At 38.8% G+C, this 72,089-nt stretch overlaps 2 protein-coding genes across 2 annotated transcripts; both read right to left on the bottom strand.

Moving 5' to 3' along the window:
* Positions 1–9,067: 9,067 nt before the first annotated feature.
* On the bottom strand, positions 9,068–9,769 carry LOC140810304 (uncharacterized). The gene is made up of 2 exons (XM_073168178.1): positions 9,558–9,769; positions 9,068–9,317 (listed from the first exon to the last, which is right to left on the bottom strand). The coding sequence occupies exons 1-2, from the start codon at positions 9,767–9,769 to the stop codon at positions 9,068–9,070; spliced, it is 462 nt and encodes a 153-aa protein (XP_073024279.1).
* A 23,349-nt stretch (positions 9,770–33,118) lies between these two features.
* Positions 33,119–43,622, bottom strand: LOC140810303 (uncharacterized). The gene is made up of 3 exons (XM_073168176.1): positions 43,189–43,622; positions 41,241–42,729; positions 33,119–33,193 (listed from the first exon to the last, which is right to left on the bottom strand). The coding sequence occupies exons 2-3, from the start codon at positions 42,408–42,410 to the stop codon at positions 33,119–33,121; spliced, it is 1,245 nt and encodes a 414-aa protein (XP_073024277.1). The 5' UTR covers positions 42,411–42,729; positions 43,189–43,622.
* Between the last annotated feature and the right edge of the window lie 28,467 nt (positions 43,623–72,089).

The following is a 72,089-nucleotide window of genomic DNA, read 5'->3' as shown; positions in this document are numbered from 1 at the left end:
TGGTTTTTGAGAGGTTATAGTATGGGCTATACTTTTCAAAATGTTATTTTTAGATTTAGAAAAATGTTAGTTGGTTGTTTATTTTAAAATGATGTCAAAAATATTTTATGAAATTTTATGGTTCGGCCGAATGCTATGTGAGGTTTTAAAAAAAAAAAATTCTAGTACTTTTAAAGCAATAAAAAAGATCAGGACGTTTCAGTTGGTATCAGAGCGGTGGTTCTTGTAAAGGGTTGTGCCACCATCAGCGCCGGGAAGATCAGTCGTCAAGCCTCAATTTGTAAGTTTTGCATGCTTTATATGATTTTATGATGTTACCTGCATAAGTACATGACTTATATGTTTACGTCACATGTTTGATTTATATGCTTGGAATTTTTATACGTGATATGATATGAAATGAAAAATTATTTTATTTCAACGCATGTTGGTTTTGTGGTGCAATTGGACTATGTTGATTTTTTTTGGATTTTAGCATTGACGTTCTATTTTTGGGCTATAAGTTAATCGTGGATATTACGAATGCTTTGGGACACGTAGATTTTTTAAGAAAATATTTATGATTCATGGTTACTAGTCGAATTAATTTTTGGGAATTAGACGTAAGGAATAATTATTCGAGGATTACAACGACTTTGAGAATAGTAAATAGATAAATTGGGATTTTAACTTGATGAAAAGTGAGATTGGTTATAGGAATTGATTTTTGGGTAAATAAGTTTAAAAATTTTGAAATTATGTTATTGGAAACCCGTAGGAGAAAATTAAGAATACCGAGAATTTATGGGTTGATCGTAGGATTTTTGAAATTAAGGATCAATTAAGATAATTTTTGAGGAAAATAAGGATTTATTTTGCAATTATTAAGGGATTTGGGGACTAGTTTAACAATAAGCGCTAATTAAATGGTTTAAATGATAAGAATTTTGAGGATTTAGATTTTTAAGAATATGTAGAACATTGGGATATCTTGGTTTAGTATTATAAGAAATGTTAATCAAGGATTTTTAAGGATGAATCGATATTAGGCTTGAAGATCTAAGTGTTAGCGAATGTGTTTGGGATTTTAAGATTGAAATATGATAAGTTGATGAATATTTTGGGTATAAAATAAGGAAAGTAATATGCGAAAAGCATGGCCATCCATCTTTTAATATTGGGAATTGTCAGAAAAATAGAAATTGGAGGTTATAATGGCAATAGTACTAAGTCATTTGGGTATTTTAAGTTGTGAGTTGAAAATAAGGATTTAGAAAGAAAATTTAATTGTGATCAAGGAGACGTAAGGACATTCTAGAATTTAAGTTTTATCAGATTAGCGCATCGGAAGCGTGGATTTTTGGGATACTAGAATTAAGTCTAAACTTTGCGTTATTAAGGATAAGCGAATTTCGAGAACGAAATTCAATTTAAGGGGGGAAGATTGTAACGCCCCGAAAATTTTAAAGTCCACGCAAACCACGTGCATGCAATTATTAAATTCTCCTGTATTTTTAATTAAATGTTTTAATTGCATTAATTAATTATGTTGTGAATATTTGCATGTTTAAAATATATTTTCTACATGGTTGCATTAAAACTATATTTTTTTAAAGGTTATTCGAGTTGCGATCGAGGAACGGACTGAGGGCAAAAAAAAAAAATAGAAAATGTTTTCATTAAATAATTATTTTTAATTAAGGGTGTTGTTTTTTCTTTTTTTTTTTTTGAAAACAAGAAGTTTTGAGGTGATTTTATACGCCGGGACGTAAATTTTATCGGTGTTGGATTTTCAACAAAAATACGAACGTTTTGGCAACCCGGCTAATAAATTCACAAATTTTATTTAAGCAAAGTTATTTTTAAATATTTTAAACTAATTGGTGGAGAATTTTTCAATCAATATAAGTTCCTACAGGTCATTTTTCCTTTTAGACAGGACTCACAAGTAGGTAGAGAATTTATGTCTGACAAGTCAAACATGCCTTCTCCCACTAGCTTGTGCATCATTCTTTGAGAAATATGACCTAGTCTAGCGTGCCACATTTGTGCGGGATTTGGATTTTCTATTTCTCTTTTGTTTGTTGTTGTTTTCGTATGCGCTTGGACATTGTTTAAAGGAATCTCTTTCAATTTTAAGTTATAGAGATCATTTGTTAATTCTCCAGTTCCAATCAAACATTCATTCTTGTATAAATTGCAAACACCTTTAGCAAAAACACAAGAATAACCATCCCTATCAAGCATAGAAATAGAAATAATGTTTTTAACCAATTCAGGAACAAATAAAACATCTCTCAAAAATAACTTAAAATTATTGTCCAAAATTAAAGTAACGTCTCCAATGGCAGTAGCAGCAACCCTTGCTCCATTTCCTAGTCTTAGAAAGGTCTCACCATCTCTAAGCCTCTTGCTTCTTCCCATCACCTGCAAATCATTGCATAGATGAGAACCACATCCGGTATCCAATACCCAAGAAGAGGAATTAATAGAAACATTAACTTCAATATAAAACATACCATGGCCAGAACGCTTCTGGGCAAGATACTCAGCGCAATTACGCCTCCAGTGTCCAGGCTTGTTGCAGTGGAAACAGATTTGTTCTGACTTGTCAGGCTTTGTGGGCCCCGGATTAGGTTTCTTGTATGGCTTTTTGTTAGGCTTGTTCTTCTTTGGAGGGGCAGAACGCTTCTTGCCTTTGTATGGGGTTCCCTTTTTCGTGCCGGACGAAGAACCCACTAGAAAAACAGGCTTATCCTTTTTGATTGTGGCCTCATAACTAGTAAGCATATTGACCAACTCTTCAAGGGTGGCCTCAAGCTTATTCATATTAAAGTTAACCACAAATCCATCGAACGAAGAGGGCAGAGACAGCAAGAGAATATCAGTCGAGAGCTCACTAGGGATAACCAAGTCGAGTCCCACCAACTTCTCGATGAGCCCAATCATCCTAACACCATGCTCATGGACCGAAGCCCCATCTCGCAAGCGTGTAGTCATGAGTTCTTTAACAACAGCATATCTCTCTGAACGAGTTTGTACAGCATACAATTCTTTCAGATGTAAGTGAATGTCAGCAGCATTCACAGCCTCCTCGAACCGCTTCTGCAGTTCATTCGACATAGAAGCCAACATGTAGCTCTTAGCTTGAATGTCATGGTCCCACCATTTTTCAAGCTCAGCCAATTTAGTCGGAGTGACATTTGAAGGTGCTTCCTTCGGTGGCTTCTTATCAAGCACATACAGAATCTTTTCCGAGTTCAGAATAATCTTTAAATTTCGAAACCAGTCATTATAGTTAGGGCCAGTCAATTTGTTTTGATCGAGAATGATTGAAAGCGGGTTACGAGTAGACATCGTATATATACTGAAAATGAAAACAGATAAATGTTACTGATAATTTTAAAATAATTCTAAGATATAAAATATGGATTTCATTTTATAAATTACCCTCCCACTATTTTGACATTTCCACCACCCTCTGATGAAAAAGGGAAATCGTATTTCCTTAGTAGGCACGTAGAGTCCAATTAGCCAATTATAATCCCGAATAATATCAGCAAATTATAATTTCTAAAAGGTAGAGTCCAATTGCATCCCTATGCAACCTCCGCGTGTTTTGCCTCACGTTTAATAAGGACCCAATAATATGACGCCGTTTATTTTCACGTGTCAAACCAACCCATCAATATTGAATTGTAGTGGACGGTCGCCATGAGTTCCCCCAATAATATGAGCCGAAGTCATGGGAGTTCCACTCAATTCACATCATATGTCCGGTGGAAGTCACAGCTTTCCGGCGTACAGGCCTCCCCAATAATATGAGCCAGACACTGTCCGCGGGTAGCGATCAACATGCAACCACGGTTGATGGAAGGCAAGGAAAAATTAAACTCTTTTAATTTTTACTTATTCGGTTTGATATAAATTTTGAATCATATTCAAAATGAGGGATTTTAATTAAAAAAATTTGTCTCATCATTTTATTTGAAAATCGCGTGCCACGAGTTTGTATGTTTGCCGGATTCATGCAACTATATTATATAATAATATACATACATGCATACTACTATATATCACATATATCATAATATGACATTCAACAATAAATAAGGATGATCGATTGCCAACACTAATAGATCCATGTGAGCCATACATGGATCCAGGTCCAAACCTAGGTGAATGCAGGGATGCAAATGCAACTTATTACAAAAGCTTCCAATATTTTACATGTCTTCATCTTGATCATCGGGCCCACCATCTTCCAGTCTTGATCTCCCACTATTTCTAATTATTACATTTGAATAGCCATGGCACATAAGGGATACATCTCATGGGGGTGGGAACGGGCCATAAACCAGGCCCACTTTAATAATATCAAATATTATAAAATTGAATAAAAAACAGTAAAATATCCTAACATACACCTAACACATTGGTCAAGGCTCTCGATCATCCTTCATGCATTTAATATCAAATATTAACATCAATTTAATTAAACAATTTAATTAATTGATAAATCATATATCTAATAATTTTATCACTAACCACCACAATTATTAAAGAATTTAATAAATTAAATAAACTCTTTTATTTAATTTCCAATTAAATCAATAATAATTGATTTCTTATAAAACTCATTTTTACCATAAATAATTAAAATCATATTCTAATTATTTATTTTACAAGAAAATTATTAATTTTCCAAAAATTAATTTTCCAAAATAAAAAATTGAATCAATTTCAAAAATATCAATTTTCCCCATAATTTTGAAAAATCAGAAAATTGCACCCCGGGCCCAAACAATTCAAGCCCATCAATTTTGCACGCTTCCCGAGACGATCCCGGGTCGTCGCCCCCGCTGCCCGCCCGTTGCCCGAACGTTTCGGGCAGTGGCAGCAACCTGTGCGCGCAGGCGCGCACAGGTGCGCGCAACGCCGCGCGCAGCGTGCGGACGCTCCGCACGCTGCGCCGCGTTGTGCGCCGCGCGGGGCGGCGCACAGCGTGCGGACGTTCCGCACGCTGCGCCGCTCTGCGCGCGCACGCTGCGCGCGCGCGCTGCGCGTTCCTGCGCGCAGGGCGCTGCGCGCTGCGCGCGCAGCCCTGCGCGGGGTCTGCCCGGAACAGTTCCGGGCAGATCGCGAAATTTTTTTTTTTTTTTTTTTTTTTTTGTTTTTCCGAAAAATTTAATTTTTATGGTGCATCAATATTTCTGAAAATTTTCTTGTGTGGTTAGAAACAAATTATTCAATATAATTTAAATCATACGATTCAGAAAACCTGGCTCTGATACCACTGTTGGATCCGGTTTTCTACACGCCCAAACGCAGCGGAAGTTTTAAAATTTTTTATTTATTTTGACAATCAAAATTTGTTTGGACGTTCGTATGATTTAACAAAACATTCATAGGGTGTTAGAAATTTATACCTTTGTGAATAGATCACTTGGCTCCAACTGATCCGATATAAACAGATCTAGCTCTTGATGAATCCCTACGAACTTTCTTCAATAATCTCCTTGTTTGATCCTCCTATCAAGTCCACGACTAGATTGCTTGATCCTCTTCTAATTTGCACTAGAAAAGTAGAAGAGATTTTACGTAGGAGAGAAATAATGGAGAGACGGCTCAAACCCTAACCCTAAATCAAGGTGGCCGAATTTTTCTTTTCAAAATTGGTGGAGGCTCACGTGAGGTTGTTTGGTGGCTAGGGTTTAGATGGTTAAATGTGTTATTTATAATAAATTAAACCCTAATTACATAATTAACATTAATGGGCTTGATTTAATTAATTGGGCTAGTCCAACTAGTTTAATTAATTTAATTAAAGCCCATTAAAACTTTAATTATTTATTATGTTGGACTTGTACTCCTACAAGCCCATTAAACATAATACACACCACATTTAATTTATTAATTATCAACTCAACTTTTGAGCTTAATAAATTAAATACATTATAAATTCAACATTTGAATTTATTATTTAAATTATGAATTCAACTACTTGAATTTACATCACCTCCAAAATTTAATATTTAATAAACCCAACATTTGAGTTTAATAAATTAAATTCTCAAATTTTATAAATTCAACTCTTTGAATTTATTCTCTCAAAATTTAATTATCATAAATTCAACTCCTTGAATTTACTATATAATATAAATTCAACTTTTGAATTTATTCTCTCAACGGGAACAAACAATCCAGTACTTGTGTGACCCTCAATGGTTCAGGGATACAGCTAGCCGTGGGTTCACAACTCTTTGTGATTCAGGACAGAATCCTTTATTCGGGCTTACCCTAGTTAGCCCCATTCTTTCTATCAACACCTTGATCAAGAATGTCAGAACTCATTTCTGATAGCACCCATCGGATCATGGTAAGAGCGTCTAGTAGCATCGCCCCATGATCCCCTAGGTATCACTGATAGTGCCTGCAAGAACCAGTCGATTATGATTAACGTACAGTACGGTCCCTTCATCTCATATATCCCGATCGAATCTGCAACCATTGGTTCATCGAGGGTTGCATATTAATTCGATAACTATGTGATAACTATAATAGTGGCATCGCGTGTACTATTTGGAGAACTCCTTCTCCAACGTACATCTCGTACTCTGGCCAGAGATTCCATGCACTATTATTTCATTAGATCACATAGGATATCCACACCCGTAGGTGAGCGGTGAATCCCCGACTACAATGCACTGGCTCCTATATGTGTCGCGACTGTACCCAACCTCGCCACCTGATGACTCTCCTGGAGCCGGTAAACGAGTCAAAGCACAGCCCTAGCATATAGAGCCTCAGAGTTGTCTCGGGTCATAAGGACTAATGGTGTACAATCATAACCACGGACTTATCCTCTCGATGAATGAGAACCACTTGGAAAGTCCGAGGGAGGGTTGTTCGGTATAATCATCATATGACTACCCATCTGCATGTTTGGACATCTCCATGCCCTTACCAAGAAACGCAGTACACAACATCACAGATGCTAGTCTCAAGCTCAAGCGACCTTTATCCATGTTTTAGGCGGCTGAATCGACTAGGAACGAATTTAGATCATACAGTATTTACAAACGAGTTTCAACATCGAATTACGATTCATTTGTATTAAAGTATGATCAAGGTCTTTATCTATGTTTGATAACATGGGTATACAGATAAAGAATTAACAAACCATGAAATAATGAATTATATTAAAATAAAGATTGTTTATTACACTTGAGTCAATAAAATCCCTAGTCAACAGTTGACTTGTAGGGCATCTACTCTAACACTGATCGAGATGTTAAGGGGGCGGGTATTGAATGTTTTAAGGCTGTTAATATGTTTATAAGGTGTGGAAAAAGGTTGGGAGAAATTTGGATAAGTTTCAGTTTGATTTGGGTTAAAATCAGGAGTCTGATCCAAGTTTTAAAACAAATTGGTTAAGTTATGAAATGAGCTCGAGTTTATGTCTAAGAATGCTTTTAAATATGTTTTGGGACATTTTTAAGAGTTTGATAAGTTTCGGATCAAAATAATGAGTTTTGGAATTATCCGGAATTTTATCGCCGCACGAAACGTTAATTAAAGGATAAATTGAAACACCTAGATTTATGCTTAATAAAATTATGGGAAATTATATTTACGCTCAAATAATAATTAGAAGTCTAAGTTTTTAATTTGGGTATTTTATGCTAAGGTTTGGTTTAATTCAAAATTAAAACGCATTAATATGTTATAGTTAAAGATTAATTTAAAAGTCATCGATTTAAGCCAAATAAAAATATGGGAAAAATTCATGTAGGCTTAAATTATTATTTGGGACATGTTATAGTCAATGGAATTAAGAAAATGTAAAAAAAACGTGAAAGTTTACGTCTAGGGGCAAAATTGAAATTTTTGGGTTTCCAGGGGTAAAATGGTCATTTTGCACCTGGGATGAGATGTTGGTCCTAGCAGCGCCCTGAGCACAAATTTACTATATTCTAAATGTTTATGCATCATGATCATGATTATAAGATTTTATGAAGATATACGTCGCATGCTTGGATTTAAGAAAAATTGCATTTATTCATGATTTTTATAAGTGATGAAAATGGTAATGTTTTGAATGATGGGAATTAGTTGTGGCTATCGAAGTATATGTAAATGTTTAAGACGTATATGTAAATGCTGATTATGATGATGAGGCCTAGGCACAGTGGATGGGTGATCCTGTCACTAATTTCCGACAGCCGTCGGGTACCGCGGTTCTATGTATGATGGATCCATCGTAAATGATGATGTACGATAGTCACCTCTAATGAACCGAATTCACAAATGATAAACGATGAACGATAAAGGATGAATGATAGATGATGAACGATAAAGGATGAATGATGAATGATAAATGATAAAACGATGAATGATGATTAGCGATGAGCTGTTTTGACACGTCATGATTTTACACGACACGTTTATGTTACATTTTTGAAATTCCTGAAAGGTATGTTGAGTATGGTATTTTTCACTGCTGTGTGCTATGTATATGTATTTGCTATTAACAGTGCAGGTGTGTTGAGTCTTTAGACTCACTAGGCGTGTGTGATGCAGGTTAGCTTAATGATGAGGAGACCGGAGGTGCTGAACGCTGAGTAGGCAGATCTGGTGCGGTGACACGACCCGAGGACCACATGTTTTCCGCATTACGAATTATGAGATTGAGAGGAGATGAATATTTTCATACGTTGATGATTTTAAGATTTTTACTCGTTTATGCTTACGTATGATTTTGGATGAGTTTGGTTAATTTAAACTGCACTATTTTTATGGTAAGATAATTACGATTAATTTAAATGTTATTTCGAAAATGCGACTTTTATTTTTTTTTTAAAAAAATAATATCCATGAGAACTTTTAAAATGAGTGAAACATTTCACATATCATGCAACCTAACGACTTCTCTAAAGAACAATTCCGCAATGTGAGAAGCATCAGCAGTTTTGTGACAAGCAATAAAATGTGTCATCTTAGAAAATCTATCAACAGCAACAAATATCGAATCCCTCTCCTTCTCAGTCCTAGACAACCCCAAAACAAAGTCCATAGATATGTCAATTCAAGGTTCACTAGGGACAGGAAGTGGTCTATACAATCCATGTGGTTGTGTCCTAGACTTAGCTTGCTTACAAGTTATGCACTTATCACAAACTCGTTCAACATCACACTTCGTATGTGGCCAATAAAAATGTTCATGCAAAGCATTCAAAGTTTTTGCCACACCAAAGTGCCCCATCAAACCACCCCCGTGTGCTTCCCTAACAAGTAATTCACGAATGGATGATTTAGGAATGCACAACCTATATTCTCTAAACAAGAAACCGTTATGCAAATAAAATTTCTCATGTGAACCATGCATACAAGTTTCAAACACACTCTTAAAATCCTCATCTAGCACATACAATTCCTTCACAAGATCAAACCCCAAAATTTTTGAATCCAAGGTAGAGATTAGTACGTACCTCCGTGATAGTGCGTCGGCCACTACATTCTCCTTACCTTGTTTGTACTTGATGATGTAGGGAAATGTCTCTATGAATGCCACCTACTTGGCATCCCGCTTGTTCAGCTTTTGTTGACCCTTAAGCTGCTTTAGAGACTCATGATCCGTATGAATCACAAACTCTTTAGGTCTCAAGTAGTGATGCCACGTCTCTAGGGTCATCACGAGTGCGTAGAACTCCTTGTCATACGTGGGATAGTTCAGTGCTGCTTCATTTAGATTCTCACTGAAGTACGCCACCGGCCGCCCTCCTTGCATCAACACTCCACCAATACCTACACCTGAAGCATCACATTCAATTTCAAATATATTAGCAAAGTCAGGTAAAACAAGTAAAGGAGCATTAATTAAATTTTGCTTGATTATATTAAAGGACTTCTCTTGCTCCTCGCCACAATGGAATGGAACGTTTTTCTTGATTACTGCCATCATCGGTGCTGCCAAGGTGCTAAAATCCCATACAAACCTCCTATAGAAGCTTGCAAGTCCATGAAAACTTCAAACTTGACCAACAGTAGTAGGCGTTGGCCAATCTCGAATAGCACTTACCTTGTCTTCATCCACATGTATTCCCTGCGAGCTTACCACAAAACCAAGAAAGACAAGTTTGCTTGTACAAAAATCACATTTCTTTAAGTTGGCATATAAATTTTCAGCCCTTAGTGTGATTAGCACAAGTCTCAAGTGATTAACATGCTCATCCAAGTTTTTTCTATACACTAGGATATCATCAAAGTAAACAACAACAAACTTTCCTATGTGTGCACGCAAAACATGGTTCATTAACCTCATAAAGGTGCTAGGAGCGATAGTTAAGCCATAAGACATGACCATCCACTCATATAACCCGTACTTGGTTTTAAAAGCCGTTTTCCACTCATCACCTTCCCTCATCCTAATTTGGTGATAGCCACTTTTCAAATCAATCTTGCTTAAAATACATGCACCATGCAATTAATCTAACATATCATCTAGTCTAGGTATGGGGTGCCTATACTTAATGGTTATGTTATTGATTGCCCTACAGTCTACGCACATACGCCATGAGCCATCCTTCTTAGGAACTAACAAAACAGGCACAGCACAAGGGGACATGGACTCACGCACAAAACCCCTATCTAACAACTCACTTACCTGCCGTTGAAGCTCATTAGTCTCCTCCGGATTGCTTCTATAAGCTGGACGATTTTGCAATGCACTCCCGGGCACCAAATCAATTTGGTGTTCGATCCCCCTCACTGGTGGTAGTTCTTGAGGTAGCTCCTCTGAAATATATCATCAAATTCCTGCAAAAGTGAAACAACAATGCTCAGAAGGGACCCGACTATATCACTTATGTTAAGGAGAATCTCCTTGTAAAGAATCAACACAAGTGGTTCATGCGTGGGCATTAAGTGTTTCAACTCACTTTTTTGGGCCATATATGATTTTTTTTTGGCCTCTTTCCTCTCATTTGCTTTTCCCTCAATTTCTTTCCTCTCATTTTTCTTTTGCATGGCTATCTCACTCTGAAGGAAAGTTTTATTCAAACTCTTTTGAAAATTCAAATGAATTAATCTTTTTGACTAACTATTTTTACATAAATGATAAGTAGAAAGGCGGTAGGAACTAGAATGAATAGTCCAGTAGCAATAAATGCACTCTTGCTCTAGAATCTTGTTTGATTTTGTAGTCCAAATGATCCCATACCACGACGTATCTGGAATAGTAGTAGTTAGTGAAATAAAAAGACTTGTACAAACCATTGAAGTAACTCCATCCCCAACGGTCCAAAGAGAAAAATCTTTTATCACTCTTTTTTTCAGCCATTTCATTTTTATTTTCAAAGGCCACCTCACTTTTTTGTTCACTCTTTTTTCCGGCCTCATCTCTCTTTTTATTTTGTAATTGGTCCTCCAACACTTGCTTTGAGGACAAAGGAAGTAATACAATAGACTCCTTCTTCAATACAAATGAGTACTTATTCTTGAACCCGTCATGTGTCACCCGCCTATCATATAGCCAAGGTCTACCCAACAAGATATGACATGCATGCATGGGTACCACATCACACAAGACCTTATCCACATACTTCCCAATAGAAAAAGACACCAAAACTTGTTTGTTCACCTTCACCTCTGCACAATCATTCAACCATTGAAATCTATATGGTTGAGGATGCTTTAATGTAGGTAAACCCAATTTTTCCACCATCTCACTACTAGCCACATCAGTACAACTTCCCCCATCTATGATAAGATTGCACACCTTGTTATTCACAAAACATCTAGTATGGAACAATTTTTCCCTTTGGTTAGTCTCCTCCTCCTTGACTTGGGCACTCATGATACGCCTAGTCACTTGATGCGAGCACGGATGGTCAAGCCCTAAGGAAAGCATGGGACCCTTTAGAGTTTCCGGAGGGACCAATCACGAGGGGACGACTAAAGAGATTCAAGGAAGCATTGCAAGGGATTATGAGCAAAAGAGAAGGACTTACAAGCGAGGTGCGGAGTGCGGAAGGCTTCATGATGCATGGGAGTGAGTTTGGGAGTCACAAGAACACCATTCAAGTGATGAATGAAGAAAACGTCCAGAATGCTCCGCGCTCGAGCGGTAAAATACTACCGCCCGAGCCCAAACAGACTGTCCAAGAGTTGGTTTCCAGAACACTTGGCGCCCGAGCGGACATTTTCTACCACCTGAGCGTGAATAGTCCAGAACCCTCGGCGCTCGAACAGTCATATTTTACCGCCAAAGGGCGAGTCATTTTCGGGAAATTATCTATTTCCTTGATTAGAGTCCTAATTATTTTGGCAACTAGATATTGTTATCTTTTGAGTATGTAAAGGATTTTTGCACGAAATTTTTAACACAATTCAGATTTATTATTGATATTTTATCAAGGTTTTAAGTTTTCTCTCAAACTTTTTCAAAGCTTCGCTTTGTGTTCATCAAAAATCAAAATTATCAAGATTCTTTCTTTTGGCGTTTGTCGATGGATTTCATACGGATTGTCAAGGACAAGTTCTTTGAAGGTTCGTCTGTTTCTCAATTGTTTATCTCGTGGTTATTTGTTGCTAAACTTTTCATAGTTTAGAGGTGAAAATCACACACACACACACTTGATTGAAAAGATCGGGACAACAACGATTCCTTGTTCGTTATTGAATTGAGGGCGCGAGATACGAATCTGGCCGGGCATGGCGTTCAACGGATCGGGAGGATGTTCAAGGAGGCATTGCATGAATGCATGAGCGATCGAGGAGAGCTTGCAAGCAAGGTTCCAAGCCTGGAAGGAGTCGTGATGCATGTGAGTGAGCTTGGAGGCCATAAGATCATTGTGGAAGTGTTAAATGAGCATGAAGGCAGAACGCTTCGCGCCCGAGCGGTAAAACATTACCGACCGAGCGCCAAACCTACTGTGCGAGAAGTGAACTCCAGAACCATCCGCGCCAGAGCGGTAAAACATTACCGACCGAGGGCGAACAGTCCAGAAGACACCTCGCCCGAGCGGTAGAAACTCGCGCCCGAGCACGCCTGTTGCGAGAAAAATATTTGTTTCCTTATTTTAGAGTCCTGATTGTTTAGGTAATTAGATTTTCATATCTTTTTGATTTGTACACAATATATGGACGAATTTTGGGCATTGTAAACACTTTTGACATTATTATTGAGTTTAATCAAATTTGTGAGTTTTTTCTCTCAATTTCAAAGCTTGGCTTTGTGTACACCTTTGTGTGTTTCTCAAATCAAACTTATCAAAGTTTAAAACTTTGTGGCGTTTGTCGATCGCTCGGGCGGTAATGTTTTACCGCTCAAGCGCGAAGCGTTCTGCCTTCATGCTCATTTAACACTTCCACAATGATCTTATGGCCTCCAAGCTCACTCCCATGCATCACGACTCCTTCCAGGCTTGGAACCTTACTTGCAAGCTCTCCTCGATCGCTCATGCATTCATGCAATGCCTCCTTGAACATCCTTCCAATCCGTTGAACGCCATGCCCGGCCAGATTCGTATCACCTCATCTCCTCCCAAATCATACTCCTCATCCTCTCTACCCAAATCTTTAGGTTTGGATTTATTCCCACTAGTACTAGTTTTAAGCTTATCCAACCTCTCATGTAAGGGCTCTAATTCATTCCTCATCATCCTACTAAAATGCCCAAACAACGCCTCCATTTGAACCTTAGACAACCCCGGGTTAGAACTATCTCCTACCTCCCTCTCTATTTAATTTCAGATTTGTACCTGCAAGAAAACGTTAGTAGAAAACAAAATAGTCCTCACCCAAATTCTCACGGTCACTCCAAAGAAAATTCACTCATCTCTCCTCTCTTATTTGTTTGCTCACAACAAATACTCACCGTTCACTCCAAAGAAAATGCACTCGCACTCAAGTTATGTCACTCAAATTCGAGAGTAATCTCAAAGGCTTCAAGCTTTGTATTTGAGTTTATCAAAAAATCAAGTTTCAACTCGTGAACAATTGTGACCGACTCACTTGGACTGTGTAGACAAGAAATTTGAAGATAAATATTTTTTTTTGACTGTGAGAGGCAATTGAATATGACTCTCTAAAGGAAATAGAACAAGATACTCAAAAGAAACAATGATGAATTTTCGGAATTTTTATATTTTTATTTTTTTTTTGGCTGAGTACAACTCGAAAATTCCAAAAAAAAAAGACACCAAAATTTCGAGAATCACAGACTCTCGAAAAAATTTCGAAGAACGATAGAATAGAAAGCAGATCTGAAAAAGAACGAAGAACTAACACAGATCTGAAAATTTAAGAACAAGATAACTTACTTGAATTCAATGAACCTAAGCTCTGATATCAAATGATGTGAATCTTTTTACGTACGAATATCAAACAAGATTAATTTAGAATCGCGCCCTCAATTCAATAACGAACAAGGAATCGTTGTTGTCCCGATCTTTTGAATCAAGTGTGTGTGTGTGATTTTCACCTCTAAACTATGAAAAAGTTTAGCAACAAATAATCATGAAATAAACAATCGAATTTATGACGAACTTTCAAAGAACTCGTCTTTGACAATCCGCGTAAGAACGATTGACAAACGCCACAAAGCTGAAAACTTTGATGAGTTTGATTTGAATAACAAGGAAGCTTTGAATGTTTTGAGAGAAAACTCTAAAACTTTGATAAAATATCAATAATGATCTGAATTGTCCATGAATTTTGGTCCAAATATGTTTTAGTAGTCAAAGGATAACACAAATCTTGAAACATCCTGTCTTTTTTATTGCTTTAAAAGTACTAGAATTTTTTTTTAAAACACTCAATTTTCGGCCATACACAAAAACCTCGTTAAAATATTTTTATATAAAATATTTTACTCTTTAAAATAAAATACCAACCAACTAGCATTTTAAAAATCAAGTGCAATAGTCATAAAACTGAAATCATCTACTGTTTACCAAACCTAAAAAGCAATAGTTTGAAAATAATAGCTCGTACTAAACCTCTCAAAAATCTCTCAAAATAATAAATAAATATTCTAAAAATCTTTAGCTTAAATCATGAATCATCAACGTGAATGCTGAAAAATAGAAGTGCTGGTCCTCGGGTTGTGTGCACCATCAGTCCAGTCTAATCATCTGTCAAGACCTCCCTCAACCTCACCTGCATCCATCACACCTAGTGAGTCTAAAGACTCAACACACCATAATCTTTATAACAAATAATACGTAATACAGTCAACATATAACAGTGAAAAATACTTGTACTTAAAATATCGTTTTCGTGAAGATGCATAAACTTCAAACATGACCATTTCCATAAATATTTTCATGGTGCATAAACTTAAGCATAAACATTTTCATGGCATGCATTACATTAACCTTAACCTTTTTTCCTTTTTTTTCCTCAACATGACATGACATAAAACTTTTTTCATGATCATAAACATTTTTTCTTTTTCCTTTGTTGAATTCAGATCGTTAATTGTGACTTTTCTCAAACCCCAAAAGTCAATGGATCCATCTACATGTAACCACAGTACTGGGCGGTGGGGGACACCAGCAACACTCTCACCGGTCAACTAGGCCCTGGCCTATCATGATCAAATAGAAATACGATCGTCGGGGCTCCCTCTAGGGCCTTCTCCCATAAATGGGCTCCCTCTGGGGCCTTCTACCCTCACGATATTCCCATTCTTACCTCAAACCTCATATCATCATAACCTCATATTTGCAATAATGGAAATACGATCGTCGGGCTCCCACTGGGACCATCGCCCTCACGACATCGCCATCATTAATGAATTAGTCACAATCACTTCACTTCCTTCAACGTTTACATTCTCATCACTTTAAAAAAATCATGCATAACATAACATTTGTTTTTGAAACCAAGCATGCAACATGTCTTTTAAATGTCTTCCGTAAATCATAAAAATCAAATAGAAATTTAAAAATCATAATTTAATCATGAACATTTTATAGACAATTAAAAATAATCATAATATCATAAAAATAGCATTTAGGGCACTGCCATGACGTTTACTAATTTCTAGGTGTAAAAAAATCGTTTTACCCCAAGACTCGACATTTTACGTTTTCGAATTTTATCTTGATTTAATGACTCTAACATGTCCCTAATAATTATTTAAGCCTACATGAATTTTTCCATATTTTTATTTAGCTTAAATCGAGGACTTTTAATTTAATCTTTAAATAAGACGCATTCATACGTTTTAATCTCGAATTAAACCAAACCTTAATATAAATTCTCAAATTAAAAAATTAGAATTTTAATAATTATTTAAGCTTAAATATAATTTTTTCATAATTTTATAAAGCTTAAAACTAGGCGTTTCAATTAACTCGTTAATTAGCCTTTCGTGCGGCGATAAAATCTCGAATAAATCCAAAACTCATTATTTTGATCCTAAATTTTACACATAGAATTTTTAATATCTATTCTACCCTTCAAAGTCATGAGCCACCCCCGTGGACCAATGGATTCATTTTTAGCCTTTCAATTTTCTTTTTTTGACACACTAATGAACCCACCGAGCCATCTCCCATATTACTAGAGCCACGCCCGAGATACCTTGAGCCAAAACCTATCCAACCCTCCTAGGGACCCTACTGACCAATCCCAGCCCGAAAAACTAGCCCTGACCCACTCAAAAACTTGCTGGAAACTCGCCCCAATTCTGCACTCTCCTATACTCACGCTAGAAGACTCCTAGTCATTTTAGGTCACCTCCAGCCGAGCCACCACAGAACCCACCTAACCCTGACCATCCTTGGACCAAGCTCAGCCCCTACCCAGACCAGCCCAGTGTTAGAGTAGGTGCACGTCGAGCCAAGTGTTGGCCGAGTGTTCACAATGAAACTCTATGTATAAACAGTCTTTATTTTAATAATATTTGAATTTATTGTTTTTTCACTTCTTTATCTGTATACCCATGCTAGTTGCATAGATAAAGTCCTTGAATATAAAAATAGTATAAAGAATGTGAGATGCTCATATGATGAGTATCATGAAACTTATATTTGTAATATTGTATAGTCTAAACGGTTCGTAATCGATTCAGCCGCCGCTAAGAAGGATATAGACCGCTCGAGTTTGAGACTAGTATCTGCGATGTGAGTACCATGTTTCATTGGTAGGGGACATTGTGATGTCCGAACATGCAGATAGGTGCTCCTTGTAGAGTGCACTGAACAACCCTCCATAAAGGACTTTCCAAGTGGTTCTCACTTATCGAGTGGAAACGTCCTAGTTTATAGTTTAACACCATTAGTCCTTATGACCCGGGACAACATTGAGACTCTATGTGCTAGTATTACACTTTGACTTGTTTACCGACTCTCAACTATCAAGTGGCAAGGTTGGGTGTTTTGTCGAAACATATAGGAGTCGATGCATTGTAGTCAGGGATTCACTGCTTATCTTCGGGTATGGATATCCTATGTGTATGTAGTATGAAATCTCTTATCAGAGTATGATGGTAATTATGAAAGGGGTTTCATTGATTACACCATCGATGCAACTACGACATGACACATAGTATCGATTCATTGACAACTCTCGATATACCAATGGTTGTCGAATCGGTCGAGATATATGAGTTGAAGGGAGCGTACTGTACGCTAGTCATAATAGAATGGTTCTTGCAGGCACTATCATTTTTATACCTAGGGAATCATGTAAGCGATGCTGTTAGGAGTTTAACATGATTGGTTGGGTACTATCAGACTTGAGTTCTGACGTTCTTCTTATCAAGGAGTTGATAAGTAAGAATGGATCAATTGGGGTATGCTCGTATAAGGACATGTTTAGTCCGAATCACATGGAGATGTGAACCCACGGCTAGTTGTATCAATGAACCATTGAGGGCCACACAAGTACTAGCTTTCTAGATCCCGTTGAGAAGTAAAATAGTTCAATGTGTTGAACGGCTTATAAAGGAGTTTATAGGCGTATGGAAAAATAGAAGTGTGACTTCTATGAAAGAAATGTAATTTTTAATTTATGAATGTGTTCCTAAATTAAAAGTTGGCCAAATAAATAATGTATTTAAAAATTGTGAGGCCCGGGGCCGAAGAGGGCGGGGGGTGATCGCCGGTGCCATCAGTTGCACGGACAATGAGCGGCTCCTGGCAGGCTTCTAGGTGCAGGGAACATGAATGAACCGACCCACACGGGAATGAGAGGGATTCCGAGACTGTTCAATGTAATGGACTGTACAGTTGAAGAGGGCTTAAAATGATTTGATTGGTACTACTCATATCACGAAGGTGCATCTTCTTTTCGGTAGCTCATCACATAAGAACTCTAAAGTTAAGTGTGCTTGACTTGGGGCAATTTTGGGATAGGTGACCTCCTGGGAAGTTTCCCAGGGTGCGTGTGAGTGAGGACATAAGCACGCTGGAAAAACCCATCTTGATACAGTGAGGACAGTCGTCGAATCTGAGGCATTACAAGTGGTATCAGAGCCATGTTCTCTCTTAGTACGGTGTGGTTCGGGGACGAACCAAGCGGAAGCTGGTGGGCATGTGAGGCCCGAGGCCGAAGAGGGCGGGTGGGGTGATCGCCGGTGCCATCAGTTGCACGGACAATGAGCGGCTCCTGGCAGGCTTCTAGGTGGAGGGAACATGAATGAACCAACCCACACGGGAATGAGAGGGATTCCGAGACTGTTCAATGTAATGGACTGTACAGTTGAAGATGGCTTAAAAAGATTTGATTGATACTATTCATATCACGAAGGTGCATCTTCTTTTCGGTAGCTCATCACATAAGAACTCTAAAGTTAAGTGTGCTTGACTTGGGGCAATTTTGGGATGGGTGACCTCGTGGGAAGTTTCCCAGGGTGCGTGTGAGTGAGGACATAAGCACGCTGGAGAGACCCGTCTTGATACAGTGAGGACAGTCGTCGAATCTGGGGCGTTAGTTCATCACATAAGACTTCTCAAACTGTTTCTATAGTTCATTTGATATAGAAGCCAGCATATTACACTTAACTTTCATAATATGGTCCCACCATCTTGCATGTATTGTCAATTCAGCAAGACTGACATTAGTGTGCATATCATTTTCTCCGAATTTAGATCAATTTTCTAGCCAGTCTTGAAATTAGATTCGGTTAGCTTGTCAATGACAGAAATGGATAAGGCGACGAAATCGTAAATAGACTGATATGAAAACAGAATAATGGTTGCTGATTATTTTAAAATAATTTTAAGATATAAAATATGGATTTTTATTTTATAAATTTCTCTCCCACTATTTTTATATTTCCACCACCCTTTGATGAAAAAGAAAATCGCATTTCCTTAGTGGGCACGTAGAGCCCAATTAGACAATTATGATCCTGAATAATATCAGCCAATTATAATTTTTAAAAGGTAGAATCCAATTGCATCCCTATGCAACCTTTCAGTGTTTTGCCTCACGTTTAATAAGGACTCAATTTAATATGCCGTTTATTTTCACGTGTCAAACCGACCCATCAATATTGAATTGTAGTGGACGGTCGCCATGAGTTCCCTCAATAATATGAGCCAAAGTCATGGGAGTTCCACTCAATTCACATCATATGTCCGATGGAAGTCACATCTTTCTGGCGTCCAGGCCTCCCCAATAATATGAGCCAGACACTGGCCGCGGGTAGCATTCAACATGCAACCACGGTCGATAGAAGGCAATAAAAATTAAACTCTTTTAATTTTTACTTTTGCAGTTTGATAGAAATTTTGAATCTTATTCAAAATGAGGGATTTTAATTTTTAAAATTGTCTCATCATTTTAATTTAAAATCGTATGCCATGTTTGCATGTTTTTCAGATTCATGCAACTATATGTTTTAATAATATACATACATGCATACTACTATATATTACATATGTATCATAATATGACATTCAACAATAAATAAAGATGATCGATCACAAACACTATTAGATTTATGTCAGCCAGACATGGATCCAGGCCCAAAACATAGGTGAATGCATGGATGCAAATGCAACTTATACAAGCGTTTCCAATATTTTACGTGTATTCATCTTGTGCATCGGGCCCATCATCTTTCAGTCTTGATCTCCCAGTATTTATAATATTTACATTTAAATAGTCATTTCACAAAAAAAAAAGATACATCTCATGGGATGAGAACGAGCCATAAATCAAGCTCACTTTAATAATATCAAATATTAACAAAATGAATTAAAAATAGTAAAATATACTAACATACACCTATCACATTGGTCAAGGCTCTCGATCATCATTCATGCATTTAATATCAAATATTAACATCAATAAATTAAACAAATTTAATTAATTGATTAAATCATACATCTAATAATTTTATTACTAACCACCACAATTATTAAATATTGATAAATTAAATAAACATCTTTATTTCATTTTCAATTAATTAAATAATAATTGATTACTTGTGAAACATATTTTTACCATAAATAATTAAAATCGTATTCTAATTATTTACTTACAAGAAAATTATAAATTTAGCAAAATTTGATTTTAAGGAAAAATTGAACAATTTTCATAAAATATCAATTTTGTCAAAAATTTTGTAAAATCAGAAAATCGCACCACAGGCCCGAACAATTCAAGCCCATGACACAGCACGGTGCCCGAGACGTTCTCGGGCACCCGCCCTCGCTGCACGATCGTCTCGGATAGGTGCAAGCACAGCGTGCGGAGCGCGATGCACGCTCTGTGCGGACGTTCCGCGCAGCGCGCGCGGCACTAGGCGTGCATAGTTCAATGCCCGAAATAGTTCCGGGCAATTTAATTTTTTATTTATTTAATTAAAAATCAAATTCAGTTCCGGGCAGTTTAATTTTTTATTTATTTAATTAAAAATCAAATTTTTATATTGCATCAATTTTTTGAAAAAAATTCTTGTGTGGTTAGAAATAAAATATTCAACACGAAATTAAATCATACGATATTGGGAACTTGACTCTGATACCACTGTTGTGAATCATGTTTCACGTGTCCAAATCGCAGCAGAAGTTTAAAAATTTTATTTTCACATTCAAAATTTTTTTTGGACACTCGTATGTTTTAAATAAAATAAACTTACATGGGATGTTTAGTAATATACCTTTAGTGAATTTTTCACTTAGCACCAACTAATCCGGTATTAGCTGACGTAGTTGTAATCCTTACGAACTTTCTTCAAGAACTCGTTTCTCTAATCTTCGAATCAAGTCCACGATCGGATTATTTGTTCCTCTTCTAACTTGCACTAGAAAATTAGAAGAGATTTTGCATTGAGATGAAACACGAAGAAGAAATCGGCTCAATACTATAAGCCGAATTTTTCTTGCAAAATTGGGATTTCGAGAGCTGAAAATTTTCTTACAACATTCCAAAAGTTTTGAATGAATCTTGTGCAATAAGAATAATAAATTATTATTATTTATTTAATCTATCATTTACTTAATTAATCTAATTACTTAAGCTAACTAAAGATTCTAATATCCATGCCCAAATCATAGCCAATCTCGACTTTTAATACATATATCTTTTCAAAAATATCATGTGTTGGAACATTTCATGTTTGCAATCTTGATTTTGATGTTAGCAAAACTTACTATTTTGTTTATAATGATTTACCTTAGTGCGCAAGAAACTGGAACTGATCAGGATTAGAACTGATCAGTAAAACGAGGTAAAACTGAAGCTATCGAGATGTAAACTTAAAACACCAACTGATCGATCAAACTTAATCAGTTCAACTGATTGTCCAGCTGATAGATGATTAAGTAACAGACCTTCAGAAGCCCGGCTGTGGCGCCTCAAACCTCGCCACGTAATCATACAATATGTGACGTCATATGCATAAAATTTTTCTTTTTGACGACGTAATAATATAATGCATATACGACAAAATAGTGCAATCACCACACTATCTACATCAGTGTAGTAGAAACGGTATAATAAATACACACATACAACTCAAATAAGACAATAAGCTATATTGTCTCTATCTACAATCAACTACAGGACTGTTTGACTAGACACACCTAATCCTTTAACTCTATCATGTCTCACAGCATAGTCCTGTAACCTGTCCAACATAAACAGCCCCCAAAGGGTCAGCATATACAACAATCATCATCGTAATACATAACAGTTATATTAACAACATCAGATATAACTGAAATGATAACAGAAATACCCCTTTTGCCGTTTCTGGACAATCAGCCATCAACAACCTCAACAACATCACACTGCAACAATAACATCAACGATACGTCGCACCCCAACTCCAGCGATAGCAATATCGTCGAACGAACAACAACATCTACGATACGTCTTAGTGATCCGACGGTGCCGAGTGGAAGGGCCGCACCCCAACACCGACGACAGCAATATCGTCGAACGAACAACAACATCGATACGTCGCACCCCAACACCGGCGACAACAATATCGTTGAACGAACAACATCAACGTGACGACATCAACGAGACGTCTCCCAACAACGATAGTCAACAATAATAAACAACAACAAATATAATATCAAATCACCCAATTCTGATGATTTATCATCTTTCAACGCAATAGTATTCATCAATACTAAACAATAACAACATATGCTCATACGTCAACATGTACCTGATAATCGAGTATATATATCAAATCTGGCTACTTCTTTGATCTTGAGGCTTGTGATGTGGGGACCCGGACGTTAATCATCTTCTTAATCATCTTTGGGATTTAATTAGTAATTAAGATAAACAGGGTCTAAAAAAAATTTTCTTTTCAATATGCAAGTACGGAAGGTAATGGAATCAATCTATTATACAAACTAGTATAATAATACAAATCTTGTATAATATGCATCTAGTTCAACTAGGTTCAACTACTACAATCAAGTAATAAAACCTATCTACATCCAAGTCCGTGATCACCACTCTAATCTCGATCTCTCCTCGTCTTCTGGACCCTGATCCTGCCCCACCTGTTGTCATGCACACATACAAAACAAGACAACAGCCGGATAACTCCGGTGAGATATAAATATCCCAGTATAAACAATGTATACATGCAGTTAACTGAATTAACATAAAAGCATGCATTATATCTTATCACATGTAGCATAGTCAAACACCATGTATCAATACCAATCTGTAAATAAAACATGAATCGTAATCTACGAAACATAAACTCATACGGATCTGTAAATCAACTCTAGTCTCAATATCTAATACTCGATTCATCTCTCATTCTAATCTAGGGATCCCGATCTAAGTTAGACTTTTGGTATGCTGTATCGAGTGTCTACAATAGACGTCGATCTACATCTAAGCTCATCGATACACCGTAAGTCTAGGGTCTGAGCAGTTTTGACAAAGACTTAGACTTGGGCATGCTAATTCGAGTGTCTACAATAGAAGTCGATCTACATCTAAGCTCATCGATATACCACAAGTCTAGGGTCTTAGCAGTTCTGTCCAAGACTTGGTGTTTCTGCCCTAGCTAGGCTGATCTGCCCTAGACTCAAACTCTGGCTCTGCTATAATTCAATAGACTAAACATATCAATCTGATAATCTGCAAATATCAATGCAATAAAATAAATTATGTGATTTAGGGAAACTCAAGTCAAACATAACTCGAGTTGTGCAATCCCGAATCAACATTTATTTATACCTTTGTCTTCCCGGTCTGACGAAGACGAAGCCTTGTATTCTGATCTGTCCATACCCAATCTGGCAATGAAAATCGTATAATTACAATATCAATATATAACTCAATTCAAAACCTGTTCTAATCAATACTCAAATCAGTATATAATCTGATCCATATCTGAACAAGGTAAAATCTAATTCATATCAACAATATCACGATACAATCGAAATCATTACTGAATCTGATCAATCTATATCAACTGATGTTTCGACGGCATAACAATACAATCTGAATAACCCCGTCAATCTGAACATCACAGATATAATACCAGAATTCATAATCAGTATCGGTACAACTCATAATCTCAACGATAACACAACTCTGATATCAAATCTCAACTAAATCAACTCTGAAATTCATAACAATTTCATAAACGGTCTATTCTTTAATCTGACTTCAATTATACCATGTCTACTGTAGCAGAAACACTATATCTGATTTATATTCAATTCTTACAATATCATAATTTCAAATCATGTCTAAACGTAACAAAACTTACGTCCAGTTATAGCCTGCGTCGATAGGAACACAGTACTGAAGTCGGATTCAAAAATAGACGGACGGATTTTGCACGATAAAAATTTGAAGTACAAATAAGCTGAACTTTCCCCTGAAGCTCTCGTCTTTCTTCCTTAATCCCTCTGAAGGAATATAGGTTGGTATATATATATATATACATATATGCATACACGTTGCATAAGTAAAGCCAAATGTCTTGTTCTTGTTCTGCATGACTCGCGCATATGCGCGCCTAAACCCGCGCATATGCGCGAGACCTACTGTCTCGGCAATGACAATTTTAACAACTCGTGCATATGCGCGCTTCATCTCGCGCATATGCGCCAAAATTTGTGGACGGGTCGCGCATATGCTCGCCTTATCTCGCGCATGTGCACCGGTCATTTGAGATGTTCGGCCGAACATCTTGAGATGTTCGGTTGAACATCTTGGCTTATAATGTAACGATGCCCGGCTTCTTCATTCAAGTTCGTATAACCTCAATCATGTCAATTAATCAACGTCTGATTACAGTAATTAAATCTCGGGCATTACATTTCTCCCCCTCTTAGATCTGAGTTCGTCCTCGAACTCGCAAGTAATCAATTCAGATATATCAGAAGAAATGTATACAAAGTTTAATTAGAAACTCTTCTCAATGAATCTATTCTGAAATCTCAATCTTATATTAGATTCTATCTCTCAAGATAGCTCCGACAAAGTCAATCTCGCAATACTAGCTATACAACATCCGTATATACCAAACCACAACTCTTAATAAATCACTACCATCAGCTGTTATCAAATCTGTTTATTCCATTCAAGGATATATTACATCTTCAGCCTCGAATACCAATCGTCACCATCCGACGTTGTCATATTGAGTCTGTCTGGTCTGAGCTATCTTTATTCTTTTCTGAATTAGCTACTTTTTCTTTGTCATATCTTTGACCGTATCAAATCCTATCCCAGATATCTCCGAGATATTAATTCGCAAAAATGACAATATGTCATGTCAACTAGTGCTAACATCCAGCACTACAGCCCCACAATATCTTCCAATATCTGAATAGTACGCCCTGGCTATCTGTCAGTCTGTGGATAATATCTGAAAGGGCTCCAAGTATATTCTGCTACCAGTACATAATCGAGCAAAATCACAATCTGATATACTCTACTGTGGCATTCTGGTTACTCTGACCACTTCTCTGACATCGATCCGTGTCATTTGGTCATGTTTGTACGTCATCTTGTACAAACTAATAGATCTAGATTGAACAATCTGTCAATCACAATCATATCATATCACAATCTGGAAAGGATTACAGTGATCTCCTTACGAAATTCATTGAAATATACTCCTCATGTCTAATCAGAATTATACAAATTCTGTAATAAATCTTCTGATTTCTATCTTTCTGTCTTCATTTATTGACAATTCAGACATATCAGTACAAATTCTGCCAACATTTCAGTATAATTCTATCATAAATGATTTAATCTGTCTAAATCAAAACTGTCTATTCGAATTATCATACACTGTCTGTTACTTGAACGAATACTGAATCCATTTTTGTGCGCTTCTGATCCTATCTGTCATTTCAAATTCGAACCATTTGATATAAACAAATCAGTTAATAATATAAATGAAAGAAAAATACCTACCTGGTATTTAGTTCTGATTATTGATATCAAATTCTGTTATACAATTCTGAAACATTTGACATCATAAGATAATCATTTTCATACAGTAAAAATCACATATCTGTCACTCTGATCGATGCTCTGCTCTGATTATCGAGATCTAGTTCTGAACATTCTGATCACATTTCTGAATCACTGAAATTCTCGAATTTAATTCTGATCGGTTTGAACTGTATATAATCTCAACGGTTCATAATGATCTGTATCAAATACGGCTGTAGAAATATAACAATACTCAGGCAGACATGAAACAACAATCGTATAAGATAATCTGCCAACTCAGAGTAAAAATAAATTTCTGACATTTCTGAAATTTCTGATCTTTCTGATATCGGTATCATTCTCAGCCACTGATCACAATCTCAACTGTGTCAAAATCAAGCAGTATACTAACTTCAGATATCGCTTATTATGAATACAATCTGTTTCAAGCAAGATTTCTATCTGAATAATTTTCTGTATACAATGATCACAGTTCTCAGAGTATTCAATACAATCTTCAGATATTCTATTTAATCAATCAGATGCTGCCAATATATCAAAATATCATAGATACAACGAGCATGAAATCATCAGAATATCTCTGAACATACTGAAACATGCCAAAGAGAAACACTAAATTAGATGTAACTCCTGGTCGATACTCTTCTACTGATCTTTCGCTTCTTTCAATTCATTCTGTATCATTCTGTACATTCAATATCATTCTATACTGAATTCTAATAAAATAAACAGTACATGATCTCAATTCAATTCTGAAATCTATCCTTCCGATATAAAGTAAATCTGAAATCTTATCTGGGCAAACATCAGCCAACTCGTACATTACTGGCAAATCTGCCAATGCTAGGCTTGATGTCAGTACATCTACTGAATACATAAGGATACCATCTGCTCCTTTCTGTATCAATCGAATCATAGACAATACAAATATCAAAGGAATTCTAAATCTAGAATCCTTACCGTGAAATCTCTAATCATCAGCCTTATCTGTTCTGAATCTTATACTCTCCTGGAAAGAATCTATAATAGTTCTGTACTTGTTTAGCATATTAATATCAATAATGCAATCAAATCAAAAAACACAAGTACATCATAATCTAACTCCATCTTATTCTCATCTTACTGTAGTATACAATATCTCACAGAAATCTCTGATATCAACATTTCCCCCAAAGGTAAGGAAATTAATACTACAGTATAAACAGACTCAATAGATATAGCATATCTCAATGCAATTCAGTCAAAGATAATAGTATAGAATGCATTAGTATATATCAATACATGTGCAATCTAATCATAAAATAACAGTACATGCCACTGTATCATCAAGGGCCTCTTGAGTCTGTTCGTCAGTCACTACCACCAGATGGTCCTGCTCCCTGAAATCTTCGGGAACTTTTCTGTGGACAAACTCTACCAAAGTGTCCCGGCTGTCGGCATATACGACAACTACCAGTAACTCCCTGGCATTGCTCCGTGGAATTTCTTCCTCCGCAAGTTCTGCAATACACTCCAGTATAACTCGGGCTAGAACCACTGGAGCTAGATGAACCACTCAGTCCGCTCCCTAACTTCTTAAACTGTTTCTTTCGAGCTTTCAGCAAATCTTGCTTTCCACTCGTGCTGCCGCGATCAAATCGGAGAGAGGATTGCTGTGTCTGGGGTTGTATCGCACACACCCTTTTTAGTTGTCTACTCAGACTCGCCTCTGCTCTCTTTGCTCTACTCAAAGCATCAACAAAATGGTGAGGTCGCTGCATATTCATCAATTCAACTATCTCCGAGTTCAATCCTCTGATGAACTGATCCGCTACAGCTTCATCATTCCCAATCACATGAGGAGCAAAATGCAGTAGAGTAGAGAATTTAGCCACATATCCTTCAATATTCAGTTGACCTTGTCTCAAATTCTCAAACTCTGCTTTCTTGTCCTCTCGATACGAAAATGAGAAAAATCTTCGATAAAATTCAGTTCTGAATAGTTCTCGCGAAATCAATGTACCTCTCTGTTCTAACATTCTTTTACTTGTAATCCACCAACTCCTGGCGGCTTCTCGTAACTGGTTAGGCACCATTTTAACTCTCTGTTCATCTGTACAATCAAGTAAATCGAACAGTATTTCTATGTCATCAAACCAGTTCTCACAATCTTCAGACGTCTCGATACCACTCAGAATTGGCGGCTGCAATAACTGAAATTCTTTCAACTTTGTTTCCATCTGAGTCTCTGATACATCTATCTGTTCAGTCGAAGTACTACCCCTTTCTGGAATTCTCCGTGGAGGTATATCTGATTACCAAAACATTAGTAACCCAAATACTACAAATCTGTTCAAATCTTTCTTTGATCATCTTACTGCTGATCGAGAATCAAATCTGATTCATACTCAATAATACATATTACCAATTCAAATCAGATAATTAGATAACATGTATTTTAAAGCAGTAACGCATAATGTCATGCTAGCATACACCATGTCAATCAACATTAAAATAAATCACATGCTAGAAATCACATGCAAGGAAAGAAAACTCAATCTATCTACCCCTCTCATTCTCTTCTATCTCAGTCTAAAGGATCTATCGCTCTGATACCACCTGTTGTGGGGACCCGGACGCTAATCATCTTCTTAATCATCTTTGGGATTTAATTATCAATTAAGATAAACAGGGTCTAAAAAAAATTTCTTTTTAATATGCAAGTGCGGAAGGTAATGGAATCAATCTATTATACAAACTAGTATAATAATACAAATCTTGTATAATATGCATCTAGTTCAACTAGGTTCAACTACTACAATCAAGTAATAAAACCTATCTACATCCAAGTCTGTGATCACCACTCTAATCTCGATCTCTCCTCGTCTTCTGGACCCTGATCCTGCCCCACCTGTTGTCATGCACACATACAAAACAAGACAACAGCCGGATAACTCCGGTGAGATATAAATATCCCAGTATAAACAATGTATACATGCAGTTAACTGAATTAACATAAAAGCATGCATTATATCTTATCACATGTAGCATAGTCAAACACCATGTATCAATACCAATCTGTAAATAAAACATGAATCGTAATCTACGAAACATAAACTAATACGGATCTGTAAATCAACTCTAGTCTCAATATCTAAGACTCGATTCATCTCTCATTCTAATCTAGGGATCCCGATCTAAGTTAGACTTTTGGTATGCTGTATCGAGTGTCTACAATAGACGTCGATCTACATCTAAGCTCATCGATACACCGTATGTCTAGGGTCTGAGCAGTTCTGACAAAGACTTAGACTTGGGCATGCTATATCGAGTGTCTACAATAGAAGTCGATCTACATCTAAGCTCATCGATATACCACAAGTCTAGGGTCTTAGCAGTTCTGTCCAAGACTTGGCGTTTCTGCCCTAGCTAGGCTGATCTGCCCTAGACTCAAACTCTGGCTCTGCTATAATTCAATAGACTAAACATATCAATCTGATAATCTGCAAATATCAATGCAATAAAATAAAGTATGTGATTTAGGGAAACTCAAGTCAAACCTAACTCGAGTTGTGCAATCCCGAATCAACATTTATTTATACCTTTTTCTTCCCGGTCTGACGAAGACGAAGTCTTGTATTCTGATCTGTCCATACCCAATCGGGCAATGACAATCGTTTAATTACCATATCAGTATATAACTCAATTCAAAACCTGTTCTGATCAATACTCAAATCAGTATATAATCTGATCCATATCTGAACAAGGTACAATCTAATTCATATCAATGATATCACGATACAATCGAAATCATTACTGAATCTGATCAATCTATATCAACTGATGTTTCGACGGCATGTAGTGACCCGTTCCAGAATCACCTACTAATCAGAACTTAAGAATGCAAAATTAACATTTAAAACTGAATCAGGTAAACAGCGGAAAAACAGTAATACAACCCAATCGAATCTGTAAGTACAAAATACTTAAACAACCAGATCGAACTAAATTCCAAGAACAAATACCAACAACTACAGGTCAACCTCTGCCAGCTCCTGTCTACTCCCTCCTGGACCGTCCAACCTGAGACCTGCCCCATCGAATAGGGTGTCCAAAACAGAGATAAACCGAGGACGTGAGCATAAAATGCTCAGCACCGAAAGCATGAGTTTACAAGACTATGACATGCATGTATGCAAAATGTACTGGATACCAGGATCTGGGTATAACGAAATACTGCTCAGGTAAATGACGTCAAGGTATGTAGCACTCTGCGCCGTCGCACCAGGAGGTGGCTCCCATACCAAAATAAACCTGTGGATATACCGGTGACTTGACCACCGTCGGCCAACGGGGTCCAACCATCCACAACAAACGAGGGCTGAGCACCCTCTCAACAGGCTATCTCAAAGATAATCAGGCCCAACATGATTATGCAAATGCCGCATAATAAACCATGCATCATATGACAGATAATAATGCAACATATAAACATGCAACACATAGTAAAGCATACTCAATCCTGCTATCTCAGATAGTACTTTCGTACCTCAAACCAGTAGATCCTAGCAATCAGCCCTAGAATCAAGCCTGCGTCCGTAGTCAGCCCACTGATGCCGCTAGCTCCCAACTAGAGCGCAGCTCCGCTACAAAACCAGTAGCTCCCCGCTAGTGCCTGAACCTCGGGTAAAGACTAGAAACCCATCAAAAACGACTAAAACGCTCTGGAACACTCGGAATTGGCGAGTAAAAATGTGGGGACCCGGACGCTAATCATCTTCTTAATCATAGTTGGGATTTAATTATCGGTTCTAATAAACAGGGTCTAAAAATTTTTTCGTTTTAAATAAAAACTGCGGAAGGTAATGGCAACTTATCATATACATATCTGTATAAAATACATTACAGTATTAACATACAATACTCTAGTCTAAGGTTCGACTACTAAATTCAAGTAATAAAACCAAGTCTACTGTAAGTCCGGAATCACCACGCTAACTCGTCTTCTCTCATCGTCATCTCGACCCTGATCCAGCCCCACCTGTTGTCATGCACACACACAAAACAAGACAACAGCCGGATAACTCCGGTGAGAAATAAATCCCAGTATAAAACATGGTAAACATGTATATACATAAAATAATTCATGAAACATGCTGTCACGAATAAAATCAAAACATTAGATTTCATAAGCTATAAAATCTAATCACAACAAGCATGCACTTCAAATCAGCTAAACATGCATATAACCAATCTAAATCATAACAATATGCTAGCACAACTGGAAGCAATAACGATGGGTCCCATGATCTAGGAACCACATCCATGTAAGCATGCAGTCCTAATCAAATCATGTCTAGACTTGACTCGACTAGAACTCTAGGGATCCCGGCGTGAATAAGACGTCACTGGCTGTCACCTACCCAACCAATCGTGGTGCTGTACGTCTTATTCCTAGACTTCGGTCCGAGCTGTATCGACGGCTGGCAATAGGAGTAACGCCTACTCCTAAGCTGAGATACACCGAACGTCTAGAAGTCTGACAATGACTGTCAAGACTTTCCTATCTTAAATGCAATGAATAATAATCTGTAAACAAAGCATAATCATATTCATATCTGAATATGGCAATAATCTCATATATTTGAATAAAATGCTAAAATCAAAGCATAAACATATCAACTATAAAGAACAGTACAGTATGTGATTTTGTTGGGAAACTCAAATGAAATCTGATTTGAGTTATGGCTTCCCGAATATCACATGAATTATACCTTTGTCGTCCCCGTCTGATGAAGACGAAGTCTCAAAGTCGAATTTGTCCATATCTGATGTCCTTGCGTAGCCTGCGTTGATAGGAACACAGTACCGAAGTCGGATTTCAATTTGGATAGACGGTTCGCTCGCAAATCAATTTCCGAATTTAAGAACGACGCTTCTCCCTCAAATCTCCATTTTTCCTTCTGAATTCGAGATTTGCATGTGTGTATATATATATATATATTGCATGAGAATCGTACGTGTCATCCTCAAATTTTGCCACAAACCACTCGCGCATATGCGCGCGCATTCTCGCGCATATGCGCGAGACTCTCGGCCTCGCCCCACGCTGCTCGCGCATGTGCGCGCGTTCCTCCGCGCATGTGCGCGCGGCGCTCTGTTCTGCTCCCGAGGCTACTGGAGTGCTCGCGCATGTGCGCGCGTTCCTCCGCGCATATGCGCGCCAGACGCTGGACCATCGGCGCATGTGCGCGCCACCAGCTGCGCATGTGCGCGCAAGCCCCTGTACCCTGCGCGCATGTGCGCGCATTGTCGCCGCGCATGTGCGCGCATGTTGCTGGCCTGCTCCGCGCATGTGCGCGCAATACTTCGCGCATGTGCGCCATGGCTCCGGCCCTTCTCTTTATTTGGTGTATTAGCTCGTCTTTTTGGGTCCAATCTGATCCGCTATAATTAAATCAATTATCCCCAATCAGTACATTAATTATCGCCTAATCCTTTCTGATTAACGCAATATATTTCTCGGGCATTACATTTCTCCCCCTCTTAGAATTGAGTTCGTCCTCGAACTCACCAACAATCAACAATCAATCCCATAATACTGGCTATACAACACCCGTATACGCCAATTGCAATTCATCACAAAGTAATACCACCTGTAGTTGCTATTCCATCTGTTTATTTCAAATCAAGGACATATTCCATCATCGGTTCCAAATACCAATCGTCCTCATCTGACATTGGTTTCCTACCTCTGTTCATTCAGATAATTAGTGCTAACCTCCCGTATTAAAGTTCTACCAATATCTTTGAATATCTGACTACCCGCTGACTACCTGTCAATCTGTAACAAGTCTGAGCGAAACAACTTATGATATAACCTACCATACGTGCAACCTTCATCACGATCACATCAATCTGATTATTTCTTTGACCGTGATCTCTGTCTTCTAGTTTTTTTTGTACATTATCTTATACAAACTACTAGATATGGATTGAACAATCTACCAATCACGATCATACCATATCCCCATCTGCAGAAAATGGTAGTATACTCCCATTTTTGATTCAGGAATATACAAAGTTGGTAATCATCTTCTGATTCCTAGCTTTCTGGCTTCTTTTGTTAGCGATTCAGACCTATCAGTACACTTTCTGCCCATATTTCTGTACAATTTCTGTTACCACTGATCCCATCTGTCTATATCACCCCTATCGGTTCGAATATCATACCTTTTCAATCATTAGAATGAAAACTGAATCCCCTACGGTGCATTTCTGACACTACCTGAGAGTTCAGAGTCGAACTAAGCTGTAAAAGATCAATTAATAACATAAAATAAATAAGAAATACCTACCTGGTAGTCGGCTCTGACTATCCATATCAAAAGCTGGAACAATTCTGAAACATTCTGATATAACACGATAATCGGTCTTATCCAAAACACAAATTACATAGCTGTTATACTGATCTGATCAACAAAATACAGGTCTGAAAATACTGATTACATTTCTGAACTGTTTACACTAATCTGCATCACACCCTGACTCACAATAACAGTAATATCACATCAACTTCTGAATAGAAAGAACCTATACAGATCTAGTGAGTTAAAGAAAACTCATAACATAATAGATTCTGGCTGGCTGACTAATCTTCATACTGTCCAGATCAACGGCTATATCTCATCTGCAAATAGAATATACTCCCAACCAATATAAGATGTCTCAAATACTGATTTAGAATCATAACAATACTCAGCAGACATAAAGCAATACAAGAAAAAGAAAATCAGAAGAAGATAATCTGGTTCTGACATATCTGACATTCTGCTAATGCTGACATTTCTGATACCGCATAGTCTGAATGAAAACCTGTATCAGTAACTGCATACCTGATTCATACCTGACCCATTGCTGTATACAATAATCACAATTCTTGAAATATTTAACACAGGTCTTCAAATATTCAATATAGACAATCAGATGCTATGGATATATCCCGGAATCATAGATATAACAGGTATAATTCTTCAAAATACTCCTGAACACATAATCTGTCAATCTAGAAATCAGCTAAAATGTCTTCCAGAGAAATATGTAATCAACTGGATTCTTCAGCCCATACCTTAATCTGTCAATTCTTTCAGTTCATTCTGATATAAAACACATCTGACATCCTATCTAGGCCAACATCAGTCAACTATTAGATTACTAGCACAATTGTTACTGCTAGACTCGATTTCAGTGGATCTACTGAATACATAAGGATACTATCTATTCCTTTCTGTACTCATCGAGTCAAAAAACAGTACAATGATCTAAGGAATTCTGAATCTAGAATCCTCATTTATCAACTATTTCCAGACCACATGCTACAATAGTTCTGTACTGGTTTAGCAGTACATATCCATACTGAGATCGAAATCATATAACACCAGTACATCATATCTAGCCCAAACCCGGTTTCATTCTACTGTAGTATTTAACATGTCACAGAAATCTCTGATATCAACATATTCCTCCAAACAGTAAGGAAATCAATACTACAGCACCAACAGACCCCATAAATATAGCATATCATCATGCTACTCAATCACAGATACTCATGGCGAATGCATTAGTATATATCAATACATCTGCAATATAATCATAAAGAATAGTACCTGTTGTAGTTTCTGGATTGTTTCTCACGCATTGCCCCCCGATGGTCCTGCTCCCTGGAATCTTTGGGAACCCTTCTGGGGACACACTCTAGCAAAATGCCCATGTTGTCCGCAGACATTGCATCTACCAGTCACTCCCTGGCATTGCTCGGTGGGATGTCTCCCTCCACACCTAGCGCAATAAACTCCAGTATAACTCGGACTGGAACCACTGGAACTGGAGGAACCACTACCTAACTTCTTGAACTGTTTCTTCCGAGCTTTCAGCAAATCTTGCTTTCCACTCATGCTGCCACGTTCCAATCTCGAAGGGGATTGTGGTGTCTGGGGTTGCTTCACACACAACCTCGCTAATTGTCGAATCAGACTCTCTTCTGCTCTCTTTGCTTTACTCAAGACATCAGCAAAATGATAGGGTCGCTGTAGATTCATGAAGGCAACTATCTCCGAATTCAATCCTCTAATGAATTGAGTCACTACAGCTTCATCATCCCTAGCCATATGAGGAGCAAAACGCAACAGAGTAGAAAATTTAGCAGCATAATCATCAATCTTCAATTGACCTTGACTTAAATTCTCAAATTCTGCTTTCTTGTCTTCTCGGTACGAGGCGGAGAAAAATCTTTGATAGAATTCAGTCTTGAAGACTTCCCATGTGATCACAGTACCACGCAGTGCCAATACTCTTTTGATTGTAATCCACCAACTTCTGGCAGCCTCTTGTAATTGGTGAAATACCAATTTAACTCTCTGGTCATCTGTACAATCCAGTAGATCAAACAATATCTCTATGTCCTCAACCCAGTGCTGACACGTTTCAGGCGTCTCTGTACCACTCAGAATCGGCGGCTCAAACAACTGAAATTCTGCCAACTTAGTTTCCATCGGAGTCGCTGACACATCTATCTGCGGTTCTGGTATATATGGCTGCTCATACGAAGTACTGCCTGTTTCCACAATCCTTCAGGGAGGTACATCTGATTACCACACACATTAGTAACCCAATAATACAAATCTGTGCCAATATTTCCTGATCATGATCATCTTACTGCTGATCATGAATCCGATCCGATTCATATTTAAAAATACATACTACCAATTCAAATCATATAATCAGGTAAACATGTATCTTTAAGCAATAACATATAGTCTCATGCTAGCATCACAATGTCAATCAACAAGAAAATCAATCTCATGCTAGCACAGACATGCAAGGAAAGAAAATTCCTCTACCCCGCTCATTCTCTTCTAACTCCATCTAAGTTAATCTAAAAGATCTATCAATTCTAACTATCTCAGTCTAAAGAGCTATCTCTAAAGGATCTTCGCTCTGATACCACCTGTTGTGGGGACCCGGACGCTAATCATCTTCTTAATCATAGTTGGGATTTAATTATCGGTTCTAATAAACAGGGTCTAAAATTTTTCGTTTTAAATAAAAACTGCGGAAGGTAATGGCAACTTATCATATACATATCTGTATAAAATACATTACAGTATTAACATACAATACTCTAGTCTAAGGTTCGACTACTAAATTCAAGTAATAAAACCAAGTCTACTGTAAGTCCGGAATCACCACGCTAACTCGTCTTATCTCATCGTCATCTCGACCCTGATCCAGCCCCACCTGTTGTCATGCACACACACAAAACAAGACAACAGCCGGATAACTCCGGTGAGAAATAAATCCCAGTATAAAACATGGTAAACATGTATATACATAAAATAATTCATGAAACATGCTGTCACGAATAAAATCAAAACATTAGATTTCATAAGCTATAAAATCTAATCACAACAAGCATGCACTTCAAATCAGCTAAACATGCATATAACCAATCTAAATCATAACAATATGCTAGCACAACTGGAAGCAATAACGATGGGTCCCATGATCTAGGAACCACATCCATGTAAGCATGCAGTCCTAATCAAATCATGTCTAGACTTGACTCGACTAGAACTCTAGGGATCCCGGGGTGAATAAGACGTCACTGGCTGTCACCTACCCAACCAATCGTGGTGCTGTACGTCTTATTCCTAGACTTCGGTCCGAGCTGTATCGACGGCTGGCAATAGGAGTAATGCCTACTCCTAAGCTGAGATACACCGAACGTCTAGAAGTCTGACAATGACTGTCAAGACTTTCCTATCTTAAATGCAATGAATAATAATCTGTAAACAAAGCATAATCATATTCATATCTGAATATGGCAATAATCTCATATATTTGAATAAAATGCTAAAATCAAAGCATAAACATATCAACTATAAAGAACAGTACAGTATGTGATTTTGTTGGGAAACTCAAATGAAATCTGATTTGAGTTATGGCTTCCCGAATATCACATGAATTATACCTTTGTCGTCCCCGTCTGATGAAGACGAAGTCTCGAAGTCGAATTTGTCCATATCTGATGTCCTTGCGTAGCCTGCGTTGATAGGAACACAGTACCGAAGTCGGATTTCAATTTGGATAGACGGTTCGCTCGCAAATCAATTTCCGAATTTAAGAACGAAGCTTCTCCCTCAAATCTCCATTTTTCCTTCTGAATTCGAGATTTGCATGTGTGTATATATATATATATTGCATGAGAATCGTACGTGTCATCCTCAAATTTTGCCACAAACCACTCGCGCAGATGCGCGCGCATTCTCGCGCATATGCGCGAGACTCTCGGCCTCGCCCCACGCTGCTCGCGCATGTGCGCGCGTTCCTCCGCGCATGTGCGCGCGGCGCTCTGTTCTGCTCCCGAGGCTACTGGAGTGCTCGCGCATGTGCGCGCGTTCCTCCGCGCATATGCGCGCCAGACGCTGGACCATCGGCGCATGTGCGCGCCACCAGCTGCGCATGTGCGCGCAAGCCCCTGTACCCTGCGCGCATGTGCGCGCATTGTCGCCGCGCATGTGCGCGCATGTTGCTGGCCTGCTCCGCGCATGTGCGCGCAATACTTCGCGCATGTGCGCCATGGCTCCGGCCCTTCTCTTTATTTGGTGTATTAGCTCGTCTTTTTGGGTCCAATCTGATCCGCTATAATTAAATCAATTATCCCCAATCAGTACATTAATTATCGCCTAATCCTTTCTGATTAACGCAATATATTTCTCGGGCATTACAAAAAAGTGAAGCCTCGCGCCTCTATTTATAGACAACGATCGGTAGATCCGATCCACTTCGGAAGATCCGATCCGGTACACTTCGGACCTTCCGAACCCTGATCGGACGATCCGAACCCTGCATGTCTTCCACGTGTCCAGCCACCTGTCTCGGACGATCCGAACCCGGTTCGGTCCTTCCGATCCCTAAAAAGGATTTCGTCCGCGAAATCATGTCTGAAGAATGACAATTCTGAACAACAATACATTCAACTTAAGAATGAATTACAACTGAAAGTACAACTGAAATTACAATCATAACTGAAAATACTACAACTAGAACAACTCTGGATGCTCTGACCGCATGCGACTCTCTAGTTCCCAAGTAGCTTCTTCAGTACCTCGGTGCTGCCACTGCACTAAGACAAGAGGAATAGTCTTATTCCGCAGTACCTTATCCTTCGGGTCTAAGATCGAAACCGGTCTTTCCACAAAAGACAAATCCGGATTCAGCTGAACTTCTGTCGGATGCAAAACATGAGACTCATCCGCTACGTATCGTCTCACCAAGGACACATGAAACACATTGTGAACACTAGACAGATACGGTGGCAAAGCTAATCTGTAGGCCAAATCTCCCACACATTCTAAGATCTCAAAAGGACCAATGAATCTCGGAGATAGCTTACCCTTGAGTCCAAATCTCAGAATCCTCCGAAAAGGTGATACCTTGAGAAACACTTTCTCGCCTGCATCAAAATGAAGAGGTCTGCGCTTGGTGTTCGCATAACTCGCTTGTCGATCCTGAGCAGTCTTAATCCGCTGTTTGATCACAAGAACTTTGTCCATGGCCTGCTGAATCAATTCTGGACCCTCGACCTGTCGTTCTCCGACTTCCTCCCAGAACAGAGGAGTACGACAACGTCGACCATACAATGCTTCAAACGGAGACATACCAATACTCCTATGAAAACTGTTGTTGTATGCAAACTCTATCAGTGGCAGATGATCCTGCCAAGCTGGCCCGAAATCCATCACACAAGATCTCAACATATCCTCAAGAGTACGAATAGTCCTCTCTGACTGACCGTCAGTCTCTGGGTGATATGCAGTACTCAAACTCAAGGTAGTGCCCAAAGCTTGCTGAAAGCTGCCCCAAAATCTAGATGTAAATCGAGGATCTCTGTCACTAACGATACTCACGGGCACACCATGAAACCGTACAATCTCCTGAATGTACAACCGTGCCATCCGATCGAAAGTGAAATCTCTGTTATACGGAAGAAAATGGGCAGACTTAGTAAGCCGATCCACTACCACCCAGATAGCATCTCTATTCCCCACAGACATAGGCAAGTGAGTCACGAAGTCCATCGTGATATGCTCCCACTTCCACTCCGGAATAGGAAGATTCTGCAACAAACCTCCAGGTCGTCGATACTCAGCCTTCACCTGCTGACAGACTAGGCACTTGGAGACATACTGATAAACATTACGTTTCATACCTTTCCACCAAAATCGAGTCCTCAAATCCTTATACATCTTGTTGCTCCCCGGATGAACACTCAACTTGCTACGATGAGCCTGAGACAAAATCTCCTCCCTCAAAGTGTCATCTTCCGGTACAACAACACGACCAGATAAGCACAAAAGACCCTCGGACTGATAGTGGAATCCAGAAGTATTATCTCCATCAGCCAACCGAGCTAATTTCTGAACCTTAGAATCAGACATCTGAGCATCTCTAATCCGAGAATACAAAACTGGCTCAGACAAAATAGTAGCTACAGGGATACTCTCTGTTCCCTTCCGATGCTTACAATTGAATCCCATCGAACAGAAATCCTGAATAATCCCAGATACAGCACAAGTCTGAAGAGTAGACAATCTCACCTTGCGACTAAGAGCATCGGCCGTGAGATTCGCAGATCCTGGATGATACTTAATCTCACAATCATAATCCTTGAGTAGATCCATCCAACGACGCTGACGCATGTTCAACTCAGCCTGAGTGAACAGATACTTCAAACTCTTATGATCAGTGAAAATCTCAAATCGCTCACCATACAGATAATGGCGCCAGATTTTCAAAGCAAAAACGATCGCTGCTAATTCCAGATCATGAACATGATAGTTTTCCTCATGAGGCTTCAACTGTCTCGACGCTTAAGCAATCACATGCTCATTCTGCATCAGAACACACCCTAGTCCCTGTAAAGAGGCATCGGTGTAAACACTGAAACCACCAGATCCAGACGGTAAAGCCAAAACAGGCGCAGATGTCAAACGTCTGCGAAGTTCCAAGAAACTCTCTTCGCACTCTGATGTCCATTCAAATGAAACATCTTTCCGAGTGAGCTGAGTGAGTGGCTTAGCAATCTGAGAGAAGTTGACAATGAAACGGCGATAATACCCAGCCAATCCCAGAAAACTGCGGATCTCGGCTACTGTCGTCGGACGCGACCAGTTCAATACCGCTTCCACCTTGCTCGGGTCAACTGAAACTCCCTTGCTAGAAATGACATGACCAAGGAATACAACCCTGTCAATCCAAAACTGACATTTACTCAACTTCGCATAAAGCTGATTCTCGCGAAGTGTCTGTAAAATAATCCTTAAGTGTTGTACGTGTTCTTGCTGATCATGCGAATAGATTAAGATATCATCTATAAACACCACAACAAACTTATCCAAGAAATCCCGAAATACCCGATTCATCAGATCCATAAAAACTGCTGGTGCATTCGTCACCCCAAAAGGCATAACCAGAAACTCATAATGCCCATACCGGGTCCTGAATGCAGTCTTCGATATATCTCCCTGATGAGCTCGAAGCTGATGATAACCAGACCTTAAATCAATCTTGGAATACACAGAGGTACCTTGCAGTTTATCAAATAAATCATCAATCCGTGGCAACGAATACTTATTCTTTATCGTAGCACGATTCAAATGCCGATAATCTATGCAGAGCCGCATAGAACCATCTTTCTTTTTGACAAAAAGAACTGGTGCTCCCCACGGGGACACACTGGGTCGAATATACCCCTTGTCAAGAAGATCCTGCAACTGCTGTTTCAATTCTTGCATCTCCGATGGAGCTAAACGATAAGGAGCTCTAGAGATTGGTGTCGTGCCTGGCACTAAATCAATGCCGAAATCCACTTCCCGAACGGGAGGAAAACCAGGAATCTCCTCGGGAAAAACATCCGGAAAATCGCAAACCACTGGAATGTCACTGATACCGACACTATCTGCGGACGAATCAATAGCATAGATAAGGTAGCCTTCCCCGCTCGACTCTAAAGCACGACAGGCTTTCAGAGCAGAAACCACAGGCATCGGGGGTCGCGCTCCCTCTCCATAGAAAAACCAACTGTCGCCCTCAACTGGACGAAACTGCACAAACTTCTGATAACAGTCCACAGTAGCTCTAAACACAGTCAGCACATCTATTCCCAGAATGCAATCAAAATCCTCCATCGCAAGAATCATCAAATTAGCAGTTAAAACATTACCCTCAAACTCTAGAAGACAACCCAAAACTAGACGTTTAGCTAGCACCGAATGACCCATCGGTGTGGAAACAGATACCACAACGTCCAAAGAAGTGAAAGGTAACGCATGAAGCTTAGCAAATCTCACAGATATGAATGAATGTGATGCACCAGTATCAATGAGAACGTAAGCAGGTAATCCACATAATAAAAAAACACCTGCGATAACTCTCTCGTTCTCCTCAGAAGCCTGATCCTGGTTAAGAGCAAAGACCTGCCCTTGAGTACGCGGTCGGAGGTTAGAACCCTGAGTAGACTGTCCCTGCTGTGGCCTCTGATGAACTGAAGCCTGAGAACCAGATCCTGATCCTCCGCCCGTCTGTGGACAATCTCTCTTCATGTGGCCCATCTCACCGCACTTGTAACAAGCACCCGCAACCTTGCGACAATGCTCCGTCGGATGATCCTTCCCGCAATGCTGACACGGGCCCTTCTTCTTCCCAAAATGGTGAACTCCTCCAGATCCAGAGGAAGAAGAAGTAGATCCAGCCTTCTTAAATGCTTGGGCGCGGGGACCCAAAGAACTAGTAGGACGAGCAGACTGCATGGCTCGACCTCTCAGCAAACTGCCCTCAGCCTGGCGACAACGGTTCACAAGGCCCTCATACGATGTCGGATCATCAGAGACAACAACCCGATCATAAATCTCCTGATTGAGGCCCTGAAGAAAATGGTTATACTTGGCCCTAGCATTGTCACTGACATGTGGAACATACGGAAGCAACTCAAAGAACTTCTGCTGATACTCATCAACAGACAAACTTCCCTGCTTCAGATTGATCAACTCAATTGCCTTGGTCTGCAGAAGAGCTGGCGGAAAGTAAAGCAGCATGAAAGCGGCTCGGAAATCGGCCCAAAGAACTCGACCCTGTCGCTGAACTATCGGTGCAGAGGTAGACCTCCACCACTTACGCGCACCACCCTCCAGCAAGAAATCAAGGGTATCAATCTGCTGCTCCGCCGAGCACTGAAAAGTCTTGAAGCAGCTCTCCATCCTCTCAAGCCAGTTCTCCGCAACATCCGGAGTCTCACCGCCCGAAAGAGGTTTCGGCCCCATCTGCAAGAACCGATGCATACTAAAACTCCGAGGCTCATCACGACGGTGTTGACGACGTTCTCGATGCTCTCGGCGACGCTCCCGATCGTCGCGGTCTCCCCAGCGTCCAATGCTGCCATGACTACTAGCATCGTCGTCAAAACCAGACATCTCTAGCTACAAAAGTTACCAGAGATTAAACCCAAAAGAACAGTTCCAAATCCCAAAATTTTAATGCATGCTCTGATACCATAAATGTAGTGACCCGTTCCAGAATCACCTACTAATCAGAACTTAAGCATGCAAAATTAACATTTAAAACTGAATCAGGTAAACAGCGGAAAAACAGTAATACAACCCAATCGAATCTGTAAGTACAAAATACTTAAACAACCAGATCGAACTAAATTCCAAGAACAAATACCAACAACTACAGGTCAACCTCTGCCAGCTCCCTGTCTACTCCCTCCTGGACCGTCCAACCTGAGACCTGCCCCATCGAATAGGGTGTCCAAAACAGAGATAAACCGAGGACGTGAGCATAAAACGCTCAGCACCGAAAGCATGAGTATACAAGACTATGACATGCATGTATGCAAAATGTACTGGATACCAGGATCTGGGTATAACGAAATACTGCTCAGGTAAATGACGTCAAGGTATGTAGCACTCTGCGCCTTCGCACCAGGAGGTGGCTCCCATACCAAAATAAACCTGTGGATATACCGATGACCTGACCACCGTCGGCCAACGGGGTCCAACCATCCACAACAAACGAGGGCTGAGCACCCTCTCAACAGGCTATCTCAAAGATAATCAGGCCCAACATGATTATGCAAATGCCGCATAATAAACCATGCATCATATGACAGATAATAATTCAACATATAAACATGCAACACATAGTAAAGCATACTCAATCCTGCTATCTCAGATAGTACTTTGGTACCTCAAACCAGTAGATCCTAGCAATCAGCCCTAGAATCAAGCCTGCGTCCGTAGTCAGCCCACTGATGCCGCTAGCTCCCAACTAGAGCACAGCTCCGCTACAAAACCAGTAGCTCCCCGCTAGTGCCTGAACCTCGGGAAAAGACTAGAAACCCATCAGAAACGACTAAAACGCTCTGGAACACTCGGAATTGGCGAGTAAAAAGTGAAGCCTCGCGCCTCTATTTATAGACAACGATCGGTAGATCCGATCCACTTCGGAAGATCCGATCCGGTACACTTCGGACGATCCGAACCCTGATCGGACGATCCGAACCCTGCATGTCTTCCACGTGTCCAGCCACCTGTCTCGGACGATCCGAACCCGGTTCGGTCCTTCCGATCCCACCGAAATATAATTAATCCAATAATTAACTCAAATTAGGCATCGGGATACTACACGGCATAACAATACAATCTGAATAACCCCGTCAATCTGAACATCACAGATATAATATCAGAATTCATAATCAGTATCGGTACAACTCATAATCTCAACGATAACACAACTCTGATATCAAATCTCAACTAAATGTGGTGACCCGGGCTCTAACTCTTTTCGTTGGGATTCAATGGATCATTAATATAAAAAGTGGGTCAAATTTTCGCTTTTCAACATTAAATCTAATGTATATAAACAAGCATAAATTCTTTATTTAAATTACAACCATAAGGTACAAAATATCTTGTTCCATCCATTCTCAACAACTAGTAATTAAATACAGTACATATCAAATGTACAACTACTAGTTCTTCTGCTATGCCCGAGATCACCACGCTATGTCCATCTCTCATCCTCTGCGTGACCCAGATCCTGCCCCACCTGTTGTTATGCACACATACAGACATAACAACAGCCGGAAACTCCGGTGAGAACAAATCCCAGTATAAACATGTATACATGCATATAATCAATCTAAACATGAAACATGCTACTATGAATGACAATCATATAAACATGCAATGCGAATCAAACCATGTCTGGACTCGACTCAACTAGAACTCTAGGGATCCCGGTTTGAATAAGACGTCAATGGATGTCACCTACCCTCCCACTCGGGGTGACTGTACGTCTTATTCCTAGACTTCGGTCTGAGCTGTATCAACGACTGCAATAGGAGTCAGGGCTGCTCCTAAGCTGAGATACACCGAACATCTAGATATTTGACAATGGCTGTCAATGACTCTCCTATCTTAAATGCAATGAATATCAATCTGTAAACAAAGCATACTCATATTCATATCTGAATATCACAATGATCTTATATGCTTGAATACAATTCTATAATCAAAGCAGAATCATGTTACAAGATTTGAATATAATTCTATAAACAATTCATAAACATGTTATCATATATACAATAATTCTAGTATGTGATTTTGGTTGGGAAACTCAAATAATATCTTATTTGAGTTGTGGCTTCCCAAACAAACATGGCTTATACCTTTCTTTGTTGTATAATCGTCGTCGTAGCTGAAGTCTCGATCTTGAGATTACCAATATAAATCTGAAATGGTATAACCAATGTGCATTCTATAAATCTTCTACTCAATGCATTACATTTATAATCTACAACAATTCTTGATACCCTTCCTATTACATCTCAATATCAATTGACGGCATATCGGCGTGGTTTCTCGATACTGATCAATCTAAATCGCATCATTTATCAATAATCAATAATCGCCATTCATATTCATGATAATCTATACATCCTAAGCTCATATCTCTTCTGAATTCTCTATCTTTCTCATTCAAGAAATACTAAAAATCATAACAAATGCAAACGCTACATTTCTTCAATTCGTTTGCGAATATACAATGCTTACTATGTCAAGAACACAATATAACCATCATATTACAATTTCCCTAATCCATAAACTCTGAATCATGGTGGAATTGAGAGAAACTTACATCACTTTGAAGCTCTTCCTGCAAGGTTCAATAATCTCTACTCGGATTACAAATCGGATGACTAAATCATGCAAAATCACAAGTTTAAGATCAAAAGGAAATGGAAGCTTTCTTCCTGGATTTCCTCGGCCCTCAGCTTTCTGAATGCAAGGAATAAAGACACCTCACCTTTTATTGCATGGTAGGGGCAAGTGTATTATTTTTCACATTACACGCAAGACCGCGGGTGCGGTGATCTCCTCAGCGCGGGTGCGCTATGCCTTCGGCAACTCTATTATTTTTCACAAAACAGCGACCGCGGGTGCGGTCTCTGCAAGACCGCGGGTGCGGTCTTGCTTCGCATAAAATTGCCAACTTTCTGTCCATACACCGCGGGTGCGATGTCTCCTAGCACCGCAGGTGCGGTGTGGCTTCGGCAACACATTCAAAATTCCATAATTTATGACCGCCGGTGCACTCTTGTTCTAAGCGCGGGTGCGGCCTCTCACACATGAAATATTTTGTACTTTCATCTTATGACATGCATTCTCATATCCTCCGAGTCGTACGTCAATGAAAACTAATAATCTCGAGCCTTACATTTCTCCCCCTTTAAGAAATGATTTCGCCCTCGAAATTGCACATCATTCTATCAATGCAAGCATCAAAAGTAATAACAATAAAGTTAGATCAATACTTACATCATTGGAATAACTCGGGGTGTTTCTGTCGCATGTCGGCTTCTGTCTCCCATGTTGCTTCTTCAGCGCCGTGACGACTCCATTGGACTTTCACTAGAGGAATAGTCTTCGTTCTGAGCTTCTTTTCCTTCCGATCAAGAATCTGTATCGGTTGTTCAATATAGCTCAATCTCTGATCAAGCTCAGCTTCGTCAGGCTGAATGACATGAGAAATATCTGGCATGTATCTACGCAACATCGATACATGAAAAACGTCATGTATACCAGATATAGAAGGAGGAAGAGCCAGTCGATATGCTCGATCGCCAATCTTCTCTAGGATCTCGTAAGGACCGACGTATCTAGGAGACAACTTCCCACGCTTGCCAAATCTGACAACGCCTCTGAATGGGGAAATCTTTAGAAACACCCTGTCTCCTCGCTCAAATACTAACGGTCTACGTCTGATGTTGGCGTATTTCGCTTGCCTATCATGTGCCGTCTTCATCCTCTTCTGAATGAATTTCACTTTCTCTGTCATGTCACGAATCATATCCGGCCCAAGTTCTGGTACCTCTGAGATGTCATCCCAGTATAGCGGAGATCTGCACTTCTTACCATATAAAGCTTCAAACGGTGCCATCTCAATGCTCTTCTAATAGCTATTATTTTAAGAGAATTCACAAAGAGGTAGGGAATCTTGCCGACTAGTGCCAAAATCTAGCACTACGGCTCTCAACATATCCTCTAGTGTCTGGATAGTCCGCTCTGACTGTCCGTCTGTCTGAGGATGATAAGAAGTACTCAGGTGTAATGTCATACCTAAGGCCTGCTGTAAACTGTGCCAGAAGTGTGAAGTGAATCGTGAATCACGATCTGATACGATAGACTTCGGCACACCATGCAATCTGACTACCTCTCGAACATATATCTCCGCCATCTGATCGTGTCTGTAAGTCATTCTGTACGGAATGAAACAAGCTGATTTGGTCAAACTGTCGATAACGACCCAAATCACATCACAGCCTCGGGAAGAACGGGGTTACTTCGCCACGAAATCCATGGAAATGTGATCCCATTTCCGTTCTGGAATAGCTAAACTCTGAAGTAGACCTCCGGGCTTCTTCCTCTCGGCCTTCACCTGTTGGCAATTTAAGCATTTAGACACATACTCGGCGATGTCTGACTTCATCTGTTTCCACCATAATTGTGTCTTCAGATCATTGTACATCTTCCTGCCACCAGGATGAATGCTGAACCAACTACAGTGTGCTTCGGACATAATCTGATGTCTCAAGTCTAAAACATCTGGCACTACGAGACGGTTATACAGCACATGATCACGTACCTGATATTTGGATAAATGTCCTGCTCTGACCATCTGAATCGATCTTTGCACATTCTGATCGGTTCGTTGAGCTTCTTTGATCCTCATGATCAAGTCCGGCTCAACTTGAATAGCAGCAAGTCGTAGTGGCCTCCTATCTGTATCAAATTCTAATCCAGAGAAACAACAATTTTCAACTAGCTTTGTAACACCCATCGTTGATAAGGATAAGGAGCAAACCTTTCGACTTAAGGCGTCTGCTGCTGTATTTGACTTCCCTGGATAATATTTGATCTCGCAATCAAAGTCTTTTAACAGATCAAGCCATCTACGCTGCCTCATGTTCAACTCCGACTGGGAAAACAAATATTGTAGGCTTTTATGGTCTGAATAGATCTCAAATTTCTCGCCATAAAGATAATGACGCCAGATCTTTAATGCAAATACGATAGCCGCCAATTCAAGATCATGAATGGGGTATCGAGTCTCGTGAGTCTTCAACTGTCTTGAGGCATATGCGACCACATGACCTCGCTGCATAAGAACACATCCCAAACCTCTGTGAGAGGCATCACAATATACAACAAAATCACCCGTACCTGAAGGGATCATCAAGACAGGTGCACTGGTCAGCCTTTTCTTCAATTCTAGAAATCTCGACTCACACTCCTCCGACCATAGGAATGGCGCATTCCTCTGTGTCAATTGTGTAACTGGCTTCGCAATACGGGAGAAATCTTGGATGAACCGTCTATAGTATCCTGCTAGACCCATGAAACTGCGTATCTCTGGCACAGAAGTCGGTCTCGGCCAACTAATCACAGCTTCCACTTTACTTGGATCTACAGAAATACCATCTCCAGATATAATTTGTCCCAAAAAGACAACTCGATTCAACCAAAACTTACACTTTGACAATTTAGCATACAATCTCTCATTTCTCAGTGTCTGCAACACAATTCTGAGATGTTCTGCATGCTCATTCCTGTTCTTAGAATACACAGAATATCATCGATAAAGACAATCACAAAATCATCCAAATACTTATGAAAGATTTGATTCATCAATCCCATAAATACTGCTGGAGCATTTGTTAAACCAAAAGGCATGACAATAAATTCGTAATGTCCATACCTGGTTCGAAATGCTGTCTTCGGTATGTCTACATCTCGAACTCGGAACTGATGATATCCGGATCACAAATCAATCTTAGAATAAACAGAGGATCCCTGCAACTGATCAAATAAATCATCAATTCTAGGCAAAGGATACTTATTCTTTATCGTTGCCTTATTCAGTTGCCTGTAATCGATACACAACCGCATCGATCCATCTTTCTTTCACACAAACAGTACCGGAGCGCCCCAAGGAGATACACTAGGTCTGATATATCCCTTGGCTAGCAGATCTTCCAACTGTGTTTTCAATTCTTTCAACTCTATCGGCGCCATCCTATACGGATCTCTCGAAATAGGAGTGGTACCTGGAATCAGATCAATACTAAAATCTACCTCTCGCACTGGAGGTAACCCTGGAATTTCTTCTGGAAACACATCTGCAAATTCCTGTACTACTGGAAAATCTGCCAATGTAGGGCTAGATTTCTGTACATCTACAGCATACACAAGGAACCCATCTGCTCCTTTCTGCAACAACTTATTCATAGACAAAGCCGAAATCAAGGGAATCCGAGATCTGGAACCCTTACCGTAGAATTTCCACTCTTCTGTCATTTCTGGTCTGAATCTGACAATCTTGTGGAAACAATCCACGGTGGCTCTATACTTTGTTAACATATCAATACCCACTATACAATCAAAGTCAGCTAGCCCAAGTACTATGCAATCTAGATCAATTTCGTGACCCTCAAATTGTAAGATGCAATGTCTAACCGTAGTCACCGATATCAAACCACTTCCTAACGGAGAAGTAATAGACACGACATCTAACAAAGACTCAACAGGCAAGGAATGCAATAATGTAAATCGTTCTGATATGAATGTATGCGATGCACCCGTATCTATCAATATATAAGCAGGATAACCGCAAAGGAAACAGTTACCTGCAATGACATCATCTGGGGCATCCTGTGCTTGCTCTTCTGTCAACGCAAACACTTGAGCTTGTTGTCGGGTCGGCTGACTCCCGGTATGACCACCTCTGGCTCGAGGCTGGGTCTGTGCAGGTGGCGGCTGAAAGGAGTGAACAGATGAAGCTTGCCTCTCGGGCTGAGCTACGGATGCTGATGACCCTGCACCCTGAAATCTCGATGCACCACTTCTCTGAGGACAGACCTTGGCATAATGCCCCGGTTGTTTGCATATATTACATCTGCCCACTACACCCTGACACTGTTCTGTGGCATGCTTACCTCCATAAGTACTGCAATATCCACTTGTCACCTCTAAACTCTGGCCAGGACCTCTCTGTCTTGACCCGCTAGAGCTCGACGAACTGCTCCCTGCCCTCTTAAACTGTTTGCCCTTCGCTTTTAGTTGATCTTTTCGCCCACTGCTACTACCACCGCTATCGAATCTAGGAGGAGGTTGTACTGGAGGTAGTGGCGGTCTTGGACTCGGGGCAACATACGGAACACTCCGTTTTCTCAGCAACCCTGCTTCAGCTCCTATGGCACGATTCAATGCGTCCGCGAAGTTGTTGGGTCTCCCCGTATTCACCAACGTAAAGATATCTGGATTCAGGCCATTTATGAACTGATCTGCTACGGCCTCATCATTACCTGAAACGTGAGGTGCAAAGCGAAGCAAAGAAGAAAATTTAGCAACATACTCTTCAATGTTCAATTGCCCTTGCCTCAGGTTTGCAAATTCAGCGCCTTTATCTTTGCGGTAGGATACAGGAAAGAATCGCTGATAAAACTATGTCTTGAATACTTTCCATGTAATCTCGGTGCCACGCTGTTCTAGTGCTCTCCTAATATTCAACCACCAATACTTAGCTACGTCTTGCAGTTGATGGCCAATGAGTTTCACGAGCTTCTCGTCACTATATTCCAGAGACTCGAATAACATCTCGATATCCTCCAACCAGCTTTCACATTCAATTGCATTTTCTGTACCCTTTAAGGTCGGTGGTCGGAATGACTGGAATCGCTTTAATAGAGTCTCCATGGGCATAGCAGTGACATCCATCGTATCACCAGATGTGCTACCCTGTTCTGGTGCTGGTGGTCGTAAAGGAACGGCTGCTCTTCTAGGAGGCATGTATCAGCTATTCAAACAGTTTAGTATACAATCTATACCAACTGTCTCAGCCCTCCTCTGATCATTTACCTCTGATCCAGAATCGGTTCTGATTCAGTCTTAACCCATACATGCTGCAATCAAATCAGATAACACAACACGTAATAGGGAAAGCAATAAATCATGCTAGCATATCAAAAGCAAGGAAGAAGACTCGATCTACCCCGCTCATTCTATTATATCTCAATCTACAGAACCTATGGCTCTGATACCACCTGTTGTGGTGACCCGGGCTCTAACTCTTTTCGTTGGGATTCAATGGATCATTAATATAAAAAGTGGGTCAAATTTTCGCTTTTCAACATTAAATCTAATGTATATAAACAAGGATAAATTCTTTATTTAAATTACAACCATAAGGTACAACATATCTTGTTCCATCCATTCTCAACAACTAGTAATTAAATACAGTACATATCAAAGGTACAACTACTAGTTCTTCTGCTATGCCCGAGATCACCACGCTATGTCCATCTCTCATCCTCTGCGTGACCCAGATCCTGCCCCACCTGTTGTTATGCACACATACATACATAACAACAGCCGGAAACTCCGGTGAGAACAAATCCCAGTATAAACATGTATACATGCATATAATCAATCTAAACATGAAACATGCTACTATGAATGACAATCATATAAACATGCAATGCGAATCAAACCATGTCTAGACTCGACTCAACTAGAACTCTAGGGATCCCGATGTGAATAAGACGTCAATGGCTGTCACCTACCCTCCCACTCGGGGTGACAGTACGTATTATTCCTAGACTTCGGTCTGAGCTGTATCAACGACTGCAATAGGAGTCAGGGCTGCTCCTAAGCTGAGATACACCGAACATCTAGATATTTGACAATGGCTGTCAATGACTCTCCTATCTTAAATGCAATGAATATCAATCTGTAAACAAAGCATACTCATATTCATATCTGAATATCACAATGATCTTATATGCTTGAATACAATTCTATAATCAAAGCAGAATCATGTTACAAGATTTGAATATAATTCTATAAACAATTCATAAACATGTTATCATATATACAATAATTCTAGTATGTGATTTTGGTTGGGAAACTCAAATAATATCTTATTTGAGTTGTGGCTTCCCAAACAAACATGGCTTATACCTTTATTTGTTGTATAATCGTCGTCGTAGCTGAAGTCTCGATCTTGAGATTACCAATATAAATCTGAAATGGTATAACCAATGTGCATTCTATAAATCTTCTACTCAATGCAATACATTTATAATCTACAACAATTCTTGATACCCTTCCTATTACATCTCAATATCAATTGACGGCATATCGGCGTGGTTTCTCGATACTGATCAATCTAAATCGCATCATATATCAATAATCAATAATCTCCATTCATATTCATGATAATCTATACATCCTAAGCTCATATCTCTTCTGAATTCTCTATCTTTCTCATTCAAGACATACTAAAAATCATAACAAATGCAAATGCTACCATTTCTTCAATTCGTTGTGAATATACAATTCTTACTATGTCAAGAACACAATATAACCATCATATTACAATTTCCCTAATCCATAAACTCTGAATCATGGTGGAATTGAGAGAAACTTACATCACTTTGAAGCTCTTCCTGCAAGGTTCAATAATCTCTACTCGGATTACAAATCGGATGACTAAATCATGTAAAATCACAAGTTTAAGATCAAAAGGAAATGGAAGCTTTCTTCCTGGATTTCCTCGGCCCTCAGCTTTCTGAATGCAAGGAATAAAGACACCTCACCTTTTATTGCATGGTAGGGGCAAGGGTCTTATTTTTCACATTACACGCAAGACCGCGGGTGCGGTGATCTCCTCAGCGCGGGTGCGCTATGCCTTCGGCAACTCTATTATTTTTCACAAAACAGCGACCGCGGGTGCGGTCTCTGCAAGACCTCAGGTGCGGTCTTGCTTCGCATAAAATTTCCAACTTTCTATCCATACACCGCGGGTGCGGTGTCTCCTAGCACCGCAGGTGCGGTGTGGCTTCGGCAGTACATTCAAAATTCCATAATTTATGACCGCGGGTGCGGCCTCTCACACATGAAATATTTTGTACTTTCATCTTATGACATGCATTCTCATATCCTCCGAGTCGTACGTCAATGAAAACTAATAATCTCGAGCCTTACACTAAATCAACTCTGAAATTCATAACAATTTCATAAACATTCTATTCTTTAATCTGACTTTAATTATACCATGTCTACTGTAGCAGAAATACTATATCTGATTTATATTCAATTCTGACAATATCATAATTTCAAATCATGTCTAAACGTAACAAAACTTACGTCCAGTTATAGCCTGCGTCGATAGGAACGCAGTACTGAAGTCGGATTCAAAAACAGACAGACGGATTTTGCACGATCAAAATTTGAAGTAAAAATAAGCTGAACTTTCCCCTGAAGCTCTCGTCTTTCTTCCTTAAATCCAAATGTTTTGTTCTTGTTCTGCATGACTCGCGCATATGCGCGCCTAAACCCGCGCATATGCGCGAGACCTACTGTCCTGGCAATGACAATTTTAACAACTCGTGCATATGTGCGCTTCATCTCGCGCATATGCGCCAAAGTTTCTGGACGGGTCGCGCATGTGCGCCGGTCATTTGAGACGTTCGGCCGAACATCTTGAGATGTTCGGTTGAACATCTTGGCTTATAATGTAACGATGCCCGGCTTCTTCATTCAAGTTCGTATAACCTCAATCATGTCAATTAATCAACGTCTGATTACAGTAATTAAATCTCGGGCATTACATGTGATGTTCTAAATAATTCAACAACAATTATCAGATCATTTTCACCGTATCAACACAATCATAACAGCCTCAATATACAACATCAAATAGCCCAACAAAAATTAATTCAACAAAATATAAAACTCGATTATAAATTCGTATTGTTCAACAATTTAATATATTTGTGTATTTAATTCACAATACTACCATCAAATACACCCTAATTAATTAATTTCAAATAATAGGCTATTTTACAACATTCGTCAAATTACGAAAACTTTATATCAACGTGTAGCCTATACTTCGTAGACTCCGAATATATAATCAGAATTAATAACAACTCTCCAATATCAATCCAACGATTAAAAATCTCTAATTATATTAAAATAGGAATAATTCAAAATAACACCACTATAATCTTCTCTACTTCGTTAAAATCATACACTATTCAGCAATCTTCAATTTCAGTATGATTTAACAATTGATCGGATTTATTCTATAAATCGACGAATTTCAAACATCACCAAAACTACAAAATTTATACCTCAAATCGAAGACCTCGTGTCAACGATCCCAGAACTGAAGTCGGTTCGTCGATTGGATAAACCGATAAGTCGCACGGTCGAAAATAAAATCAAATTGTTATTTCTTTATCTCCTCTCTCGCCTGTTCGTGCGTCTGTTGTCAATTTTCTTTTTTTTTATTATTATATTATATTATATTAATAAAATAATATAATATAATATTTAAAATTTTAACACCGGTATATCTTTTTGGATCAGTCAAACAATCAAATTTTCCAAAACTCAAAACATGGAACTTCTATATCTTTGAGTTTTCTACGTTATATCCAAATTTCAACTCATTTGGGCTTCATATGATCAAAATATGTCATATTTTTCCTCTTTAAAAACCATTAATTATTTAGTAATATCACATTACTAAATCAACAACTTGTGATATTTATTTCAGGCATTACATTTGTAATGCCCAAGATTTTATAACATGTTAGTTAGAGATTATTGATTTTGAGTGGACATGATTATAACCAGGTTATTTTAAGATTAAATTGAGATAATAATAGTGTTGGGCGAAAGTGACTCGCCCGGGCAGACGTTTTTGACCGCCCGAGCGAGAGTGCCTAGGAGAAGAGGGCCGAGAGTCACTCGCCCGGGCGGATGTTTTTGACCGCCCGAGCGAGGCTGCTGGAATGGGCGAGGGCCGAGAATTACTCGCCCGGGCGGCAACTTTCGACCGCCCGAGCGAGAGACGTGGATTTTGAAAAATAAAACACTTGTCTTGGCCATGCAAATATATCACATGTGTCTCCATTTCACTCCATTCAGCATTCATCCAGAACAAGAGAACCGAGAGAACTCTCCAAGACATCCTTCAAAATTCTTCCAAGCTTAGATGTTAGTTTGTGAAGAATCTAACCATCCAAAGTTATATCCAAGAATAGATTCGTGTTCCTCATGCCATAAGCTTCATAAGGATGTAAGTTTCTTGCAATTCCAACATGTTTTGAAATATATGTGTTGGGGAATTGCAGATTTGACTTAGAATATGTGTTCTTGGTATGTTGAGCTTGATATATTCGTGATCGGATTGATTTTCGGACACCGCATGCCAATATTCGAAATTCCAGCTTATGTGATATGAGAATTATGCAGAAGTTTGGTGTGTTGAATTGTTATTGTTGAAGATCATGAGTTGATTTGGATTTAGTATATTGTTGTGGAGATATCGGTACCGAAATATACGCCGTTATGCCGTCAATGTGGTACCAAGATTGAATATTATTTGCATATGAGTTGATTTGAGTTGTGTTTTGTAATGCCCAAGAATTTAATTACCGTAATCTGAAATGATTTGGATATGATTACTGTAATCTGAGATTAATCCGGAATGATTTATAGAATTAATCAAGATGATTATAGACGGAACGGATCGGACTAGAACACATGAAAAAGGTGTGAAATGTGTGTGCAAGAAGTGAGAGGGCGCACATGCGCGTGGAGCGTGCGCGAGAGTGGCCGAGACATGCGCGCACATGCGCGGATGAAGTCGCGCACATGCGCGGAGATGGCAGAACCCTGCGCGCACCTGCGCGAGATAACGCACGCACATGCGCGGAGTGTCCAGGAGCTTGCGCGCATATGCGCAGCTGGGGACGAGCACATGCGCGAGCAAGCCGAGAGTGTCGGGCAGAAAGTCTCGCGCACATGCGCGATGGGGGGCACGCACATGCGCGAGGAGGGGCGCACATGCGCAAGGAGATAACGCGCATATGCGCGCGAGGACCAGCAGCGATTGCGTCGAGGCCGAGAGTCTCGCGCATATGCGCGAGAATGAGCGCGCATATGCGCGAGAGGTTGTGTGGCACATCTTGAGGAAGACACGTATTCATTATGCATGCAATATATATAGATGTAAGTAAGAATCGAATTCCTCAGATGTCAGCTTCAGAAATCGAGAGTTGAGGAAAAGCTTTGCTCTTTTCTTTAAAATTTGATTTGCGAGTAAACCGTCTATCCAAATTGGAATCCGACTTCAGTTCTGAACTCCTCTCGCTACAGGCTACACAAGGACGTAAGTTTTATTACGTTTAGACAAGAATTGAATTTATGATGTTGTTAGAACTGTATATGATTCAGATATGGTGTTTGTACTTCCGTAGATATTGTATAATCGAAGACAGATTTAAGAATAGATTGATTATACAATTGTTATGAATTTTCGAAGGTATTGACTGAGAATTCAAACTAAATGGTAGTATTCTTGATGGAATGGTGAATAGAGGATTAGTCGTATGGGTCTGGATAGGTTATTCAGTAGTTATGTGAAGTCAGATAGAGGAAATATTACCGTATGTCTGTGTTATATATTTCAGCATTTCTGAAGATGAATTTGTTAAACATTCATATGCTGGAATTAGAAGAATAATATTATGGTATTGATTCCGAATTCTGATAAGTTATTAGTGATGTTAAGACCGACGGGATTACAAGATTGTAGGGTTATTCCGTCTAAACATCAGTTGGTACAGATTGATCAGATTCAGTATTGGTTTCTGTTACTCGTGTTATTGTTGATATGAATCAGATTGTAGTTATTCAGATATTAACCAGACAGATCGTGAATTGGATTACACATTGATACAGTGTATTGGTTATTGTCATTTCAGATCAGATATGGACAAATTCGACTTCGAGACGTCTTCTTTGAAGTCTCACTGATCTGTCAAGACTTTCCTATCTTAAATGCAATGAATATTAATCTTTAAACAAAGCATAATCATATCAAAACATAAACAATAGTCTAGTATGTGATTTTATTGGGAACTCAAATGAGATCTCAATTGAGTTGTATCTTCCCGATTATCACATGAATTATACCTTTGTCGTCCCTATCTGACGAAGACGATGATCTGTATTCAACTCTGTCCATATCAATCTGAAATGACAATATTGAATACGCTGTATCAGTAAATAACTCAATACACAATCTGTTCTGATCAATACTCAAATCAGTATACAATCTGATCAATATCTGACCAAGATACAATATGAGTCATATCAACAATATCACAATCTAATCGACATTATATCTGAATCTGATCAATCTAACTCAACTGATGTTTCGACGGTATAACAATACAATCTGAATAACCCCGTCAATCTGAACATCACATATATAATACTGGAACTCATAATCTGAATACTAACACAATTCTGATATAGAATCTCAGTCAATATCTTTCAAAAATCATAACAATTGCATAACCAGTCTATTCTTAAATCTGACTTCAATTCTACAATGTCTACGGTAATAGAAACACCATATCTGAATCATATTCGATTCTAGCAACATCATATTTCCAAAACATCTCCAAACGTAATAAAACTTACGTCCTTGTGTAGCCCGATTCGAGAGGAACACGATACTGCGTTCGGATTCGAATTCTGATACACGGATTCTTCGTAAATTTAATTCTAAACTTAAAAAGTGTAGTTCTCTCCAAACTCTCGAATTTCTCTCCAAAATCTGAAGAAAACCGAGCTCCACACGTGTATATATATCTTGCATGCAAACCAAAACGTGGCTTCATTCTTTTTTATGCACGTCGCACCGCGGGTGCGATCATGCACGCACCGCGGGTGCGGTCTATGTCATGTTTATCACAATATTTCTCGGAAGCTCAGACCGCGGGTGCGCTTCCTACAAGACCGCAGGTGCGGTGTTATTAGCGCAGGTGCGCTCCTGTTAGCACCGCGGGTGCGGTGTCGCCTCGAATAAAATCTGCCAACTTTCTGTCCATGCACCGCGGGTGCGGTCTTGGTTTTCACCGCGGGTGCGGTGATGCTTCGGCCTCAACTTCGAAATTTCCATTTTTACTGACCGCGGGTGCACTCCTGTTCTGAGCGCGGGTGCGGTCTTGCAAACCCTATTTACTCATATCTTCTCTTCCCTCATTGCATGTCATGCATTCTCATACCTTCCGGTTTTCTCGTTAATGAAGATTGATAATCTTGATTTATCAATTCAATAATTCTCGAGCATTACATTTCTCCCCCTCTTAGATCTGAGTTCGTCCCAGAACTCATAAGAAATCAATTCAAATATACGAGAAGAAATGTATACTAGAGTTTAAATCAAAACTCAACTCCCTGATCCCCATCTGGAATACGAATTCATGAAGTATAACATCATAATACTCCCAAACTAACTCTGATAGAGTTACTCCTGCCAGATTGGTTATACAACATCCGTATAAACCAATCACAGTTCATAGTAAATCAATACTATTGACGGTTATCAATTCTGTTCATCCCAATCCAGGACATATTCAGTCTTTATCTTCAAGTACCAATCGTCATCATCCGACGTTGGTGTCTTAAATCTATTCATGCTGAACTATCTAGATAACTAGTGCTAACATCCAGCACTAAAGCTGTACCAAAAATCTTCCAATCTCTGGCTAGTATACTCTGACTGTGTGGGGACCCGGACGCTAATTCATTCCTTAATCGTCTTTAGGAATAATTCAAACAATTATAATAAACAGGGTCTAAATTTTTTTTTCTAAAATACACAGCGGAAACATAATGTAATTAAATTCAAATTACATATTAAACATAAACATACAATTATTGTATCATCTACAATAATCCAACTAGGTTCAACTACATGTCCGTGCTGAATCCTAAGTTGCTTCTGAGTCCGAATCTCCACGCTATCTAGTCCAGCCTCATTCTCGTCCTGACCCCGCTTCTATCCCACCTGTTGCCATGCACACATACAAACAAGACAACAGCCGGATAACTCCGGTGAGATATAAATATCCCAGTATAAATCATGTATACATGCAGTCATATAAATCTTATATGAATCAATACAATACTAAATCAAGTTCTAAACATGTGTCCTATTCAGGAACATAATCAATATCAAGAATAATTCCTATTCTAAACATGTACCAAATATCAGGAACTTAATCAATATCAAGAATAATTCCTATTCTAGACATGTACCAAATATCAGGAACATAATCAATATCAAGAATAATTCCTATTCTAGACATGTACCAAATATCAGGAACATAATCAATATCAAGAATAATTCCTATTCTAGACATGTACCAAATATCAGGAACATAATCAATATCAAGAATAAATCCTATTCTAGACATGTACCAAATATCAGGAACATACATCAGTATTAATCAATACCATTCAATCTAGCTGTCACTCAGGCTAGTGACTCTACGTTTTAGACTAGACTCAATCCTAGTCTAGGGATCCCGGTTTCCAGATGTCAGCATTCCATATCGACCAACAGTAATAGAAAAGACTCCAGTTCTATCCACGTCGATATAGTATCGATTAACAGTAATAGAAAAGACTCCAGTTCTATCCACACCGATACAGTATCGATTAACAGTAATAGACGAAGCCCTAATTCTATCCACATTGATATATTATCGATTAACAGTAATAGAGCAAGCCTTGATTCTATCCACATTGATATGATATCGATTACCGGTAATAGAACAAAGTTCGATTCTATTCACATCGATATAACATCGATTAACAGTAATAGAAGGAACGATGAATCTATCCACATCGATATACTATCAATTAACAGTAATAGAAGAAGCTATACATCTATCCACATCGATATAATATCAACCAACAGTAATAGAAGAAGCTATCAATCTATCCACATCGATAACCAAACATCCAGTGACAGTCTTTGGCACAACCGCCAATACACCCTCTTATGACATCGTGCAATGTGCCCGTGGTGATCCCACCACTAACGGCACTTCTGTCATAAGATTACTCTTCTACTACCTGTAATCTATAACTCAAGAAAACAAGTATATCAATCAACTCAATGCAAATATCAATGCAATAAGTAAAGTATGTGATTTAGGGAAACTCGAGTCAAACCTCACTCGAGTTGTGCAATCCCAACTCAACATTAATTTATACCTTTATCTTCTCGCTCAGAAGAAGAAGAAGTCCCGACTCTATCTCGGTCCATTCCCAATCTGGTAATAACAGTTGAATAGGTATAATATCAATACACAATTCAATTCAATACCTGTTCTGATTAATACTCAAATCAAAACACATAATCTGATCAATGTCAATCGACATACGGTATATCAATACAATCTAAATCAATACCGACTCTGATCCATTTCAATTAACTGATGTTTCGACGGCATAACAATACTGTCTCAATAATCCCGTCAGTCCAAACATCACAGATATAATACCAGAACTTATAATCAATATCGATACCAGTCATAATCTCAATAACCATACATATCTGATATGAATTCTCAGTCACATCGACTCCGAAAATCATAACAATTACATAACCAGTCCGTTCTTTAATCTGACTTCGATTCTATGATGTCTAACATGACAAGAACATCATATATGAATCCTATTCAATTCTGACAATAGTTTAATTTCAAAACATGTCAAAACGTAGCAAAACTTACGTCCAGTTGTAGCCTGCGTTGATAGGAACACGATACCGTATTCGGATTCAAAATCAGACGGACGGATCGTTCACAATCTCCAAATCCTCTCTCGGTTCCTTCTTCCCGTTCTTTTTCTTATTTTCTGAAGGAAGGAATCGTATGCCTATATATATATATATATATATCCATATATATACACACGTCGCACTTAACAAGACAAGTGGCGAGTTTCCTTGCTGCATGACTGGCGCATATGCGCGCTTCATCTCGCGCAAATGCGCGAGTCTTTCTGGACCCCTCGCGCATATGCGCGGGTTTCTTCGCGCATGTGCGCCGGCCGTCTCTTTCGAGATGTTCGGCCGAACATCTCGTGATGTTCGGTTGAACATCTTGGATTAGAATGTAACGATGCCCGACTTCTTAATTCAAGTTTGTATAACCTCAATCATGTCAATTGATCAATAAATCATTCCGGATTACTCTTAAATTACGGTAAATATACTCAAATCATTTCCGATTACGGTAATCAAATCCTCGGGCCTTACATTTCTCCCCCTCTAAGATATGATTTCGTCCTCGAAATCACAAGCAATCACAACTCATATATCATGGTAATCATATCAGATCCCAAATCGGATACAAGAAGGAGATATACATAACTACAATAACTTCGTATCAACGAAATCACTCGTGATACAACCAATCTCAGAACAATGGCTATACAACATCCGTATATGCCAATCAATAACTCATAACAATCAATATCCCAGTCAGAGATATATTTAACCTTCAGCTTCAATACCAACAGTCATCGTCCGGCGTTGGCTTATTTAGTCTATGCATTCTGAGCTATCCTCATTTCTTCTGATTCAGTCTCCTTTTCCTTATCAGCTATCCTCATTTCTTCTGATTCAGTCTCCTTTTCCTTATCAGATTTCTGATCTTAACAAATCTGCCCTCAAGCGTTACTGCAATATCATTCCCATACGAAGGAAAATAGCAGTTCTCACTGTACAATACCTTGACTAGAGCTATTTCGATACTCATCTAATAGCTATTATTGTACAATAATTCACAAGCGACAATGAATCATGTCAACTAGTGCTATAATCCAGCCCTACATCTCCTGGATATCCTCCAGTCTCAGGATAGTTCACTCCGACTATCTGTCAATCTATAACTCATAGCTAAAAAATCAAGCTATACCCTTAGCCAAAAGTACAAAATCACACGAATATCACAGTCTGATAAAATCAACTTTGGCATTCAATACAATCTGACCTCCGTTTCTGACATACCTCTCAGTCGTCTGGTCGTATCAGTACGTCATCCTGTACCATATGACATAGGCAGCTTTGAACCATCGTTCCATCCTAACTACCTACTGGTATAATCTTGGCAAAATTTCGGTGATTCCATCACCAAATCCATAGAAATGTACTCCCATTTCTATTTAAGAATCAATAATCGATATAACCAATCTCCTGGTTTCTATCTTCCTGTCTTCATCAGTCAACGATTTAGACATTTCAATACAATTTCTGACATAACTGATTTCATCTGTTTATATCAAAACTGTCTATTCGAATTATCACACATTTCCTGTTACCAGAATAGTACTGAATCTACTACTGTGTGCATTTGACAATACATGTCATTCAAATTCGAATATCTGACAAAAATAAATCAGCTAATCATATAAAATAAAATATTACCTACCTGGTATTCGGCTCTGACACACTGTTCTAACTACCAAAATCAAGTTCTGGACAGTCTGATCAAACTTCTGAACTGCTTTAATCTTCAAAACCAGTTCTAACTCGACTGAACTGTATATAATCTCAACGGTTCATAACATTCGGTATCAAACACAGACTCAGAGTGATAATAATATCATATCAGATTCAGAATATCAATACGCAATACTGATCTACTGACTGCATAAAACGCAATTTCTGACATTTCTGATATCTCTGACATTCTGCCATATCAATGTCATTCTCAGTCACTGATCCCTGTCTCAACAGTACTATAATTCAGTCAGTATACTATCTTCAGATATCATAGACTCTGAATACAATCTGTCACAATCGAGATTCATATCTGAACAATTCTGTATACCACAATCTCAGTTCCCAGAATATTCAATTCAATCATACGCTGCGAATATATCAAAATGTCATAGATAAAACGAGCATAATATCTTCAGAATATTGCGGAACACAGGATTCATCAACCCATAATCGGAACTGAAGTATTTTCCAGAGAAACATATAATCAAATGTAACTCTAACTCTCGGGCAATAATTCTTTCAACTGATATCTCAATTCTTTCAGTTCAATCAGTATCAGTCTATAAGAAATTCTAAAATGAAACCAATACCTGGAATCAAATCAAGGCTGAAATCACTCTTCCGGATACAGGACAACCTGAAATCTCATCTGAAAGACTATAGCAACTTCCTGCTATTAGTAAATCAATCCCTGATAGACTCAACTTCAGTCATCAACGGAATACATAAGGAATTATTCCATTCCCTTCGATAATCATCGAATCATAAACAATACAGATATCAAGGAATTCAAAATCTAAATCCCTTACTGTATATCATTCATTCATTGGCCATTTCAGGTCCGAATCTTACCATCTCCTGGCAAGCCTCTATAATAAATCTGTACTTGTTCGATATATCAATATCAATCATGCAGTCATCATCCGACAATACAAGTACAATCTATTCTAATTCAATCCTATTCTCAACTTACTGCAGTATATAATATCCCACAGAATATCACTGATATCAAATTCTTTCCCCAAAAGGTAAAGAAGCAATACTACAGTAGATACAAAACCAACAGGTAAAGCATATCTCCGTGCCACCCAATCAAGGATAATCATAATGATTGCATTAGTATATATCAATACATATGCATCATAATCATAAAGGAACAATACCTGTCACTATATCATCACGTGTGTCCTAGGTCTGTTCCTTGATCACCATATCCAGATGATCCAGCTCCCTGAAATCCTCGGGAACCTCTCAGTTCTAGTACTCCTTTGGTTGTAATCCACCAACTTCTGACAGCTTCTCGTAACTGAGGGAATACCAGTTTACTCTCTGTTCATCTGTACCATCGAGTAAATCAAACAGTATTTCTATGTCATCCAACCAGTTCTCATACTCTTCAGACGTCTCGATACCACTCAGAATCGGCGGCTGAAATAACTGAAACTCTTTCAATTTAGTTTTCATCTGAATTTCTAATACATCTATCTGATCAGACGAAGTACTACCCCTTTCTGAAATTCTTCTACGAGGTATATCTGATGATCACAAGAGTCAGTAATCACAAGAGATAATCAATCCCAATCCTTTTCTGATCAGCTTACCTTCTGATCAAGAATTGGTTCTGATTCATTTTCAAATCAGATATATTACCAAATCAATTTAGATATTCAGGTAACATACATTTAAACGCAATAAAACATGCTGGCATGCTAGCATACTCAATGTAAATCAACATAATACTATATCACATGCTAGCAATCAAAAGCAGGAAAGAAAACTCAGTCTACCCCGCTCACTCTTTTCTATCTCAGTGCTAAGGAACCTACAGTTCAAGGACCTACAGCTCTGATACCACCTGTTGTGGGGACCCGGACGCTAATTCATTCCTTAATCTTCTTTAGGAATAATTCAAACAATTATAATAAACAGGGTCTAAATTTTTTTTTCTAAAATACACAGCGGAAACATAATGTAATTAAATTCAAATTACATATTAAACATAAACATACAATTATTGTATCATCTACAATAATCCAACTAGGTTCAACTACATGTCCGTGCTGAATCCTAAGTTGCTTCTGAGTCCGAATCTCCACGCTATCTAGTCCAGCCTCATTCTCGTCCTGACCCCGCTTCTATCCCACCTGTTGCCATGCACACATACAAACAAGACAACAGCCGGATAACTCCGGTGAGATATAAATATCCCAGTATAAATCATGTATACATGCAGTCATATAAATCTTATATGAATCAATACAATACTAAATCAAGTTCTAAACATGTGTCCTATTCAGGAACATAATCAATATCAAGAATAATTCCTATTCTAAACATGTACCAAATATCAGGAACTTAATCAATATCAAGAATAATTCCTATTCTAGACATGTACCAAATATCAGGAACATAATCAATATCAAGAATAATTCCTATTCTAGACATGTACCAAATATCAGGAACATAATCAATATCAAGAATAATTCCTATTCTAGACATGTACCAAATATCAGGAACATAATCAATATCAAGAATAAATCCTATTCTAGACATGTACCAAATATCAGGAACATACATCAGTATTAATCAATACCATTCAATCTAGCTGTCACTCAGGCTAGTGACTCTACGTTTTAGACTAGACTCAATCCTAGTCTAGGGATCCCGGTTTCCAGATGTCAGCATTCCATATCGACCAACAGTAATAGAAAAGACTCCAGTTCTATCCACGTCGATATAGTATCGATTAACAGTAATAGAAAAGACTCCAGTTCTATCCACACCGATACAGTATCGATTAACAGTAATAGACGAAGCCCTAATTCTATCCACATTGATATATTATCGATTAACAGTAATAGAGCAAGCCTTGATTCTATCCACATTGATATGATATCGATTACCGGTAATAGAACAAAGTTCGATTCTATTCACATCGATATAACATCGATTAACAGTAATAGAAGGAACGATGAATCTATCCACATCGATATACTATCAATTAACAGTAATAGAAGAAGCTATACATCTATCCACATCGATATAATATCAACCAACAGTAATAGAAGAAGCTATCAATCTATCCACATCGATAACCAAACATCCAGTGACAGTCTTTGGCACAACCGCCAATACACCCTCTTATGACATCGTGCAATGTGCCCGTGGTGATCCCACCACTAACGGCACTTCTGTCATAAGATTACTCTTCTACTACCTGTAATCTATAACTCAAGAAAACAAGTATATCAATCAACTCAATGCAAATATCAATGCAATAAGTAAAGTATGTGATTTAGGGAAACTCGAGTCAAACCTCACTCGAGTTGTGCAATCCCAACTCAACATTAATTTATACCTTTATCTTCTCGCTCAGAAGAAGAAGAAGTCCCGACTCTATCTCGGTCCATTCCCAATCTGGTAATAACAGTTGAATAGGTATAATATCAATACACAATTCAATTCAATACCTGTTCTGATTAATACTCAAATCAAAACACATAATATGATCAATGTCAATCGACATATGGTATATCAATACAATCTAAATCAATACCGACTCTGATCCATTTCAATTAACTGATGTTTCGACGGCATAACAATACTGTCTCAATAATCCCGTCAGTCCAAACATCACAGATATAATACCAGAACTTATAATCAATATCGATACCAGTCATAATCTCAATAACCATACATATCTGATATGAATTCTCAGTCACATCGACTCCGAAAATCATAACAATTACATAACCAGTCCGTTCTTTAATCTGACTTCGATTCTATGATGTCTAACATGACAAGTGTTAGAGTAGGTGCCCGTCGAGCCAAGTGTTGGCCGAGTGTTCACAATGAAACTCTATGGATAAGCAATCTTTATTTTAATAATATTTGAAATTATTATTATGGCACATCTTTATCTGTATACCCATGCTAGTTGCATAGATAAAGCCCTTGAATATACAAATAGTAGAAAGAATATGAGATGCTCATATGATGAGTATCATGAAACTCATATTTGTAATACTGTATATTCTAAACGGTTCCTAGTCGATTCAGCCGCCACTAAGAAGGATATAGGCCGCTAGAGTTCGAGACTAGTATCTGCGATGTGAGTACCATGTTTCATTGGTAGGGGACATTGTGATGTCCAAACATGCAGATAGGTGCTCCTTGTAGAGTGCACTGAACAACCCTCCATAAAAGGACTTTCCAAGTGGTTCTCACTTATCGAGTGGAAATGTCCTAGTTTATGGTTGTACAGAATTAGTCCTTATGACCCGGGACAACATTGAGACTCTATGTGCTAGAATTACACTTTGACTTGTTTACCGACTCTCATGGAGTCATCAGGTGGCAAGGTTGGGTGTTCTGTCGAAACACATAGGAGTCGATGCATTGTAGTCGGGGATTCACCGCTTACCTTCGGGTATGGATATCCTATGTGTTATCATGTATATGTAGGTTGAAATCTCTGGCCAGAGTATGGTGGTAATTATGAAAGGGTTTCATAGATTACACCATCGATGCAACTACGACATGACACATAGTATCGATTCATTGACAACTCTCGATAAACCAATGGTTGTCGAATCGATCGGGATATATGAGTTGAAGGGACCGTACTGTACGCTAACCATAATAGAATGGTTCTTGCAGGCACTATCATTTGATACCTAGGGAATCATGTAAGCGATGCTGCTAGGCGTTTAACATGATTGGTTGGGTACTATCAGACTTGAGTTCTGACGTTCTTATTATCAAGGTGTTGATAAATAAGAATGGAGCAATTGGGGTATGCTCATATAAGGACATGTTTAGTCCGAATCACATAGAGATGTGAACCCACGGCTAGTTGTATCAATGAACCATTGAGGGCCACACAAGTGCTAGCTTTCTAGATCCCGTTGAGAAGTAAAAATAGTTCAATGTGTTGAACGGCTTATAAAGGAGTTTATAAGCGTAAGGAAAATTAGAAGTATGACTTCTATAAAGGAGAAAATAGTTCAATGTGTTGAACGACTTATAAATGAGTTTATAAGCATAAAGAAAAATAGAAGTATGACTTCTATGAGAGAAATGTAAATTTTAATTTATGGAAGTGTTCCTAAATTAAAATTTGGCCAAGTGAATAATGTATTTGAAAATTGTGATTTTCATAAACATTATTGTGGACTAAATTAAATTAATTCAAGTGTTGAATTAATTAAACACTAGTGGACCTAGTAGAGTCCAAATAATTAAATTAATTCAAGTGTTGAATTAATTAAATAATATTGAGTCTTGTAGAGCTCAATTAAAATAATTATTTAACTAGTGGGACTTGGGTAAATTCAAGTAATGTTTAATTAGTCTCAAATATGTTTGAGATAATTAAAATTTAGTCCAAGGTTTTTAATTTGATTAAAAACCATATAATATGCATGCATGGGAGGTGAAAGGTTGGGAGACTACTTTTTCAAATATCAAGGCATGGCATGCAACTTTTTGGAACAACTTTTCCCACAACCAAAAAAATGTCTCTCCTTCTCTCCTAGCATGAATAGTGCCGAGTTACTATTCACATTTTTCTCTCCAAGTTTTTCTCTCAATTTTCTTCTTCAAGTGTTGAGGAAAGAAACCACTTCTCAAAGAAAAATCCTCATATTTTTCTAGTGCAAAATATGAGGGGATCTACCTAGTTGGTGGTGGGCCTAATTTGAAGGAAAGAATCAAGAACAAGGAGAGCTTGTAGATCTTCATGCCATTCAAGAGCTTTGTTGCTTGACAACAAAGTTGGAGCCATCATCAACCTCAAGAGGTTGATAGGTATATTTTCTCAACACACTATGCATGAAAGTGTTGAAATGTATTTTGCTACACAAAAGTTCAAGGGGGCCGAAATTTTCTTTGCTTGAAAATATGATTTTCGAAATTGTTGTAGCTTCCGTTGCGTTTTCGGTCTCCCTAAATCGTTCCCTTTCAAGTGGTATCAAGAGCTATGGTTACCATTTTGTGTAGCACAATACATGATATTATATTGAGGTCGATTTCTAACCGCATGAGAATGAATTTTTGCAACAAAATCAAGGCCGGGAAGGGGCTGTTTTGGGCAGCTTGTTGCTGCCCATTTCGGGCAGCTCGGGCTGCCCGAGGGGCTGCCCGAAACGGGCAGCAAGGGCAGCCCGAGGGGCTGCCCGAACAGCCCCATGTGTTTAATAATAAAAAAAAAAATTTTAGTAAGTTGGCCGGAATCCGGCGACGGAGCTCCGGCGACGGCGATGACGGCTAGGGTTTCCAAAAGTGTTTTGGATAATCTAAGTGTCATGGGCCTTGAGTTGTTGGGCCATTGGATGGCTAACACATTTGTGAATTTTAAATGGGCCGAAAATGTTTTTTGTGAAAAATGAGTTTTTGGGCCCTTAAGTTTAAAATTACAAAAGTTGCAAATTTTTCTCATGAAATAAATAATTTAAGTTTGACTTTAATTATTTATAGTAAATGATGATTTACAAGAAATTCGGTTATAAATAAATTAATTTGAAAGTAGACAAAGGTGTTTGTATACTTTGTTAATTTAGTTTATAATCGTGGCGGTTAGTGATTGGATCAAGATATATAATATTGGATCAATTAATTATTGTGATAATTAATTGATGGTGTATGATATGTGATATTATGCATGAAGGATGATCAAAAGCCCAAGCCCAATTTGCTAGGTGTATGCTAGGATATTTGATGTTGAATGATTGTAATAATTATCAATTTATAAAGTGGGCTTGGTTTATGGCCCGTTCCCACCCCATGAGATGTATCCCTATTTGCCATGGATATTTATTTGTAAATATTAGTATAGTGGATGATCAAGATTGGAAGATGGTGGCCATGATGATTATGAAGATCGAAGACATGTAAATATTGGAAGCTTATGTAATAGTTGCATTTGCATCCCGTGCATTTCCCTAGGATTGGACCTAGGCCCGTGTTTAGCTCACACGGTCCGTTAGTATTGGGGCGATTGATCATCCTTGTTTTGTTTACTGTTTATAATATATGCATGATATGTTATAAATAATGAGTATGTGCGTTATTATTATGATAATAACAAAGTTGCATGAATCCGGCAAACATACGATCAAACATGGCGAGCTTTTAAAATAAAATTAATGATGAGACCTTTCAAAACTAAAAAACCCTCATTTTGAATAAGATTCAAAATTAATATCAAGCCCGAAAAGGGGAATTATAAAATTGGTTATAATTTCCTTGTCTTCCATCGACAATGGGTGCATGATGAACGCTACCCGTACTCGGGGCTCGGCTCATATTATTGGGGGGGCCTTGGGTGCCGGAAAGCTGTGACATCCATTGACATAGTGATGTGAACTACGTGGAACTCCCATGACTTCGGCTCAGATAATTGAGGGAACTCATGGCGACCGTCCATTAAGGTTCGACATCGATGGGTAAGGCTTGACACGTAAAGATGAACGACGTCTATAATGGGTCCTAATCAAACGTGAGACAAAAGTTTACGTTAAGGGTTGCATTGTGATGCAATTGGGAAACTACCTTTTAGGAATTGTGATTGGCTGTATAATCGGGATCATAATTCGCTAATTGGACCTTACGTACCTACTGAGGAAAGGAGTTTCCCGTTTTCACTAGAGGGTAGTGAAAGATGTCAAAACAGTGGGAGTAAAAATTTATAAAGTTAAAGTCCATACTTTATATCTTACCAAATATTTTAAATAGTCAACAACATTTATCTGTTTTACTTTTCAGTACAAATTGACAATGTCTTCGATTCGCAATCCGATATCTGCAATACTCGACAAACACATGTTAACCGGACCTAATTACCTCACTTGGCTAAGAAACCTAAAATAGTCTTTAATTCGGAAAGGGTAGCATATACACTGACTGAGTCGCCCCCTGTTGAGGCTCCGACTCACTGCAATCCTGAGGAATTGCAGGCTTACAAGGAATGGTGTGACCATGACTTGATAGCCAGGTGTTAGATGCTGACTTCTATGAATGATGAGCTGCAGAGGCGTTTTGAGGGTGCAAAGAGTGCTGCTGACATTCATTTGCACCTCAAGGAGCTCTTTGGAGAGCAAACACGTCCTCTTAGGCATGCTACCGTCAAGGAGATGATCACTTTACGCATGCAAGATGGGGCCTCGGTCCATGAGCATGGCCTAAAGGTGATCGGGCTCGTGGACAAGCTCGTTGGCATGGATCTGATCTTGCCTTCGGAGTTGACCACCGACGTGTTGCTCTTATCGCTGCCTAGCTCATTTGATCCTTTTGTGGTGAACTTCAACATGAACAAGATTGAACCGACCCTTGAGGAGTTGGTGAATATGCTTGTTACGTTTGAATCCACCATCAAGAAAGAGAAGTTGGTTCTTTATGTGGGTTCTTCATCTGGTACGAAGATTGATCCACATGGGAATGGAAAGAAGCGTTCTTTCCAACGTCCCAAGAAGAACGTGCCCTTGTTGAGGCAATCTCCGAATCCCGTTGTGGCAGCCACACCAGTTAGGGCTGACAAGACTAGTGATGTTTGTCATCACTGCAAGAAGCCTGGACATTAGAGGCGAAATTGCAAGGAATATCTTGCCCAGAAGTGTTCTGGAAACGGTATGTTCTAAATTTAAGTAAACGTTTCAATTAACTCTACTTCTTGGGTATTAGATACCGGTTGTGATTCACATCTCTGTAATGGGTTACAGGTGATGGGAAGAAGTAGGAAGTTTAAGGAAGGTGTGACCTTCTTGAGGATAGGCAATGGAGCAAGAGTTGCTGCCAAAGCTATTGAAGATGTTTACTTATTATTGAACAATAATTTAAGTTAATTTGATGAGATGTTTTGTTTGTACCTAATTTTGTAAAAACATTGTTTCCATTTCTATGCTGATAAAAATGGATATTCTTGTTTATTTTGCAAAGGTGTTTGCAACATTTACATGAATGAATGTTTGATTGGTACTGGTGAACTTGAAAACGATCTCTATAACTTAAATTAAAAGATATTCCACTAAATGTCCATTAAAAGGCATACACCATATGAGATATGGATGGGTAAGCCTCCTAAGTATTCTTATCTTAGAATATGGGGGTGCCCTGCTTATGAAGCAGGTAGTGGGAGATAAATTGGATAGTCGATCCATTTTATGCTAATTTGTGGGATATCCAATGAATTCGATTGGATACTACTTCTATCATCCCCAAGAAACAAAAGTGTTTGTTTCTAGGAATGCGACCCTTTTTGGAAAGGGAATTTCTATTGGATAGAAAATGGGAGATGATAGAACTCGAAGAGGTTCGAGAGACACCCACAATTGAAGAACCCACACCCGAAGAGCCAAGAGAGGAGATACAAGCTCCTGGAAGATACGAGAAAGTCTCGAGACCACCTATGAGGTATGGTCAGCTTCTTGAAGAGGGCCATGATGAGCCTAACCATGGATGTGATCCAAGGACCTTCAAGGAAGCGTTATCTGATGCCGATTCATCCTAGTGACTTGAAGCAATGGAATCTGAGTTGAATTCCATGCATTCGAACCAAGTGTAGGATCTTGTGGATCCACCTGAGGGAATTGTTCCCATAGGGACTTGGGGGCGAATGGAAGGTATTGACCTTCAAGGCGCGATTGGTGGCAAAAGGATATACTCAAAGACAAGGAGTTGACTTTGAGGAAACCTTTTCCCCAGTCGCAATGTTCAAGTCCATAAGGATTTTGCTAGCCATAGCTGCATGGTATGACTGTGAGATATGGCAGATGGATGTCAAGACAAACTTTCTTAATGGGGATTTTAAGAAAGTTATTTACATGTCTTAACCTGAAGGGTTTACATCTATCGGAAGTGAGCATATGGTATGCAAACTTCAGAGATATATTTATGATATAAAGCAGGCATCTAGGAGTTGGAACCTCAGATTCGACAGTACAATCAAATAGTTTGATTTACTAAGAATCCTGAGGAACCCTATGTGTATAAGAAGGTCAGTGGGAGTGTTGTGACATTCCTGGTGTTATATGTTGATGACATTCTACTCATTGGCAATGATGTAGGAATGTTGCAATCAACTAAGATATGGTTAGCGAGTAAGTTCTCGATGCAGGACTTGGGTGAAGCATCTTTTGTATTGAGAA

This window comes from Primulina eburnea, chromosome 13 (assembly GCF_022965805.1).
Source record: "Primulina eburnea isolate SZY01 chromosome 13, ASM2296580v1, whole genome shotgun sequence".
Taxonomy (NCBI): domain Eukaryota; kingdom Viridiplantae; phylum Streptophyta; class Magnoliopsida; order Lamiales; family Gesneriaceae; genus Primulina; species Primulina eburnea.
The sequence above is the reverse complement of the archived record's forward strand: the minus strand, read 5'-3'. Positions and strand labels throughout refer to the sequence as shown.

Bases quoted from the DNA above. Each gene is read 5' to 3' on its own strand.
- LOC140810304 (XM_073168178.1), bottom strand. From the start codon at position 9,769: ATGCAAGGAGGGCGGCCGGTGGCGTACTTCAGTGAGAATCTAAATGAA. The intron at 9,318-9,557 runs GTAGGTGGCATT...TTTCTTGTTTAG, and splicing joins CTGAACAAGCGGGATGCCAA to AGAATATAGGTTGTGCATTC.
- LOC140810303 (XM_073168176.1), bottom strand. From the start codon at position 42,410: ATGTCTGGTTTTGACGACGATGCTAGTAGTCATGGCAGCATTGGACGC. The intron at 33,194-41,240 runs GTATCTGTTTCC...GATCTTTTACAG, and splicing joins TCACTTCTTTGGACGTTGTG to CTTAGTTCGACTCTGAACTC.